We start from the raw sequence: 72,089 nt of genomic DNA, 5'->3' as shown, positions 1-72,089 counted from the left end.
TCGGGGTCCCCCAAGGTTCTGTTCTCGGACCTCTCCTTTTCTCAATCTACACCACCTCCCTGGGTCAATTGATTGCCTCCCACGGCTTTAAATATCATCTCTACGCTGATGACACCCAAATCTATCTCTCCACCCCCCAGCTCTCTCCATCTGTCTCCTCACGCATTACCAACTTATTAGCAGACATATCAGCCTGGATGTCACATCACTTTCTCAAACTCAACCTATCCAAAACCGAGCTCATGATATTTCCTCCCTCAGGTGCCACTTCCCCTGATCTCCCTGTCAAGATCAACGGCTCAACTATCAACCCATCTCCCCACGCCAAGGTCCTAGGTGTAATCCTGGACTCTGAACTAACCTTTCGACCCCACATTCTATCACTATCCAAAGCTTGCCGCCTCTGTCTTCGCAACATCTCCAAGATACACCCCTTCCTAACCAATGACACCACAAAGCTTCTAATCCACTCCCTGGTCATCTCCCGCCTTGACTACTGCAACTCCCTCCTCATTGGTTTACCTCTAAATAGGCTATCCCCACTTCAGTCCATCATGAACGCTGCGGCCAGGCTCATCCACCACACAAACCGCTCAGCGTCTGCTACACCCCTCTGCCAATCCCTCCATTGGCTGCCACTCAGTCACCGAATTAAATTCAAGATACTAACTATAACTTACAAAGCCATCCACAACCTGGCCCCTAGCTACATCTCTAACCTAGTCACAAAATACCAACCTAATCGTTCTCTTCGCTCCTCCCAAGACCTCCTGCTCTCAAACTCCCTTGTCACCTCATCCCATGCTCGCCTTCAGGACTTCTCCAGAGCCTCCCCCATCCTCTGGAATGCTCTTCCCCAATCCGTCCGATTTTCTCCTACCTTATCCACTTTCAGACGATCCCTGAAAACTCATCTCTTCAGAGAAGCCTATCTGGCCCCCACCTAACAACTGTACATTTATCTTCTCAATCAGCACATCACCCACAGCTATTACCTCTTGTATCTCTTAACCTTCCCTCTTAGATTGTAAGCTCTAAGTGAGCAGGGCCCTCTGATTCCTACTGTATCAAATTGTATTGTATTTGTACTGTCTACCCTCAAGTTGTAAAGCGCTACGTAAACTGTTGGCGCTATATAAATATTGTATAATAATAATATAATAATAATCAGGGGTATCACACGGGGGGTACATTGGGGGCATTACATGGGGGGGTTAAATTGAGGGGATTACACTGGAGGGTATTTACACGGGGGGTTCACGGGGGGGGGGGATACACTGCGGGGGTTTTACACTGTGGGGTTTTACACCGGGGAATACAATAGTGTGGGGATTTATACCGGGGAGTACAATGGTGCGGGGATTTACACTGGGGGGAGGGATTTACACTGCGGGGGATTCCACTGGGCTGCTCAGTCTAAAATGCCTGGGTCTATTTTTTGTCCCAGTCCAGGCCTGGGTGACACTATTAAGAAGGAAGTGATATCCGACAGTGATGGTGTCACCCCCATCCGTGACAGTGCCTGGATTGGCGCACTGGCATAAACCACAACATTTACAGGGGCCGGTTTGAGGTGCGCATCATGATTGTGCGTTGCCATCCCAAAACTAGCCTGCTCAACGCCCTGCAGAGCAGTGTGGTGGCAGGCTAGACAGAAGAGAGTCCGATGCACTAGCCTGCCCAGTGTCTACTGCTCTGTTCTGTTCCTGCTATCACTCCGCAGTGGCAGGACAAAGCATTGCGGCAGGTTAGGGGGGAGAGCTATGCTAATGCGCTAGCCTGCTCAGTGCCCCGGATTGCTCAGTGACCGGGGGGGTGGGGGACACCATATTTTACCACACCAGGTAATACCAACCCTAGTGACGCCACTGCATTCAAATAAAGGAACCTCAAAAATGACAGTGTTGGCATTTAAAAAGGCTTTGTATCACAAAGAATTGGCTTCCACGGCCATCTGTGATATTAAAAAAAACACCATTCTCATTCTGATATCATGTAACTAAATTTTAAATGACTTTTTGTGTATTTAGAAAGTGCCTATTAAAGGAATGTCAGTGCCTCAATTTGTAATTAACAAGAACTACGGTAACTATGTTTCCTTATGGCTTCCAGATTCAGTTTTTTTCTTCCATCTGAAAGCTGGTATTGGAATGTTCAGTTCTAATTGGTTTCTGCAGGCAGCAAAGATTCACTTGCAGAAAATTGTCTAGTACAAGAACACTTGTTGTTCAACATCAATGAATTAAGATTTATCTTCATGTTAAGTACAATCTGACAGGTAATTATATGCAAAGGAAATGTTCTTTCCTCATACACTAATAACAATGGGCTGTTCTTTGCTGGTTCTTTCTGGTTTGTGTTTCGGGTTCCTAGTGGCCTGCTAGGACAATTTACCTTGGTTGCCGAGCAGATCTTCAGTCAGCTGACCGCTGGATTGGCGACAATCTGAAAACATCTGTGGGAAAACATCTGAACAATGAGCGTAACCTTTCACCTGTTACCTCAGGTGTGTGCTCTGGACTCACCCCTGGATGATAGTCCGCCTTTATTTTGGATCTTTTGGTCTGCTCCCTCCTCTTGCTCTATTTCCCCTCCGCCTTTATGGTATAAAGTCGCCCACTTTGTTGTTGGTAAATTCTAATTTGATTGGTGTAAGATATTTCTGCTTCGGGCTTGGTGACTAAGCTTATTGGTCCTTTAATAATTAGCAGTGATTCTGTTTAATAATAAAGGTTACATTTTATTTTGCGGTTAAATATTATTTAAACCCAATAAAGGGGGCTGCGACCTAAATTTTCCCACATCGTTTGTTGTGTATATACTTTATTATTAAGGTTATTCTTCTGTTATAATATCCATTATATCAATACAAGGAGAGTGGAACTCCTTTTTGTATTGGCTGTGGCAAATGTGCAGACCTGGAAACTTAAAGTGATATTAAAGGCTTTCTTTTTATTTTTTTAAATTTGACAAACATGTCATTAACCTGCTCTGAGCAGTGGTTCCACCTCTTCTCAGGTCCCTCACTGGCGCTCTTGGCCCCTCCCCCTGCCGAGTGCCCCCAGAGCAAGCAGCTTGCAATAGGGGTACCAAAGCAGGCTCGTTCCTACCCTCTCTCTCCTCATTGGTTCACTGGCTGTGATTGACAGCAGTGGGAGCCAGTGGCTCCCGCTGCTGTCTCAATCGATGAGGGGAAGATTCCCCAGAGAGCCGAGGCTCTTGCACACATTGCTGGATGGAGATGGAGCTCAGGTAAGTATTGGGGGGGGGGGGGCTAAGGGGACTGCTGTACACAGAAGGTTTTTTACCTTCATGCATAGAATGCATGAAGGTAAAAACCTTGAGCCTTTAAAACCATTTTAAAGTGGAAGCTTTCAATTAATTCCATGCAATCACTTACACCATACTAGTACAATGATATGAGTAAAATGTGTAAAAGATGTTTCTAGGGGTTTCAAGCATCTTTTCCTCCCTCCTTCAAGCCAAAGCAAAGTTAAGAGGATAAAAAGAGCTGAACTACATGTATAAATACACTTGTGCACCCTCATTCATGAGAAAAACATACAGCATCACATATGGCACTCGGTGGGGATGGGTGGGACCAGGGTGGAGCCAAGCAGAATGGGGGTAAGGCAGGATGGGGGTGAGGCTGGGGGATCTGTGCTGCAATGTCTACACATAGACACCAATATTGGTTCCAGGAAGTGCCTGTAAGCAGCCACATTCGGCTGCACAGGCACACCGTTGTCTGTAAAGCACAGGAGGATTGCTGATCGTCTAGAGTAGACTAATGTTTCTAATCACACAATTAGAAATTGCAATAATGCATAATATAGACATTTTAGTTCCTATATAGTAACCAAGGGAATTTGAACTGGAATCCAGTTTAAAATGTAAACCCTAATAAGATGATTCAGTTAAAATGGAACTAAACCTCCCTTTCCGTTACAGAAAAGGAAGCTGCCATCTTAACCTCTGCTGGATCTGCAGTTGCCATGGGGCTGCACAGGTGATCAGTCATGATATCAACCATTTGATGGTTTGACAGATTAATTGAGAGCTGACATAAGCACACCAGTAACTGGTATGCCCTGTACACACGATCGGATGTTGATCGGACATTTTGACAACAAAATCCATGGATTTTTTCAGACGGATGTTGGCTCAAACTTGTCTTGCATACACATGGTCAGAGAAGAAAAGGACGAAAGGCTAACCTATGTTAAGAAAAGTGCCACATCCAGTATTCAAGACAAAGATAAAGAGGGTTCCCCTAAGTGGACTTTTTAGGCACTTAATTTATATTATATGTGAAAAATGTAGCAAAGTATACAGAAAATTATAATAATAAACAGATTTTATTTATAGAAAAACAACATATTTTAAAAAATTGTAACGAAACATTGGTTCATCTAAACAGTGCGTTTAAACCACCATAAAAAATATACATAAAGAGACCTCCTCGCACCCAACGCGTTTCGGTATGTATGTCTAATCCTTCTTCAGGGTTGTAGAGAGTAAGAGGAGTTCATCTAAGATGCAATTAAAGATATATAGTCAATCAGAAAATCCACAACATGTAGGGATACAGAAGATTACATGTTTAAAATGTTGATAATATAGCACTTGCATAAGGTTAGATGGTGAAGTGGTTTGACAATGCTTCGTTAAATCGCATAAAAGGCTAGCAATTAAAGTGGCACCAAATACTTGAGCTGATGAGGTGGCTGTCTTAGGGCAAAAAATGGAGCATCAAAATGGTCTATACATGAAAGCTGAGCATATTATTCACATATAATATAAATTAAGTGCCTAAAAAGTCCACTTAGGGGAACCCTCTTTATCTTTGCATACACACAGTCGCACAAGTTGTCGGAAAGTCCGATCGTTCTGAACACGGTGACGTAAAACACGTACGTCGGGACTATAAACGGGGCAGTAGCCAATAGCTTTCGTCTCCTAATTTATTCTGAGCATGCGTGGCACTTTGTGCGTTGGATTTGTGTACACACGATCGGAATTTAACCGATCGGATTTTGTTGTTGGAAAATTTTATAGCCTGCTCTCAAACTTTGTGTGTCAGAAATTCCGATGTAAAAAGTCAGATGGAGCCCACACACGATCGGAATTTCCAACAACACAATCCGATCGCACTTTTTGCATCGGAAAATCCGACCGTGTGTACAGGCATAACAGTTATCATTTAAGGCATGCCCTGAATGCATTTGTTTTGGGAAATGGTTAAATCGGTGGGTTTAGTTCTATCTTGATTCTCCCTTTTAGTCTTTTAAATAAACCTTTGAAAGAGTTAACAGTTGCATCTGATCAATACAGTGCAAAATATACTTGTTGATCCTTACAGAATTTCGGAGAGCTAGTAAGTTCCTGTCCACTCAGGTTTTCACAAGCATTATCAACCCAGCCCAGTTTATTTCTCTAAATCACAGAACACCTCTCTCCTATGTTGTGGACTTGAGGAGATGAGGTGGTGTTGTGTAGTCCTAACGCACTCTTATGCCTTGTACACACAATAGGATTTTCAACAAAACCGTGGATTTTTTTCCGAATGATGTTGGCTCAAACTTGTCGTGCATACACAAATGTTGTCAGAAATTCCGAACGTCAAGAACCCGGTGACGTACAACACGTACGTCGAGCCGAGAAAAATGAAGTTCAATAGCCAGTGCGGCTCTTCTGCTTGATTTTGAGCATGCGTGGACTTTTTTGCGTCGGAATTGTGTACACACACTCGGAATTTCCGACAACAAGTGTTGTTGTCGGAAAATTTGAGAACCTGCTCTCAAACATGTGTTGGCAGAAATTCCGACAACAAATGTTCTAAGGAGCAAACACACGGTCAGACTTTCTGACAGCAAGCTCACATCCAACTTTTGTTGTGGGAAAATCCTATCGTGTGTACAGGGCATTAAGGTGACAATGTTATTCCTTCATAGATACACTACAGGGAATAAGCGTTATCACTCTGGGGCGGGGAGTGTGTTACTGTCAGGTGAATATAAAAGAGAAAAAAAGCCTGGAAAGCTGCAATATATTACTCCTTTGTTCTTGGGTTTAGATGGATTTTAAGATCAGAGATCTCAGCAATTAAGTCCTCAAAAGATATAAAAATTTGGGAGGTGGTTTCTCTCCAACATTTACCAACAGAAGAAATTTAAGTTTTGGATGACCTATCTCTTTACTTCTTTATGTACTCTCATTCCTGTTCTTAATGTGTGCTGCAAAGATGTGTGTGGACTGGTTTGCTGGGATCCTTTGCCTAACTGATGATAATCTTAATAATATCTAATCATAATATCTATAAAAAGGAGAAAGCCTACAACGTTAGAGTGTTTGAGTAGGTGTCTATGGGTTCTGTTCCATGCTAGTCCTAATGGTTTTACATAAATTCATAAGGTGGTTTTGTTGCCATATCAGTCATCCAGATTGGTCTTGCACCTTTCCTCAATTATGTATGAGATGCTGAAAAGAGGAATCTAATTGGATGCTCTAAGCAATAAAAATAGTTCTTCCTTAAAACCCCTTCATCCATGCTGAACAATGTCATAAACTTTGCAATATTTAACAATTACCAAATCTCTCCAATCTCCTGAGACTAGCAACCAGAAGCAACAGTGCCTTATGATCTCACACTACAGAGTGTGTACACAAACTCAGCTATGAAGCTGTAGGCACAGTAGTGCCTAGATACCCTCATGTATTTTTCAAGAAGAATACAAGATTAAAGGTAAACTTTTTGTTCAGGATACTGCTTAGGTACAATTAAAGTGGAACTTGCATTTTTTTTTAAATGGTGAACAGGTAGGTTAATGCAGAGGAAACTATATTTCTTCTGCATTAAAGTTTCTTACCTTTAAGAACAAATGTATAAAGTCCACCAGCACACAAGTGCTTCCCAAAATCTCCCAAGCAGCTGAACCGACCACCAATGCCCCTGGCATCTAGAGAGGAGGGAGTATTGGCAAGGGGGGTGGGACTTTAAATGAAGCACCAGGCAGCAAAAGAGTACTTGGATGAATAAAAAGGAATTTTATTAAAAAGCTAGGTTGAAAGCATACATATTCTTGTTGACAATGGTACAAGGTAATGAACATATACTGATTAGATCATTTGACACAGTTCATGTAAACATGCAATGATAACAATGGTAATACAAGTAGCAAAGGTAATGTAAGTGGCAAATTGATGGTAATATCACATAATATGAACACATTTATTCCTTCATTCATCTCAGATCACAAGGGTAAATTTGATAATTAAAATGGTATGACTTGCAGGACCTATGGCCTCATTGAGCCTGAAGGGGTAAATATATGTAATAAATTGAAGGATCTTGGTAGAATTGGTAAGGACAAGGCAACCGGTAGCTCTACGCATTTTGTGGCACGTGTGATATCTAGAAAAATTGATATAGAGATAAGAGAGGGAATGACAAATATAAAGAAAGACCAGGTGGGGGTGGAGTATCAACTCCCATGACCAGGACTTACTTACTAAGGTTTGATGTATTGCCAGTGTGGTGGTAGGGCCACACAAGCCATCTGGATGTAGCTCCCAACCTTCCCTCCCCTTTCTCCCTCTCCTCCCTTCCTCCCCCATCCCCTCCCCTCCCTCTCCCCCCCTTCCCCCCTTCCTTGCTTCCCCTTGCTACTCCCTTCCTTTTCCCCCCCTTTTTCCGGTCCCCTTCTTCCTCCTTTTTCCCTCCCCTCCTCCTTCCCCCTCCCCCTTTCCCCCCTCCTCTCCCAACCCCCTTCCCCCCTCCCCATTTCCCTCACTTACACATCATTTTTTCCCCCCATAGAATGTCCTCAATTGCTGTACCTGCCCTGGGTGTCAACCCTTCCCAGCCCGCGGGACCTTCCACCTCAGCTCCCGGTTGGGAGCTACATCCGGATGGCTTGTGTGGCCCTACCACCACACTGGCAATACATCAAACCTTAGTAAGTAAGCCCTGGTCATGGGGGTTGATACTCCACCCCCCACCCTGTCTTTCTTTATATTTGTCATTCCCTCATTTATCTCTATATTAATTTTTCTAGATATCACACGTGCTTGCTCCTGACGAGTGGCTTAAGCCACGAAATGCGTAGCGCTACCAGTTGCTTACCAATTCTACCAAGAGCCTTCAATTTATTACATATATTTACCCCTTCAGGCTCAGTGAGGTCATAGGTCCTGCAGGTCATACCATTTTAATTATTGAATTTACCCTTGTGATCTGAGATGAATGAAGGAATAAATGTGTTCATATTATGTGATGCTGCCATCAATTTGCCACTTGCATTACCTTTGCTACTTGTATTACCATTGTTATCACTGCATGTTTACATGAACTGTGTCAAATGATCTAATCAGTATATGTTCATTACCTTGTACCATTATCAACAAGAATATGTATGCTTTCAACCTAGCTTTTTATTAAAATTCCTTTTTATTCATCCAAGTACTCATTTGCTGCCCGGTGCTTCATTTAAAGTCCCACCCCCCTTGCCAATACTCCCTCCTCTCTAGATGCATATGGATGGATATTGACCTTACCAGATCATGATATCATTTAAAGTCCCTAGGGATGGAAACACATGACCTTACCAGGCCATGGATTCCTGAAAGTCCCTATCCCCTCAAACTTTTTACTTTATTGAATGCCCCTGGCATCAGTTGAAAAATACAAGAAAAATGTTCAGCGCTTCAGGAACAATTATAAAAGGTATGTATTATTCTGCAGATGACTTTCCAAGTCTTTTACCAGATTTCCAATCCACTTATGTCAAATGGGTCCAATAAGTTTGTCCTGTCAATTTGCCAGCTTAATGTGTACTAACCCTTTACCAAAGGTAGGCCCTTTAGAGCACAAAATCTGGTAATCTTAGATCTCTCTTCCAATCTTCTCAGTGGTCAACATTAATACCCATCATAAAGTGCATAAAGATTTGAAGAGAAATCTAAGATTACCAGATTTTGTGCCTTAAAGGACCTACCTCTGGTAAGGGTTAGTACACATTAAGCTGCCATGTGGTGTGGGAATCACAGGTCTGCACTTTATTATTAATTAAATGTGAGCATGATTTATTTATCTGGTTTGCAGTGTTAGGCTTCATGTACACACAGACTAGGTTGACCGCCGGCTGCGGGAAAACCCCAAACGTGGCAAAATCGCACCACCGCCGCGTTTTGTGGCCGGTGGTCAAAATGTTCCTATTCTAGATACGATTCTTCCCCATTCAGGAGAGAAAGGTTGAGGGGGGTTAAACCTCCCCTAACCACAGCAGCTTCTAAACTTTTGTAAAAGCTAATGTGTACATGGACACATAGGCTTTTATTGAGTTGAGTTTAGGAGCTTTGGCAATAAAACGACAAAAGCTCCTAAACTCGAGTTTAGAAACTGTAGTGTACATGAGCCCTTAATCTTCACAGTATTACAGTGTTTTGAGTAATTTCATTTTCTTTTGAGTTATATCGAGAGGAGGGACATCAAGGGATGTAGTTCCATGGACCTACCTGGAAAGGAATGATGTGTGGTTTAATTTGATTATTTGGTAAGAGGCTGCACAAGTAGTGGGTGGAGCACTTTATCGCTAATGTCAGTATATTCACATGTGAGCACAATATACAGTAGATATACTTGTTTCCATTTCTTTTTTTATAAAATACTACACTATATGAGTTTCTTTTGGGATTCACATGTAATGAGTTAAAGATACTTGGGAAGCAAAGGTGAATAAAGGAGAAGACACACATTTGGTGATTTTGACAGTTTGTTGAACCCATTTGGCATAAGTGGATTGGAAATCTGAGAAGAGGCTTGGAAAGTCATCTGCAGGATAACACTCGCCTTTTAGAATTGTTCCGGAGGCACTAGACACTCTTGAATTGTTGAAAGTTTCTTACCTACCTATCTGTACTGTAAACGGAGCTGCAGACGTGCAGAGATGAATAATATCCTGCGCATGTGCAGGAATTACATAATTTCAGTCTGGCCAATAAAAATGGCAGAAGCTTGGGAACCCAGAAGAAGACCAGGTGTGGAGTGGAGGTGAGTATAATTTCACTTTAAAATCTCTAAATGTTCCCTATATACGTAACATCTCCACTTTTTGAGTTCAGGTCCAACTATAGTTCCCTGCAAGCCCTGTTATGACTGATCCATTTTAAATTAATTAATGAAACTTTCTGAATAATAATGTTTTTACACAGATACAGTAAAAAGTAACTCAGCAGTGATGACATTCACAGCTTTTTTAAAAAAACACATCACATTTTCTTCTCTATTATTTTAATAATAACATTTTATTTTACCCAGCTCTACCATATTGGCATATTTATGGTCTACCACTAATAAGCATTTTTTTCCCCAGAACTTTAACAATCCCACTTCAGTTCAGTCCCTCTGAAATACTAATTTACATTGCCAGTGCACTTTTTATTTCATAAATCTTTTAAATTAGGACTTCCATGATTGATTTCAATTAAAAATATTGCACTTTTTCTATAACAAGATCATTAATTGTTGAACAGAACATTCAGTTCTATTAACAAAAAGTATTGTACAGAGCTATTCCAATTATGATCAATCTGTTTAGGTCACATTATATAAAAATTACATACTTTAATTAATGTATGTTAAGACAAATACAAGATGCAGAGAACTGGTTTCCACCTTATAATTAACAATGATGTTTTGCAGATAATATTATGATTAGATACCTGTTGATTTGATTGAAGCAACTAATTAACTTCTGTTTTTAATGTGGCATATGTATTTCAGAACCTATGCCAGCCTTTTATCACAGTTCCTGTCCCTTTGGGGAGACAAGACCCTGGTTTGCAACCACAGTTATCAACTGTCAGTTTTGTTTTTAATGGACACAATGCCCAAAAATCCTGAAAACAACTTTTTTTCACAGGCGCTTTATCATTAATGATATAGCTTCATTTTGTATACAGTATTCGTGGTAATAACAACTTACTAATAATATATTTTAGTACTATACCTGTATGTATAGTTACTAAATATAACCTACTAATGATTCTAAGGCTTCCTACATACAGCAAGATTTAATCTTAGCATGCAAACATTACTCTAAAAAACATTGGATTTAGAGAGCATTTATAAAGCTTCAGAGTGATTTCTGGAAGCCCTTAAAGTGTCCATTAGCTATTTTGGTAAAACTGCTAAAAGCCAACTAAAGCTTGCTAATTAACTTTTCATTCAGTGCTTCCACACCTGGGCTGAAGGGTGCTTTAAAGTCCAATTAAACTTTCAGTTCAAATCATCTAAATCAGGGGTCTCCAAACTACGGCCCTCCAGTTGTTCAAGAACTACAATTCCCATCATGCCTACTTATGTCTGTGAATGTCAGAGTTTTACAATGCCTCATGGGGCGTGTAGTCCTGCAACATCTGGAGGGCCGTAGTTTGGAGATCCCTGATCTAAATGCATTGCAGGTGCATCAAATCAAAAGGTATTCAAAGTTTTAGGATCCTTTCACATGGGTGGTCTGCCCCGGCGGACTCTGTTTTGCCCAGCGGGAGATTGATCCGCTGATCCCGATTGAGCAGGCGGATGACAGGTCAGTCTTCGCTCACTGTGCAGAGACGGACCGGTCAGAGCCCGCTCTCCTCTATGGGGAGATCAGATGAAAAGGGACATCCTATCTGTTTTCATCAGATCCCATCCGATCTGATGAATGAAAAATAGGGTCACCATGCGTCTGGATTTTGCGGGCAGGATCAGATCACTCCTGTGGAGCTGACATACACCGTTCCACAGGAGTGAATGGAGGCTCCGTTCAGGTCCACCTGAAAAACTGACAGGCAGACCTGATCAGAAAGCCCGTGTGAAAGGGGCTTTACAGTTCATTCTCTTTGGAAAGCAGCCACGGCCTGAGTAAAAAAAAGCCTGTTCTCTGCCAGCATACTCCAGAGAAGAACCATTGCTCTCTGTTTGGAAGCAGTGGTGTAATTGCAGAGCTCCTTAATGCCTACTTTTAAAAATGAGAAAACTACCAACCCAAATTTTCACCTTTTATCTTCAGTAACACTAGTAAAACTAATCCTGACCAGAGTAGAAAAAAAAACCTTTTTTTTTTGTTTTGTTATATATTTTTGCCTGTAGATTATATAGAAAATAAAATAATTCTTGACAATACTGTCAAAAGAAAATCTTGTTTTCCCAAAAATGATAAATGTCTTACTATGGTATCATATGTAATAAAGCTATTGCTAGATCAATATACCCATAGTGGAATTGTAAAAATTGCTCTGATCCAGGTGGAAATAAATAAAACCTTAAGCTATTGACAAATTAATTTGATTTCTACATTAGAACTGTTTCTTTCTACATTATTTCTGCAATAAAAACATTTCTGTGTTTGATTTCTACATTAAAAACTTTGAAAACTGTTTACTTTTACAACATATTTCTTTTAAAAAAATATGAATTCATTAGGAATTAGTATCATGTACACATTAAAATCATATACAATCTATATAGTAAATTGTATGCAAAATAAATGACATACAAGAAAATAAAGGGAAAAAATGACATGACAATATGAACTAAGATAGTCCATTGACTAATCGAACTTGATACAGTGCCTTGCAAAAGTATTTACCCCCTTGGCATTTTTTGTGTTTTGTTGCCTCACAACCCGGATATAACATGGATTGTTTGGGGATTTGCATCATTTAATTTACAGAACATGCCCACAACTTTGAAGATTTTTTTTTTTTTATTGTGAAGCAAACAACAAATAGTACAAAATAACAGAAAAAGTCAATGTGCATAACTATTCACCCCCTAGAGTCAATACTTTGTAGAGCAACATTTTGTGGCTATCACAGCTCCAAGTCACTTTGGATAAGTCTCCATGAGCTTGCCACATCTTGCCACTGGGTTTTTTGCCTATTCCTCCTTGCAAAATTGCTCCAGCTCCTTCAAGTTGGATGGTTTGCGCTTGTGAACACCAGTCTTTAAGTCTGACCACAGATTTTCTATTGGATTGAGGTCTGGGCTTTGATAAAGCCATTCCAACACATTTAAATGTTTTTCCTTAAACCACTCAAGTGTTGCTTTAGCAGTGTGTTTGGGGTCATTGTCCTGCTGGAAGGTGAACCTCCATCCTAGCCTCAAATCACACACAGAGTGGTACAGGTTTTGCTGAAGAATATCCCTGTATTTAGCACCATCCATCTTTCCCCCAGTTTCCCCAGTCCCGACTGTGAAAAACATCCCCACGGCATGATGCTGCCACCACCATGTTTCACTGTGGGGATGGCGTTCTTTGGGTGATGTGATGTGTTGAGTTTGCGCCAGACATAGCGTTTTCTTTGATGGCCAAAAAGTTCAATTTTAGTCTCATCAGACCAGAGCACCTTCCTCCATAAATTTTTGGAGTCTCCCACATGCCTTTTTCGCAAACTCAAAACATGCCATTTTGTTTTTTGCTGAAAGTAATGGCTTTCTTCTGGCCACTCTGCCATAAAGCCCAACTCTATGGAGCGTATTGTCGTCCTATGTACAGATACTCCAGTCTCTGCTGTGGAACTCTGCAGCTCCTCCAGGGTTACCTTAGGTCTCTGTGCTGCCTCTCTGATTAATGCCCTCCTTGCCTGGTCCGTGAGTTTTGGTGTGGTGTGGGGTTGCTGTTGTGCCATGTTCTTTCCATTTGGTTATGATAGATGTGATGGTGCTCCTAGAGATCATCAAAGATTTGGATATTTTTTTATAACCTAACCCTGACTTGTACTTTTCAACAACATTGTCCCTTACTTGTTTGGAGAGTTCCTTGGTCTTCATGGCAGTGTTTGGTTAGTGGTGCCTCTTGCTTAGGTGTTGCAGCCTCTGGGGCCTTTCAAAAAGGTGTGTATATGTAATGACAGATCATGTGACACTTATATTTCACACAGGTGGACATCATTTCACTAATTATGTGACTTCTGAAGGTAATTGGTTGCACCAGAGCTTTTTATGGGCTTCATAACAAAGGGGCGCATACATACGCACAAGTCAATTATCAGTTCTTTATTTTTGAAAAATAGTTTTATGTATATATTTTTCTAATTTTACTTCACCAACTTAGACTATTGTGTTCTGATCCATCACATATAATTCAGATTAAAAAAACATTGAACTAAAGGCTGTAATGTAACAAAATAGGTAAAAAGCCAAGGGGGTGAATACTTTTGCAAGGCACTGTACTGTAAATGAGGAAGAGGCTTTATATGTTTGTAAGTTAAAGGTGATTAGATACATATTTCCAGGGATTAATGTACAGGTATTTATTACATTTAGATAAAAAGATAAAAGATCATTTCCAAGGACAGATTAGGGATTTGCTTTGGGTCAAACATGAGCTCAACTCAAACCCATACTGTCTGCAGTTCACTGAACCACTGAACAAATGTGGCAGCCTGGCTGCTGCAATGACTGTATTTGGTTAATGACATCGCAGGATCCTCTTTGCCTCGTTCACATTACCATAGCTCTGAGCAGTTTGTCATTTGTGGAAGTGTGGCATGGAAGCATTGTTGTGCAACCAAGGTCTTGTGTTTTTTTCTTGCCCAATTTTTTGAGAATGTGTAATAATGGGTACTGATATACCTCATACTAATTTTCCTGGAAAGGGGGTGGATATCTGGGGCCCCCTTATTATTAGGCAGGCTTTCATATTCCTATATGTGCTCCCCACAAACCCCCTACATCCACCATGGGGCAGCTGATGTTGGGAAGAAGCCCTTGTTCCTCAACAAAAGGACAAGGTACCTTGCAAGATGGGGGTGGGCTTTACTACTCAATGTTTAAAGACAAGTGGCCTGGTCTGGTACAGGAAGGGGGGCAAGTGTTTGCTGGCCTTGTTTCCTGGCCACCTAGGCTGCATGCCTGGATAGGGCTTTGGTAGAAATTATAAGGGGAACCTTTAAAGGGGAAAAACTGTTTGAGGCTCCCCTTACAATTCCTACCAAACCCTTATCAAGACTTGTAACCTCATGACTATGCATGTTCAATGTCACCCAGGATCCCCAAGGCACATTGCAATTGAATTAAAAAAAATCTTTTTTTTGAAAGGTTTAAGCAATGAAAAATATTAGAAAATGAAAATAAAAGTTGAGGTGATTAAGCTGGTAAGGAGTGCATTTGTAATCCCTATTTTTTTTTATACATTTGTTTATTTAAACATTTTTAACTATTACAATGCAAGGAAAACATATATAAGCACGTTCAACAAGAGCAGTAATTATCACTAATTATAATCATATTCACAACAGAGTGGAAATATTGGTCATTTGTAATAATTAATGTCATTAATTATTAACATTTTTCTTTCACTCTGTCTGAAAAAGTAAATTTATTATTTATCAGCTTCTGAAAAAAGATAGATCTGCCACATAACCCATGCTGGGTCCAGATAAATACTGTATTTACTAAAATGTGCAAAACAAAAAGGGAGAAACCAATATTTTCCCCCCAGCATTCATCAGGACTATGTATAGTAGCATAATGTGAAAATTAAATTTCAGACAAGTGAGCTATTTTACAAAGCTTGATTAGGCATAATTTACACTTGTAGTTGGGAGGGGGGGGGGGTGTTAAAAATAGGCGATTGAGACATATTTTTACCGGCCCCAAATTCCCCCCCTTAAGGTGCAAAGGCACACAGGGGGTATACACATGCATCAGCTGTGATGCTTGCATGAAGGTAAACATTAGCCTGCATTATTGTGTATTGTGTTAGAGCAGTCCTTTAATTTGAAATAAAAATGTCTGCGTATACTGACCCTTATGCGTGATCCAATTAAACTTATAGGAGACTCCTGAACTGAAAACAGCCCAGGGTCCATAGTACAATAAGTCCTGCTCTCAAGGCCTGATATCAATTGGATATCCTCACAGCCATTTTACAAGTGCAGTAAACTTTAAATATTCATACATGTGGTCCCCGGAATTCTTCACTGCAACTAGCACTGGGCTGTGGCCCCTGGGATTGCACCACCAGGAGGTAGCGGGTACAGGTGAGCTACTGTGGGAAGATGGTAAGATCTGGGTTAGCAACAGTTAGGCAGTAAACTAGGCTGGAGAAGAGAATAGTCAAGTTCAGGCAGGGGTCTTGGCAGCAGCAAGCAAAGGGTAGTCAGACAGTCCCGGTTGACAAAGGAGAAGGAAGAAAACAAGAGAATAGTTAGGCAAACTGGGTCAGCAACAACAGGCTACTGGCTTCAATATCATAGCTCTTGATCATGGGTGGCTGGTTTGAAGACACAGCACTAGCCATTTTAAAGGCTGTAGCTTAAATACCCTTTGGGTCAGAGAACACGCCTAGCGTCATTTCAGGGAACGTTAGAAGTCTTGGCAAGGAATTTTTGGGAGTACCATTGCAAGTATGCAGCAGGGATTTGGGGAGTACCATTAAAAGTACTGGCAGGGATTTTGGAAGTTCTGGCAAGGAATCTACAGTTAGTAAGGCAGCAATTTTGGGAGTACCATTGGAGGTACTGTGAGAGATTCTGGAAGTATTTTTGGAAGTACGGGCAGGGATTCTGAGAGTAAAAAACAAGTGTCCCTTGTGCTACTATGAATAACTGAAGAAGGTGCCTGAGTGCAATACTGAATAGTGATAATGATCTAAATGATTGCTGCAAAACATGATGGTGTTCACAATAACACGCAGCAATTAATGAAGAAATAAAGTGATCTCGCGCAAAATTAGAAAATTTGTGTACACACGATCGGAATTTCCGACAACGGATTTTGTTGTCGGAAAATTTTATAGCAAGCTCTCAAACTTTGTGTGTTGGAAATTCCGATGGAAAATGTGTGATGGAGCCCACACACGGTCGGAATTTCCGACAACAAGGTCCTATCACACATTTTCTGTCGGAAAATCCGACCGTGTGTACAGGGCATAAGAGTCCACCTTTATGGCATTAAATAAATTTACCAAAGCCTTTTAACCACTTGACAACCTGGCATTTAAACCCCCCTCCTGCCCAGACCAATTTTCAGCTTTCAGCGCTCTCACACTTTGAATGACAATTACTCAGTCATGTAATACTGTACCCAAATGAATTTTTTGTCCTTTTTTCATACAAATAGAGCTTCCTTTTGGTGGTATTTAATCACCTCTGGGTTTTTTTTTTTTGCGCTACAAATGAAAAAAGACCAAAAATTTTGAAAAAAAAACACATTTTTCTTAGTTTCTGTGATAAAATTTAGCAAATTATTAATTTTTCTTCATAAATTTTGGCCACAATTTATACTGCTACATATCTTTGGTAAAAAATAACCCAAATTAGTGGATATTATTTAGTCTTTGTGAAAGTTATGCCCCGTACACACCTTCGGATTTTCCGACGGAAAATGTCTGATAGGACCTTGTTGTCAGAAATTCCGACCGTGTGTAGGCTCCATGACACATTTTCCATCGGATTTTCCGACACACAAAGTTTGAGAACAGGCTATAAAATTTTCCGACAACAAAATCCGTTGTCGGAATTTCCGATCGTGTGTACACAAATCCGATGCAAAAAGTGCCACGCATGCTCAGAATAAATAAAGAGATGAAAGCTATTGGCTACTGCCCCATTTATAGTCCCGACGTACGTGTTTTACGTCACCGCGTAACCAGAACAATCGGAATTTCCGACAACTTTGTGTGACCGTGTGTATGCAAGACAAGTTTGAGCCAACATCCGTCGGAAAAAAATCCTAGGATTTTGTTGTCGGAATGTCCGATCAATGTCCGACCGTGTGTACAGGGCATTAGAGTCTACAAACTATGGTGCAAATCATAAAAAATCTACTGGTGGCCTATCTCATTTCTTGCGACCCGAACAAGCCAGGAAAGTACAAATGCCCCCCAAATGACCTCTTTTTTGAAAGTAGACATTCCAAGGTATTTAGTAAGATGCATGGTGAGCTTTTTGATGTTGTCATTTTTTCCCACAATTCTTTGCAAAATGAAGATTTTTTTTTCCCCCCACAAAATTGTCATTGTAATAGATTATTCTCTCACATGGCATGTGTATACCACAAATAACACCCCAAAATACATTCTGCTACTCCTCCTGAGTATTACGATACCACATGTGTGGGACTTTTTCACAGCCTGGCCACATAGAGAGGCCCAACATGCAGGGAGCGCCATCAGGTGTTCTAGGAGCATAAATTACACATCTAACTTGTTGACTACCTATTACACTTTTGAAGGCCCTAGAGCACCAGGACAATGACATGTGACAACGACGTGGCACTGATGACAGATGGCACTGATACGTGGCACTGATGACACTGATGTGGCAAGGATGACAGATGGCACTGATACGTGGAACTGATGACACTGATGTGGCACTGATGACAGATGGCACTAATACGTGGCACTGATGACAGATGGCAATAATACGTGGCACTGACAGATGGCACTAATACGTGGCACTGACAGATGGCACTAATACGTGGCACTGATGACACGTGACACTGATGACAGATGGCACTGATGACAGATGGCACTAATACGTGGCACTGATGACACGTGGCACTGATGACAGATGGCACTAATACGTGGCACTGATGACAGATAGCACTAATACGTGGCACTGATTACAGATGGCACTAATACGTGGAACTGATGACAGATGGCACTAATACGTGGCACTGATGACACATGACACTGATGACAGATGGCACTGATACGTGGCACTGATGACACGTGACACTGATGACAGATGGCACATGACACTGACAGGTGGCACTGATGACAGATGGCACTAATATGTGGCACTGATGACAGATGGCACTATGTGGCACTGATGACAGATGGCACTGATGACAGATGGCACTTATATGTGGCACTGGGGACAGATGGCAGTGGGGACAGATGGCAGGGACATGACAGTGGGGACAGATGGCAGGGACATGACAGTGGGGACAGATGGCAGGGACAGATGGCAGTGGGGACACTTTTTTTTTTCATTTTTTTTTACACTTACCGCTGCAGCGGTTCTCTCTCCCTCCTCACACGCTGTCTCTGTGTGAGGAGGGAGAGCCGGCGATGAGAGATGAGGTCATATGTTTACATATGAGATCAACTCTCATTGGCACCGCTGATCGCGCTGAAAACGGCCGCTATGATTGGCCGTTTTCAGCGATCTGTGACTGGCTGTGTCCATGGGACACGGCCAGCACAGAACCATCGGGGCACACTACCCCTGTGAGAGTATATCTACCTTTTTCACCCTGTATACACTTTGTGATCTGATTCTGTATTTATTGAGTATGGAATGACTTTTTATCTTGTATGTTATAGACGCTTCTACGTCTTTTTTAAGTATTTCAATAAAATTCATTTTTTATTCTAAGAGGTGGTGGCCTGTTAAAGTCTCATTAAAGGGGGATCTCTTTTTCTATGGTTCTTTTAACAATTGGCAACATAATGGCAGAAACCAAAGAGACAACAGAGAACCCCCTTATCATCAGGAATACTATGGAGCACATGACTGAACACCTATACCTATCTACAATAGGTTTGACCCAATTAGAAATTACCATGACCAGCAATATAATAACCAGCGATACTATCAAAATCAATATGACCACAATGCACAACGCCTTTTTTTTAGACAGAGAGAGGAGAGATTACTCTTCTCGGAGACCACCACAAGATACAAACCACTCACCCAGGAGACAACCTCAAGAAGAAAGGATAAGAAACAGTCCAGAACAAAGAGAGGACGCAGAGCAGTGAAGAGACTCCAAGCTAAAAAGAGAGTAGTTGGAGAGAACGTGGTCAATCTGAGCAGCATATCCATTACGACAGAAGAATTGGCCGTACTAGACAAAGGATTACAACATGCACCTGCAAAAAATCTCAATAAATTCAATACATACATAGGGATACAAAAATACATAAGAAAGCTCAATATCAAAAAATGCATTATGAACAACCCCAGGAAGCCAAATGATGTAGTAAGAAACACATCCCCGACACCAATACATAGTATGTTACGCAACAATTCTATATTCAATCTGCAAGTTACAAATAGCCAACACATAGATGTGTTTAAGAATTTGGTTTTACAAGATTTGGAATCTCTAAAACCTAAGAAGACTTCAGATCCCATCCACATAAAAAAGGGTATCAAACTACTTAACAGAGAGGAATGACTTAGTTATCCGGATAAAGGGGGAGCAGTGGTACTACAATCTAAAGAGCAGTACCAAAGTGAAATAAATAGACAACTACATGATGGAGAAACATATATCAAATTATTGGGTAATCCGACTACTAAATACAAGAAAGAGTTAGAACTTTTAGTAGATTTGGGAACCAAGAAGGGTATACTAAATCCAAAAGAATCTAAATACCTCATACCAGAAGCATGTAGAATCCCGATTATATATACAGTTCCGAAAATTCATAAATGCAAAGAAAACCCACCAGGAAGACCAATCGTCAATGGGATAGACTCCCTGACATCAGGAATGGGACAGTACATTGACTATTACATACAACCAGCTGTTCAACAAACCCAAGCCTACCTCAAAGATACCAAGCATATATTACAACTGTTGGAAGCATTACCAGCATTGGAAGGCAGAACCTTACTCGCCACAGCTGATGTTACATCGTTATATATGATAGTCCAACATCATGATGCCTGCTCAGCCATCAAATGGCTTCTTAGAAAGCATAGTACTTTAGTATGTAAACAAAGGAAATATCTGATTAAATGCTTGGATTTCTGTTTGAAGCATAACTATTTTTAGCATAATCAAACCTACTACAAACAAGCAATAGGGATTGCAATGGGCGCTAAATTTGCACCTGGTGTGGCAAACACCTTTATGGCCCAATGGGAGGATATAACAGTTCACACGGATACCCCTACCGAACTAGCCTTATATAAAAGGTACATTGATGATTTAATCATAGTTTGGAATGGAGATAGAAATACTCTTGAACAATTCCTAAATAAATTAAATACAAATGACAAAAATATATCCTTGGTATAGAAAATTGATGAAAAGGCGATTGACTTTCTAGATTTGAACATCTGCCTAGAAGGGAATAAAGTAGTGATGAAAACCTTCTTTAAAAATGTCAACACCAACAGCTACTTGTCAATGGACAGTTGTCACTACAAACCCTGACTATATAACATCCCTAAGGGACAATTAATAAGAATAAAAAGGAACTGTACGAAAGAAGAAGATTATAGGATCCAAGCTGAACTAATTGGAGAAAAATTCAAAAACAAAGGATATGATCATTCATGGATACAAAATCAGATACAACATGTAAATGGATTGGATAGGACAACGATGTTACAAAGCCACCCTAAAAAACCATTCCAACGTGAAGCACCTTGTCTTTTATTGGATTATAATATCCAACATAGAGATATAGCCAAATTAATCAAGCGACACTGGCACGTTTTAAAAAATGATAGCAATCTTAAGAAGATTTTACTAGACAAACCCAATATTGTTTACAAAAGGGCCCCTACCATCAGAGACCTAATTGTTAAATCGGTAGTTGAACCGCCCCCCATACCTACATATACTTTTTTTTCTGGAAGGGGGTTTTATCCCTGTCGAAACTGCTATGCCTGCCAACTTTCACAAAAAATCCCTAAAAAGAGAACAGAATTTACAGCCACCAACACGGGACAATCATTTACCATTAACCACTTCAGCCCCGGAAGGATTTACCCCCTTCCTGACCAGAGCACTTTTTACAATTTGGCACTGCGTCGCTTTAACTGCTAATTGCGTGGTCAAGCAATGCTGTACCCAAACGAAATTTGCGTCCTTTTCTTCCCACAAATAGAGCTTTCTTTTGATGGTATTTGATCCCCTCTGCCGTTTTTATTTTTTGCGCTATAAAGGGAAAAAGACCAAAAAAATTTTGAAAAAAAATGATATTTTCTACTTTTTGATATAAAAAAAAATCAGATAAACTCAATTTTAGTAATACATTTAGGCCAAAATGTATTCGGCCACATGTCTTTGGTAAAAAAAATGTCAATAAGCGTATATTTATTGGTTTGCACAAAAGTTATAGCGTCTACAAACTAGGGTACATTTTCTGGAATTTACACAACTTTTAGTTTATGACTGCCTCATTTCTTGAGGTGCTAAAATGGCAGGGCAATACAACCACCCCCCCCCCCCCCAAATGACCACATTTTGGAAAGTAGACACTCCAAGGAAATTGCTGAGATGCATGTTGAGCCCATCGAAAATTCATTTTTTTTGTCCCAAGTGATTGAATAATGACAAAAAAATAAATACAAAATTACAAAAAGTTGTCACTAAATGATATATTGCTCACACAGGCCATGGGCATATGTGGAATTGCACCCCAAAATACATTTAGCTGCTTCTCCTGAGTATGGGAATACCACATGTGTGGGACTTTTTGGGAGCCTAGCCGCGTACGGGGCCCCGAAAACCAAGCACCGCCTTCAGGATTCCTAAGGGCGTACATTTTTGATTTCACTCCTCACTACCTATCACAGTTTTGAAGGCCATAAAATGCCAAGATGACACCCCCCCCCCCCCAAATGACCCAATTTTGGAAAGTAGACACCCCAAGCTATTTGCTGAGAGGCATGTTGAGTCCATGGAATATTTTATATTTTGACACAAGTTGCGGGAAAATTACAAACTTTTTTTTTTCTTTTTTGCACAAAGTTGTCACTAAATGATATATTGCTCAAACATGCCATGGGCATATGTGGAATTACACCCCAAAATACATTCTGCTGCTTCTCCTGAGTACAGGAATACCACATGTGTGGGACTTTTTGGGAGCCTAGCCATGTACGGGTGCCCCAAAACCAAGCACCGCCCTCAGGATTTCTAAGGGCGTAAATTTTTTATTTCACTCCTCACTACCTATTACAGTTTTGAAGGCCATAAAATGCCAAGATGGCACAAACCCCCCCCAAATGACCCCATTTTGGAAAATAGATGCCCCAAGCTATTTGCTGAGAGGCATGTTGAGTCCATGGAATATTTTATATTTTGCCACAAGTTGCAGGAAAATGACAAACTTTTTTTTTTTTTTGCACAAAGTTGTCACTAAATGATATATTGCTCACACAGGCCATGGGCATATGTGGAATTGCACCCCAAAATACATTCTGTTGATTTTCCTGAGTACGGGGATACCACATGTGTGGGACTTTTTGGGAGCCTAGCCGTGTACGGGGCCCCGAAAACCAAGCAACGCCTTCAGGATTTCAAAGGGCATAAAGGTTTGATTTCACTCCTCACTACCTATCACAGTTTTGAAGGCCATAAAATGCCCAGATGGCAAACCCCCCCCCCCCAAATGACCCCATTTTGGAAAGTAGACACCCCAAGCTATTTGCTGAGAGGCATGTTGAGTCCATGGAATATTTTATATTTTGACACAAGTTGCGGGAAAGTGACCAATTTTTTTTTTTTTTTTGCACAAAGTTGTCACTAAATGATATATTGCTCAAACATGCCATGGGCATATGTGGGATTACACCCCAAAATACATTCTGCTGCTTCTCCTGAGTACAGGGATACCACATGTGTGGGACTTTTTGGGAGCTTAGCTTCATACGGGACCCCGAAAACCAATCACCGCCTTCAGCATTTCTAAGGGCGTAAATTTTTGATTCACTCCTCACTACCTATCACAGTTTCGAAGGCCATAAAATGCCAAGATAGCACAACCCCCCCCCCCCCCAAATGACCCCATTTTGGAAAGTGGACACAACAAGCTATTTGCTGAGAGGCATGGTGAGTATTATGCAGCTCTCATTTGTTTTTGAAAATGAAGAAAGACAAAAAAAAATTTTTTTTCTTTTTTCAATTTTCAAAACTTTGTGAAAAAAAGTGAGGTCTGCAAAATACTCACTATACCTCTCAGCAAATAGCTTGGGGTGTCTACTTTCCAAAATAGGGTCATTTGGGGGGGGGGGGTTTGTGCCACCTGGGCATTCCATGGCCTCCGAAACTGTGATAGGCAGTGAAGAGTGAAATCAAAAATTTACGCCCTTAGAAAGCCTGAAGGCGGTGCTTGGTTTTCCGGGTCCCGTACGCGGCTAGGCTCCCAAAAAGTATCACACATGTGGTATCCCCGTACTCAGGAGAAGCAACAGAATGTATTTTGGGGTGTAATTTCACATATTCCCATGGCATGTTTGAGCAATATATCATTTAGTGACAACTTTGTGCAAAAAAAAAAAAAAATTGTCTTTTTCCCGCAACTTGTGTCACTATATAAAATATACCATGGACTCGACATGCCTCTCAGCAAATAGCTTGGGGTGTCTACTTTCCAAAATGGGGTCATTTGGAGGGGTTTGAACTGTCCTAGCATTTTATGCACAACATTTAGAAGCTTATGTCACACATCACCCACTCTTCTAACCACTTCAAGACAAAACCCTTTCTCACACTTTTTGTTTACATGGAAAAATTATTTTTTTTTGCAAGAAAATTACTTTGAACCCCCAAACATTATATATTTTTTTAAAGCAAATGCCCCACAGATTAAAATGGTGGGTGTTTCATTTTTTTTTTCACACAGTATTTGCGCAGCAATTTTTCAAACGCATTTTTTTGGGAAAAAGCACACTTTTTTAAATTGTAATGCACTAAAACACACTATATTGCCCAAATTTTTGATGAAATAAAAAAGATGATCTTAGGCCGAGTACATGGATACCAAACATGACATGCTTTATAATTGCGCACAAACGTACAGTGGCGACAAACTAAATACATTTTTAAAAGCCTTTAAAAGCCTTTACAGGTTACCACTTTAGATTTACAGAGGAGGTCTACTGCTAAAATTACTGCCCTCAATCTGACCTTCGTGGTGATACCTCACATGCATGGTGCAATTGCTGTTTACATTTGACGCCAGACCAACGCTTGCGTTTGCCTTTGCATGAGAGCAGGGGGGGACAGGGGTGCTTTTTTTTTTTTTTTTTTTCTTTATTTTATTTATATTTATTATTTCTTTCCTTTTTTTCTTATTTTTAAACTGTTCCATTCATTTTTTTATTTTTTTAATGATTTTTATTGTTATCTCAGGGAATGTAAATATCCCCTATGACAGCAATAGGTAGTGACAGGTACTCTTTTTTGAAAAAATTGGGGTCTATTAGAACCTAGATCTTTCCTCTGCCCTCAAAGCATCTGACCACACCAAGATCAGTGTGATAAAATGCTTTCCCAATTTCCCAATGGCGCTGTTTACATCCGGCGAAATCTAAGTCATGAAATGCTCGTAGCTTCTGGTTTCTTAGGCCATAGAGATGATTGGAGCCATTCTGGTCTCTGATCAGCTCTATGGTCAGCTGGCCGAATCACCGGCTGCATTCTCAGGTTCCCTGTTGGGACAGGAGAGCCAGAGAAAAACATGGAAGACGGTGGGGGGTGGCATTCCCTCCCACTGCTTGTAAAAGAAGTCTAGAGGCTAATTAGCTGTTAGGATTGCTTTTACATGAAAGCCGACTGCTGGCTGAAAAGAATGATACCAAGATGATACCTAAACCTGCAGGCATCATTCTGGTATAACCACTCAAAGTCCAGCAACATACCAGTACGTTGCTGGTCCTTGTTGGGCATATATTGTAAACTTTTTTTTCATGCAGCCTGTGGACTGAACAAAAAAAAGATATTGATCGGTGGGTATGCCCACCATTAGAATACCTCCCTTCATCCACCCACTTCTAATGATGGGCATACATGCACCGTTTATATATGCCGACGCATGGGGGCATCCTCCCGCAAAAGGTAGGAGCAAATCGCTCCTCCACCAACTGCTGCCCCCACGCTTCGGCATATATGCTGAAGTATGTAACTGTGGTGGTGAAATCACGGCTTTATGTATCGTGGGAGCAAACGCTGTTGCTGTCAAGATAAATAAATCCACTCTGCAGCTGAATGGCGTACCTGAAAACAAAAAAATGGTTACCAAACATGATAAAAACATAACAACAGTAAAACATTGCAGAATAGAATACAGTAAAAAAAGAGCAGAACAATAGAGAGAGAATAGAGAGAGAGAACAATAAAATGACAACTATTTTTGGTTTTTATTATTTTATATTTTTTTGTGTTTTTTTTTTTTTTTTACTTTTTTTTGTAACTTTAACTTTTGTAACTGGTACCAGGTTTGGGTCTCTCAAAATGCGATGGCATCTTGGGAGACCCTGTGAAAGTGTGTCCTAGTCTGTGCAGTGCTGTACCCTACACTAATACTCAACTAGTGTATGGTAGCGTTCAAAACATTCACCAATGCAAAGACCAGGATTGTCAGGACAGAAGGGACAATAATACCGGGTGTCACGCCTAAATCCGCGCTTGCTGCAGACACATCTTTTTGGGGGGGCTCGTTGGGTAGGGGTACTCGGGAGGACATAAAGAAAATGCCTCTCATGCAGCCAGCTTACTGCATTTGGTTGGGAAAGGTGAGGTGGAGCACCGTCTGGAAACAGAAGGGCTCTGACGATCTCTTCCTGGAATTTAAGGAAGGATCCAGTCCGTCCTGAAGCTCTGTATAGCACATAAGCGTTCAGCAAAGCCAATTGAAATAAATAAACAGACACTTTTTTGTACCAGCATCTGGCCTTACGGGCAACTAGGTATGGCGCCAACAACTGGTCGTTGAGGTCCACCCCTCCCATATTTTGGTTATATTCATGGACACAGAGGGGTTTATCCACAACAGCAGTCGCCGTAGTAATTTGGACCGTCGTGTCTGCATGAAGGGAGGTAAGAACGAAAACATTCTTATTGTCCCTCCACTTCGTAGCAAGCAAATTATTACACTGCAAGCAGGCTCTCTCCCCCAGCCTAAGACAGGAATCTACAAGCCGCTGGAGAAAGACCCGGCGATTAGGTCGCACGGTGCCACATGCTCCAATCTGATGATCAAAAAGGTGACTAAAAAGTGGCACGCTCGTGTAATAATTGTCCACGTACAAGTGGTACCCCTTTCCGAATAAGGGTGACACCAAGTTCCACACTATCTTGCCAGCACTTCCTATGTAGTCAGGGCAGTTTATCGGCTCTACGTGACTATCTTTGCCCTCGTAAACCATAAAACTACATGTATAGCCTGTGGCCCTGTCACAGAGCTTATACATCTTGACCCCGTATCTGGCACGCCTGCTGGGAAGGTATTGTTTGAATGACAAGCGGCCAGAAAACTTAATCAGGGCCTCATCAACGCAGACAACTTGATGGGGAGTAAACAAGTCTGCAAAACGTTGGTTGAAGTGGTTTACGAGGGGCCGAATTTTGTAGAGCCGATAGTATCCAGGGTCTCCACGAGGACGACAGAGTTCATTGTTGTTGAAGTGCATGAACCGCAAAATCTGCTCGTATTGTGCCCTGGTCATGGAGGCAGAGAACAAGGGCATATGGTGAATTGGGTCAGTGGACCAATATGACCGCAACTCACTCTTTTTAGTTATGCCCATGTTGAGGGAAAGGCCCAGAAAGATCTTAAATTTGGAGACCGTAATTGGTCTCCAATCTCTCTCAAGCGAGGACTGGCGAATAGTGGCGATGTGTTGACCATTGCTTTGGTCCACAATAGATCTATAGAGATCTTCGGTGAAAAACAGCAAATAAAAATCCAGTGGCGTAAAATCAACTGTTTCCACCTGAATTCCGGGTTGGCCAGTGAATGGGGGAAGTACGGGTGCTGCAGAAGTGGTGGGTACCCAATTCGGATTGGCAAATGCAGCAGGAAGGGCACTATGGGCACAACGGGCCTGTGTTCGTCTTCTTGGTGGCAGCGGGACACTACTTGTGCTTGCCACCTCGCCAGCTTGAACTGCACTTATGGGACTCGCCATGTCACCACGTGATACTGCAGTGCTGGATGTACGACCAGGGTGTACTAGGCCGCTGGTGCTTGCCAGTTCACCAGAAGGAATAGCGGCGCTAGTACTGCTCTGCTCCATACAAGAGCCCTGCGGTTCTTGCACTTCAAGGACAGAAGAAGAAGATTGGGGTCTGGTATGCCTGACCTTGGCAGGGACCACAACTCCATCGTCAGAGCTATCTGTCATGGAGCCGATGTCGTCTACAGGATCGTATTCTGAGCCTGAATCTGACAGATGAGTGACTTCCTCTTCACTATCTGTCATGCTCAGAAACGTGTAGGCCTCTTCACTAGTGTACCTTCGATTTGCCATTTTGGGCTCTAAATTTAGGGGTACACTAGTGAGACTCACAGGCAAAAAAGCTCCTGACTGTTAGCGACTGATTCAAAACGCTACCAAAAACTGTTAGCGATCACAGGGATCAGGCCTGACTCTGCGAACGCTGCAGTTATCTGTGCTTAGTGTTTTGTAAGTGTCAGTGATCGATCGATACTGCACTTGGGTGGGCTGGGCAGGGCTGGGCTGAGGGGCAAAACGCAGGTGCTAGCAGGTATCTTGGCTGATCCCGCTAACACTGCGTTTTTTTGGGGACCCTAAACTGCTGGGGAGTATAGATCTGATCGGATCAGATATCGGTCCGTTCAGATACTATAGCACTAAGGGAGGTGTATGCTGCGTGCGTGGGTGTTAGCGGTACTGGCGCTAACCTGACACTGCCTGGGGCGACGCAAACCTTATCTGACCCTAAAAATGTAACTTATATCACTGCCGGGCAATTAGGGGGTTAAACCTTTATAAGGTAATAAACGGCGGGTGCCCTAAAACTATAATAAACTATAAAAAACAAACTAACTAACCAGCGTCACCCGTAACAATTATATGGTGATCACTGGTGAAAGGGTTAACTAGGGGGCAATCAGGGGGTTAAAACCTTTAGTAGGTAGTATATGGGGGTCCCTGTCGCTATAAAACGCTGACGGCCTCCCTAACTAGCGTCACCTGTGTCACTAATACAGCGATCAGAAAAACGATTGTTTAGTGACACTGGTGACTGGGGGTGATCAAGGGGTTAACCCTTATTAGGGGGGTACCCTAGACCTAAAGGGGGGTACCCCAGACCTAAAGGGGGCTAACCCTAACTGCCCTAACACTTATAACTGTCACAAACTGACACCAATGCAAAAAAAAAAACTGCTATTGGTGTCACTGTGACAGGGGGTACAGGGGGGTGATCGGGGGTGATCGGGGGGTGACTGGGGGGTGAAAAGTGTGCCTGCGTGTTCTACTGTACGTGTAGTGTTGTGCAAACTCACATTGATGTCTTCTCTCCTCTGTGCCGGAACGAAAAAGACCGGCTCGAGGAGAGATGACATCACTTCCTCTGCCTCTGTTTACATTACAGAGGCAGAGGAAGGATTTCATTCGCCGGGAGCGATCGCGAGGGGGTGGCCACGAATGGATGGCCTCCCCCTCATCTCTGATCACCCGGGAACAAATGCCGGCCACCTCTGGCACCGGGGGGGTCCGATCGGACCCCCCGCCTGCGGGAGGCAGATCACGTACCAGGTACGTGATTTTGCCTGCCCGTGCCATTCTGTCGCAGTATATCTGCGTGAGGCGGTCGGCAAGTGGTTAAAGATTTTATAGGCTGCCACACTGAGGGAGTAGTATATGTATTACAGTGTAGTTGCAACCTACAATATGTAGGCAGGGCGAAAAGGGCCCTTAAAGTGAGGATACAGGAACATGTCCAAAATATCAAAAATAGCTTCCCCAAACATAATGTATCAAGGCATTTCGCCCAGGTACATGATAACGACTCTTCACAACTTCAATTCTGGGGCATAGAAAAGTACAATAGGGCATGGAGGGGTAGCCACATGGTCAGAACCATCAGTCAAATGGAATCCAAATGGATCCATACCATGTGAACTCTCATACCTGGAGGTATGAATGTAGAGTTCGACCTTAACTGTTTCCTTAGCAACTTTTAGCTTTCTACATTTAGATACTGTCCATTATGTATATTATTTTTTAACATTTTTTAACTTATTTTCCTTTTTTTATCAATCATTATAATCTGGCGGTATGGTGTACCTTTTACGTATTTGTTGGATACATGTATACAATATTAATCTCAGATGTATTTTTAATTCATTTTTGTGGATAATTATCTTTGTGGATATTTATGATTACATTATAAGTGATTGCATTTTATAGATATTAACTCTCTAGGCACTCTTTCGACTCATCATTGATGTACGACAGACTTAGCCTTTACTTGAAATAACTGGAATATACCTGCTATTCCATCTTTTATGTTTTGTATTTTTATTACTCCGTTGTGGGACTAACACACATCTTAAGCTAATTAACATACATCTTAAGCTAATTAACTATCCTTTCGAATAATCTGCCTTATTTTATTTATTTATGCACTGATTACCTGTGCAATTTGTGAGCCACACACACCTAGTTTTATTTCCCAATATCGTAATACTTCTATATTTAAACTATAGAAAAATGTCCGCCATATACATCTACCTATGTCTGTCCCCATGTATTAAATAGACACTATGTTTTAACTACAAGAAAATGGTCGCGATGTAAACAAAGAACGGACCACCAAAAAGATGGCCGCACTCGTATTTCGGTTTCACGTCATATAAACTAGGCCCGTACAACCAATCTGGTTCCCCAGATGAAGACACGTGACGTGTCGTAATGCGTAGGGAGTGGCCGGAGTCAGACACACACTAGGAGGAGACGTGAGAGGGCGCTGAGAATGCCACAGATTTAGTCTTTTCTATTTTGCCTGTTTTTAACTTTTTAACTGTAAGAGTCCACCTTTATGGCATTAAATAAATTTACCAAAGCCTTTTAAACATACTACACTAGTGGAGGTTCCCTTTCTCTCTTCCTTACCCCATATATGCTGTGGTGACACCAGAGTGATCCAGGATATATCTGTGGAAGTTTTGAAGGGGAGAAACATCAAAGGCTCTACCTAAAGTGTATATGCACACAATAGGATCCAGATAGAAGAACGTGGATGATACTCATTATTTATCAATGCGATATACCATTCATCATTAAGGTGAGAATTCTGGGAGACCACAGACTGAGAGAGATTATATGGAACTTTATGTGGTTGATACCATTTACCTTATATAGCATTTATAGAAAGTCATTGATTTGGAAATTACTGCAAATCCATCACTCCCACTTGGAATATTTATATACACATCCTTCTATCTTTCATAGACTTTATATTATTTTTTTTTTTTATTTCAACGTTTGAACTGTATAGTGCACTTTCATCTTGTTCATTTTTAATCACTTTTTCATGGTACTCCACTTTGATGGAGACACGTTTAGGAATTTATTTAATATTTATGGTATATACTGTCACTTTATTCACTGGAATTTTTTATGTTTTACCATGTGCTCTTGCACTTTATTACTATTGCACTTATTTTTCTTATATCATTTATCCATCAGTGGATTTTATCCCATTGGTTTTTTGTGATTTTCTAATTTTGCGCAAGATCACTTTATTTCTTCAGGGATTCTGAGAGTACCATTGGAAGTACTGGCAGGGATTCTGGAAATGTGATTGGAAGTATTAGCAAGGGTTTCTGGCAGATATTAGGCAAGTTCCATTGCAAGTACTGGCAAGGACTGTTGTAACACCTAACTTAACAGAGGTCAGAGACTGTGCTCATTGGGCCATCAGAATGCATGCCCTCTGGTTCCGCCACTGGCCTTTATCATGAAGTGCACTTCGGTTACTCATACTTTTACTGATATGAAAAGCATTTTTTCACCATGTAGGTGTTATGCAACAATTCTACCAGAACTAATGATGTGTTGGATAACCATAATAAATATTTTTAAACCTTTACTTGTAGAAATAGCTGTTTACATAACCATCAGTGTTGACATTATTTTAGGGATGTGACCTATTTGCCGTAAAGGAGGAACGGGTAGATCAGCAAGTACTCTCCAGGGCAGCCTGTCATTTCTATGATTGCAGCTCAACCAACAATCCTTTCCCAAGAAAATAAGAACCTGTTGCTTATAAGTGTATGGCTGACCCAACCCTAATTATCATTTTGTTAGAGCTAAATATAGGCTGTACTTTGCCATCTGATGCCCAGCCCTTAGACTTTCCTCGCAGAATCATTTAAAATGTATTATTATTTTTTTATGTTCCTATTGTAGACCATATCCAATATTACAGTGTGTATGGAGGAATTGTTTTCTTGATTTAAGGACTGCGCTACCAAAAACATTTAGATTTTTAAATGAAGAATGGCTTCTTTTAAAGCCTCTACTTTTGCAAAGTATCATTTATCAAGAGGGAAAGAGAAAGTCTTAGGGCACCTGATTGTAGGCCAATGGTTGACATCACTTGTAATGCCTAATTAATATATCAGCATGTTTGTATGTGAAAACAATCACTTTTAACCACTTGTCTACAGGGCACTTTCACCCCCTTCCTACCCAGACAAATTTTCAGCTTTCAGTGCTCTCACAATTTGAATAAAAATTAGTCATCCAACACTGTACCCAAATGAAATGTGCGTCCTTTTTTTCACACAAATAGAGCTTTCTTTTGGTGGTATTTAATCACTTGTGTTTTTTTTTTATTTTTTGTGCTATAAATAAAAAATTACTGAAAATGTTGTGAAAAATTGGCTTTTTCTTTGTTTCTGTCAAAAAAATTTGCAAATTAGTAATTTTTCTTCATAAATTTTGGCCAAAATTTATACGGCTAAATATCTTTGGTAAAAATAACTTTAATTAGTGTATATTATTTGGTCTTTGTGAAAGTTATAGAGTCTACAAGCTATGGTGCCAATCATTGAAAATTGATCACACCTGATATATTGAAGGCCTATCTCATTTCTTGTGACACTAACAAGCCAGGAAAGTACAAATCCCCCCCCCCCCCATAACCCCTTTTTGGAAAGTAGACATCCCAAGGTATTAAGTAAGTCACATGGTGAGTTATTTGAAGTTGTCATTTTTTCCCATAATTCTTTGCACTTTTTTTTTTTACAAAATTGTCATATTAACAGTTTATTTCTCTCACACAGCATATGCATGCTTGCAACTACACCCCAAATACTGAAATTCTGATACTCCTCTTGAGTATGGTGATACCACATGTGTGAGACTTTTTAACAGCCTGGCCACATACAGAGGCCCAACATGTATGGAGCACTGTCAGGTGTTGTAGGGACATAAATTACACATATAATTTCATGATGACCTATCAAACTTTTGAAGGCCCTGGAGCACCAGGACAATGGAAACGCCCACAAAATGACCCCATTTTAGAGAGTAAGCACCCCACCGTATAATCTATGAGGCATAATGAGTCTTTTGAATTGTTTATTTTTTCCAGAAGTTTTTGGAAAATGTGGAAAAAAATGAAAATGCATTTTTTTACACAAAGTTGTCCGTTTATAAGATATTTCTAACACATAGCATGTACAAAGCAAAAATGACACCCCAAAATACATTCTGCTACTCCTCCTGAGTATGGCGCTGCCACAAGTGTGAGACTTTTACACAGCCTGGCCACATAGCGAGGCCCAACATTAAAGTAGCACCTTCATATTTCTAACACATAACACATAGCATGTACACAACAAGAATTACACTCTAAAATAAATTCTATTGAGGTAAGGGTAAAAAAAAAAAGTATTACCTGTGGTTTTAGTAGTGTCCACAGAGGAGAGAATTGGTCCAGGCAGCAGGCAGGGTTGTGCTTAGTGACAACAATATTATTTATAAAGACAACAGGCAGGAATATTGTCTATAGTCAGCACAAAGATATTGTCAGCACAGCCAAAGCATTTGTCCATATAAATTGTCCAGGCAGAGACAGCTAGCACAGCCATAATATTGGTCTTGGTCAGTGCTGTGCCTTGGCCTAGGCCGACAAGGCCCAGGCCTAGGACGGCACTTTGCAGGAGGTGGCAAAAAAGCCACCCCCCCACATGCAAAAAAGCCCCCTGTCCCGTTTTCTCAAGTCCCGGTTCCCGCGGCCGCCTCCCGCACAAATATAGCCCCGGCAGCTGGCTTGCTGTAGCGTGGCACTTGTAAATATTGTGGGCAGTATATGGAGTGTGCTTGGCCGGCGGGGAGGGGGTGGGGCGGCAGCGACGACGACTGGTACCCCCATAAGCAGCTGGTGATTGACCAGGCCGGCTGAACGTAATCTGACTGGCGGAGGCGGAGCTCAATGCTCTGCCCACTCTCCTCCGCACAGCTTTCTTCTTCATTGAATCTTCCCCCCGGCCCGGAGCGATAGGAGGAGAAAAGGGAGAGAGAGGAGCACGAGGGGAATCCCCAGCCAGCGGCCAGGACGGAAGGTTATATGACTATTACTAATGTGCGTGTGTCAAGTGCTCATTATGGAAGTTATTATACTGATGGCCACTGATGAGCTGCACTGATATGGGCACAGATAGGCTGCACTTTCATGGGTACTGATGAGCTGCACTGATATGGCCACTGATGAGTTTCACTGATATGGGCACTGATAGGCTGCACTGATATGGGCACTGATGAGTTGCATTGATATGGGCACTGATGAGCTGCACTGATATGGGCAATGATGAGCTGCACTCATATGGGCACTGATGAGCTGCACTGATATGGGCACTGATAGGCTGCACTGATATGGGCACTGATAGGCTGCACTGATATGGGCACTGATAGGCTGCACTGATATGGGCACTGATGAGCTGCACTGATATGGGCACTGATGAGCTGCACTGATATGGGCACTGATAGGCTGCACTGATATGGGCACTGATAGGCTGCACTGATATGGGCACTAATGAGCTGCAGTGATATTGGCACAGATGAGCTGCACTGATATGGGCACTGATAGGCTGCACTGATATGGGCACTGATGAGCTGCACTGATATGGGCACTGATGATCTGCACTGATATGGGCACTGATAGGCTGCACTGATATGGGCACTGATAGGCTGCACTGATATGGGCACTGATGAGCTGCACTGATATGGGCGCTGATAGGCTGCACTGATATGAGCACTGATGAGCTGCACTGATATGGGCACTGATAGGCTGCACTGATGAGCTGCACTGATATGTGCACTGTTAGGCTGCACTGATGGGCACTATTAGGCTGCACTTGTTGCCCCTGATGAGGCTACGCTGATGGGCACTGATGAGGATGCTCTGATGGGCACTGATAAGACTGTACTGATGGGCACTGATGGGCACTAATAGGCTGAATTGATTGCCCCTGATAAGGCCACACTGATGGCCACTGATGGCCACTGATGAGCTGCACTGTTGGGCACTGAGGTGGCTGCACTGATGAGCACTGATAGGCGGCACTAATGGGCACTATTAGGCTGCACTGGTTTCCCCTGATGAGGCTGCACTCATGGCCACTGATGAGCTGCACTGATGAGGCTGCGCTGTACTGATAAAACAGCACAGATATGGGCACTGATGGGACTGTACTGATAAGCACTGATAGGCTGCACTGATGGGCACTGATAAGGCTGCACTATTGGGCACTAATAAGGCGGAACTCTTAAGCTGCACTGATAGGGCTGCACTGATTAAGCAGCACTGATGAGCACTGACTGATGAGGCCGCTTGGTACCCACTTTTAATGTACAGAGCAGAAGAGGTGGAGCTCTAAAAGAAAAAGGTGGAGCCTAAATAGGAAGGGGTGTGGTTTACAGATAGGGCAGATCTTAAACAGGAAGGGGTGCCCCATATTTTAATTAGGGGGTGCATGAGTTTAGTTAGGCCTAGGGCAGCACAAAACCTAAATACACCACTGGTCCTGGTATACTGTTACCTGCAGACACTCATTATTGTACCGCTCTCCAGCCCTTCATAAACATACTGCCTCTTGCTACAGCGAATTATTTCCATAGTCCAGATAGCAAGCAGAGGTGTGGACAGTTCGTGGGGCAAGCAGAGGCATAATGGCAGTAAGTCAACAGCAGGCTGAGGGCCGCAATCAGGTAAGACCTGTGCACAGGGGCACAGGGGTAGAGACTTCACCCACCCAAATCTCAAATGAAGCCTTCAGACTCCAGACCATAATCCGGAAATTACGAAACCCGGAGAAAACAAAAAAATTAGTTTTCTCCATCTGGAAAAACATTTCTGGAGCTCCTAAAATGTGAAACCCCTGTGTACTACAATAGCAGGGCAACAGATCAGTCCAAGCGGTAGGCAAAAGCACAGTTCATAAAACAGGCCAGGGTCAGTTCACGTGCAAGCAGTCCAAGCAGTGGGCTGAAGCTTAATTGATAAAACAGGCTAGGGTCAGTTCACGTGGAAGGCAGTGGCATGGTTATTTGAGGAAGCATGGGAAATGGTCAGCACAGATGATAAAAATAGGGAAAATATGGGTTAATATTTTAGGGATGTGTGATACACTCGGAAGCATTTACCAATGCACAGGGTTAGAGGCTTCACCCACCCAAATCTCAATGAAGCCTTCAAACTCCAGACCATAATCTGGAAATTACGAAACCCGGAGAAAACAAAAAAAATTGTTTTCTCCATCCGGAAAAACATTTCTGGAGCTCCTAACATGTGAGACCCCTCTGTACTACAATAGCAAGGCAACAGATCGGTCCAAGCAGTAGGCAGAAGCATAATTGATAAAACAGGCCAGGGTCAGTTCACGTGGAAGCAGTCCAAACGGTAGGCAGCGGCATAGTCATAAAACAGGCCAGGGTCAGTTCACGTGGAAGGCAGTGGCATGGTTATTTGAGGAAGCATGGGAAATGGTCAGCACAGATGATAAAAATGGGGAGAATATGGGTTCATATTTTAGGGATGTGTGATACAGTCGGAAGCATTCACCAATGCAAAGGCCGGGTTCGGAGGGACACTGGGGACAATGGTAGCTGGTATCTCTTCGAAAATCCTCTTTTGCTGCATACTCAACATCTTTTTTGGCGTCTTCGGCCTTCTTCAGATGGTGGAATGTTGTCCGGGAAGTGGCGCTCATGAAGTCGGCTAACAGCATCAGAGCGCAGGTTTTCTGGGGGCGGTCTTTGTTGGTAGATGAGGGACGTGACAACTTCTTCGAGGAATTTTAGGAAGTGGACAGGGCTTTCCGTGGATTTGGTGTAAATTATTTTGGCATTATAAATGGCCAAATTAATTAAATAGATTGCTACTTTCTTGTACCAGAAACGGGACCTCCTTATTGACAAATAGGGCTGAAGCATTTGGTCACTGAAATCCACCCCCCCACCCCCATGTAGAGATTGTAATCTTGGACACATGTTGGCTTTTCAATGGGACCTCGTCTTCTTTGAACTACAGCTTTAGTGTCCTGTTATCCTTTCCCCTTAAGGCCAGCACTTCGTTGAGTCTCAAAGTTGCTCTTTCCCTCCTTCGCAGTTTTTTATTCACTATGGATTTCGGGAAGCCCTTCCTATTCTTTCTGGAGGTTCCGCAGGCCAGGGTTTCTGCGAGGTATAGGTGTTTGAAAAGGGGCAGGCTGGTGTAGAAGTTATCCAGGTATATGTGGTAACCTTTGTTCAGTAGTAGGCAGGGCTGGACTGGGAAAAAAATGTGGCCCTGGACTTCACCCAGACCAGCCCAGGGCACAACACATCAGGGTACGGAACATAAGGGCACAGCACATCAGGGTACAGAGCCCAGCACATCAGGGCACAAGGCACATCAGGGTACAACACATCAGGGTACAACACACCAGGCCACATCAGGGTACAGGGCACAGCAGGGTACAGAGCCCAGCACATCAGCGTACAGGGCACATCAGGGCACAACACATCAGGGTACAGGACATCAGGGCATAGGTCACAGTACATCAGGGCACAACACATCAGGGTACACGGCGCAACACATCAGGGCACATCAGGGTACAGGACATCATGGCACAGGACATCGGGACACATGAGGGCATGGAGCACATCAGGGCACAAGACACATCAGGTGAGCGGGCACATCAGGGCATAGGACATTGGGGCACAGCACATCAGGGCACGGGGCACATCAGGTAACGGGGCACATCACGGCATAGGACATCAGGGCACATCAGGGCACGGGGCACATCAGGGCATTGGGCACATAGCAAATCAGGGCACATGGCACATCAGGGCATGGGGCACATCGGGGCACATGGCACATAGCACATCAGGGCACGGGGCACATGGCACATCGGGGCACATCAGGGCACATTATGGCACATCAGGGCACATGGCACATTATGGGGCACATTGGGACACATAGCACACCAGGGCACATAGCAAATCAGGGCACATAGCACATCAGGGCACAAGGCACATCAGGGCATGGGGCACATCAGGCCACATGGCACGTCAGGGCACAGGGAACATAGCACATCAGGGCACATGACACATCAGGGCACGGGGCACAGGACACATCAGAGCACATTATGGCACATGGCACATTATGGGGCACATCAGAGTACATTATGGGGCACATTTGGACAAAAAGCACATCAGGGCACATAGCACATCAGGGCACATAGCACATCAGGGTACATTATGGGGCACACCAGGGCACGGGGCACATCAGGGCACGGGGCAAATGAGGGCACAGGGCATTGGGCACATAGCACATCATGGCACGGGGCACATGATGGGGCACATCAGGGGGCACATGATGGGGCACATGATGGGGCACATCAAGGCACATGATGGGGCACATTATAGGGCACATCTGGGGGCACATCAAGGCACATGATGGGGCACATTATAGGGCACATCTGGGGGCACATGATGGGGCACATCAAGGCACATGATGGGGCACATTATAGGGCACATTAGGAGGCACATGATGGGGCACATTATAGGGCACATCAGGGGCACATGATGGGGCACATGAAGGCACATGATGGGGCACATCATCAGGGCACATCAGGGGGCACATCATGGAATCTTACTAGCCAGTATGCCGAGTAGCGCAGGAAGCTTTTCTCTGTAGTAAATTTTCTCTCATGTCACGCAGCGCTGCTCGCTCCCCGGAGGCCCCTCCTCTCTTCTCGTGTATCCCCACTGGCTTGTGACATCATCTGGGATACAGGAGAAGAGAGGAGGGGCGGCAGCGCCGCGTGACATGAGAGAGAACTTACTACAGACAAATGCTTCCTGCGCTACTCTGCATACTGGCTAAATCTTGATCTACCCGTCAGGCGCCAGCTGTCGGCGGTTGACGGGTAGATGCAGCTGAAACTGGCCCACACTGAGCCATCGGCCCACCAGGAACCTCCTGGTAGTCCCGATGGCCAGTCCATCCCTGGTAGTGGGTATGCCAGGTCCCATAGCATTTTTTACCAGTTGTGTCCATGTAGGCCAGGCACTCAGGGGGCTGAAGCTGGGAATCTCTTCCTTCGTATATGCGAAACACATACATATATCCCGTGACTCTCTCAAAAAAGCTTGTAAAATTTGATTCTGTATCTGGCCATTTTGCTAGGCATGTATTGTTTTATTCCTAGCCGGACTGAAAAGGATACCAGGGACTCATCTATACATATATGCTGATCAGGGACATAGAGTTCTGCAAATTGTTGGGAAAAGAAATTTATGATTGGGCGAATATAACTTATCGTAATTTGGATGATTGCAGGGAGGGCACTGGGTGTTGTCACTTAAATGAAGGAAGTGCATAATCATCTCGCATCGGGACCTGGACATTACGGAAGAATAGATGGGCATGTGGTGGATGGGGTTGGTGGACCAATAGACATGTTCTTTATTTTTTTTTGCAAGCCCCATGTTTATTGTGAGGCCCATAAACAATTTGAACTCCTCCAGAGACAAATCTGTCCACTCACGGTCGTCCCCATCTATGCGATACCTAGGCGTTCAGCTTACAGACCGACTCAACTCCCTATACACTCACAACTACGCCCCTTTACTCAAGAAGATCTGTCAAGATCTGCAGTCCTGGGACAAAGCGTCCTTCACATGGGTTGGCCGGACAAACATCCTTAAAATGACGATACTACCCCGCATCCTCTTTCTCCTGCAGATGGTACCTGTGCATTTACCTAAGCGCTTCTTCATGGAGCTCCACAGGGTCTTCATTAAGTTTGTGTAGGGTGGCAAGAGACCACGCCTTGCCATGGCAATGCTACAAAGATCTAAGCAAAAGGGGGTCTGGGAATACCTAATGTATTTCAATACTACCAGGCGATCACACTGCAGCGTGTCCTAAATTGGAGATTACACACAATCCTTAAGCTATGGGTTCCCCTGGAAAAGACCATGGCAGGCCGAGATTTGTCTTATGCGCCCTGGGTCCCTGCATTCCCTGAGGATATGGGATAGAGTGAATGTCCGGTTGACATTGTCACCGCTGGCTCCTGTAGGCGGGTATCCGTGGTTCCCCCCCCCCTCCCAGGGAGCGGGTGTCCTTCCTTGGAACATGGGCAAGCGACGGGGTTGTTAGCCTGGCACAATTTGTAGAATTGGGACTGCAACATTATGGCAGACACATCGGACACTTTTGACACTATTTTGGGACCATTGTCATTTATACAGCGATCAGTGCTATAAAAATGCACTAATTACTGTGTAAATTACACTGGCGGGGAAGGGGTTAACCACTAAGGGGTGATGAAGGGGTTAAGTGTGTCCTAGGTTGTGATTCTAACTGTGGGGGGGATGGGCTTCAACTCACATGACAGCGATCACTGCTCCCGATGACAGGTAGCAGTGATCTCTGTCATGTCACAAGGCAGAACAGGGAAATGCCTTGTTTACATAGACACTTCCCCGTTCTGCGGCTCTGTGACACGATTGCCGGGAGACCGGTGGACATCGAGTCCGCCGGTCCTGTGGGCACGGTCATGCTGTATGCGGCGGGCGGTGCACGCGCGCCCATTAGCCCCACCATTTAAAGGAGCCGCACAGGTACGCCCATTTGCCCACCGTTGCCATTGTGCCGACGTATATCAGCATGCAACGGTCGGCAAGTGGTTAAAGAAATAAATACAGTCCCTACAGTCACACATGGTTGAGGTTCACTAATGTCTTGGGGGTGCTTTGCTGCTTCAGGCACTGGATGTCTTGACCGTGTGCATGGCATTATGGAATCTGAAGACTACCAAAGAATTCTAGGGTGCAATATAGGGCCCAATGTCAGAAAGTTGGGACTCCGTTAGAGGTCATCAGGCCCCGACTGCCCATAGAGCATACTGGGCCGCCTGGCCGCCAGGCTGCATGTTCTACATTTGATCCAATGTTGAAATGATGCCTCCACTCCTTTCCCTTCTGTCATCTTCTTTCAACTCCTGGGGGGGCGAGGCAATGCCAAGCGAGCGCCATTCAGCGCCGGCTGTGGTTGATCAGTGACAGCTGCTAGGCCCACTCCCAGGAAGGGACTGACCATTCAGGCTCTCTGGCTGAGTACCCCAGGGCCGGGGCCAGTAGGGGGACCACAGGGGATGGATGGTGTCAACGGGCTCCTGGTCCTGAGAGGAGAGAGAGGAACAGACCCTGGGAAGGAGGAGGACACTTCCTGGACTGGGTAAGTGTTACTGGCTGTGATGGTGGGAGGACGGGAGGGAGAGGGACCAGCGAGCAGCTGAGAACCGGAGTGTGACAGTCTGCCTTCTACACCGACAGGGGAGAGACCACTCTGAGAGGAGACCTGTGTATGTGGGTGGGAGATGTATTGTACTTCATACAGTATAAAGATGGGACATAGCAGACATATTTATCAACTCACCCTCTTTCTCTCAATCCCCCCTCTCCCTACCTCCCCTCTCTTCCTACTCCCCTCTCCTTTTTTTTTCAAAATTGTCGGTCTGTTTATTTATATCCCCAAAAAATAAAGTACGCAGAGATGATCAAATACCACCAAAAGAAAGCTCTATTTGTGGAAAAAAAAGAACATACATTTTATTTGGGTACAGCGTTGCACTACCGGGCAATTATCAGTTAAAATAACGCAGTGCCATATTGCAAAAAATGGCCTGGTCATGAATGCGGGTAAGTCTTCCGGAGGTCAAGTGGTTAAACCTGGAAGTGCCCAACAGCTTCTTTGGAAAAATGCCAGGAACTTCCAGCAGGCTATGCTGCAGTTAATATTTAAATTTCGCTCTATGCAGCTTAGCTGCAATATGTAGGAGGGGTATGTGTAGCTGTGGCTTGAGAGTGGGCGGGGACACAGGGGGCCCCATGATTTCCTATTGCCCCGGGGGCCCCATGAGTTGTCAGTCCGTGCCTGGTATGGGCTGCTCAGTCTAAAATGCCCGGGCCTATTATATTTTCCAGTCCAGGCCTGGAGGTCATGCATTAGGACAATGACCCAAAGCACTCATCAAAAAGCACCCAGAAAAGTTTTAAGACAAAGCGCTGAAGAATACTGAACTGGCCAGCAATAAGTCCAGATCTAAATCCCATAGAGCACCTGTGGAGAGATCTCAAAACAGCAGTTGAGAAAAGGAAACCTTCCAATCCGAGAGACCTGGAGCAGTTGGCGAAAGAATAGTAGAGAGGTGTAAGAAACTCATTGATGGTTACAGGACGCAATTGATTTCAGTTATTTTTTTCCAAGAGGTACGCTACTAAATATTAAATTGAGGGTACCAATAATCTTGTCCAATCATTTTTGGAGTTTTGTGTGGAATGTATCAGATTTGGCTTTTTTGTTTCTCCACTTTTTTGTGTCATACTAATACAAACAAAAGTAATACACATGAGAATGCCTAAACATTTGTGACTGCAACAATTTTCTGGGCGAAGTGGTGCATTATCTGACAGAAATGCAGGGTTGCCAGCATTTTTGGCCATATGTGATTCATGTGTCTATTTATGCATTTACTCACTTGCATTTTTTTTATGCTAGTGTGGTATGCTATTTTTTTGAGTTTATGTGCTTTATAATCTATAAAATCACTTATTTACATCTAATTTTTTTAGTGCGGCATCCTACAGAGAGAGTTATTGTATCGTTTAGATCCAATTGCACATGAATCGGTTAACAAAACTGAAGTGTGTGTAGCCACCATAAGAGAACACACTACTTGGGACACAAGGAGAGCAGTTTATATCCCATCTCCCGTTGTCCATCGGCCTTCTGCTTCTGTATTTTGAAAGGAGTTCTTTGATCAAGGTTATATATGTTTTATATGCTTATTTAGTATTGATTCCACCCCCCCCCCCCCCCCCCCCGTGCTGTGCTCCCAAAAAGCAAATCCATGCACGCCATACCTTTCTGGTCACATCTACTTACTGCTCCGCTGAGAACTTACAGTATAGCAGAGATGTGCTGGATCCTTGCTGTAGAACTATGAGGACACAGGGTAGGAGAAAAGCGCAGTGATGCTTCTTTCCGTCTCTCAATCAAGCACAGTGGGTGCATGGGGAAGCATCCCTGGTCAGAAAATTAGCTGCTTGTGACCTGTATATCATTGCACTCTTTCAATGTATAAAAGAGAAAATTGATGGGTAGCAGCAAAATAATAAATATACACAGAGACAAAATAAGCAGAGCTGCACACACTGCTCCCAGATAATATCACTTAAAGTGGAGGGCCATCCTGAAAAAAAAATTGCACCAAAAAGCCTAAAAAAATTAAAAAAAAAACATTTGAAAAAAAAATTTTTAAACTTACCTGAACCCTTGTTGCTAGGCAGTCTTCCTAATCTGCCTCTTCCTATTCTGCAGCGTGTTCTGCTCCTCGGTGAGTGGCCCCGTTGCCTTCTGGGAACTGTGTGTGTTCCCAGAAAACCATGGGGCCATTCACAGAGCGCCGCGCCGCTCGCGCGTGCGCAGTAGGAAACTGGCAGTGAAGCCGCAAGGCTCCACTGCCTGTTACCCTTAGTTAGGATGGCGGTGCCGGGACCCGAGAGCCGAGGGACGGGTCGGCCTCTGGTGGCCGACATCGCGGGCACACAGGATAGGTAAGTGTACTTAAAGTCAGCAGCTACAGTGTTTGTAGCTGCTGACTTTAAAAAAAAAATTTTCGCTGGCCGGAATCCCGCTTTGAGGTATGTTTAGACCAGCCACTGCATTACAACACAGCAACTGGTGTGTGGTGCCGTCCAGTCGGATCAGCACAGTGCTGATGTGCCAATCTGGACACAGAGCAATGTACACTTTCTTGTTAAAACAAACTCTATTGAAATGTCACAGAGAAATCTCATAAAGTTGAATTGGCCACAACGCAGTGCAAAGCAGTGGATTGCCTTGCACTGAGCTGCGGTAAATAAAAGTACTGCATGCAGTATTATTTTCCACAGCATACTGCCCCTTTATCACAGCAGCACAGCGGTTTGAACTAAACACATTAGGAGACAAGGCATTTAGCCTCATCATTTGATGGGACCGTGCTGGAACATCCACCCAATGCAGTGCCACCGCATCTGGTGTAAATGGGCCCTTGGTGTGGTCTTCACACAATTAAAATTGTAGAAATCTAACAGATTCCTCCATCCACATAAACAGCACGGATAGAAGATGTTTGTATACAGAATAAAACAAAATAAAGGTGTGTTGCACTACAGTGATTGATATTAAAAATAATAAACAAATTCTAAATAAATAAACTCAGTCTCTCAAATGGACCATAATGGTCAAATGACAAACTCCATGATTAAACTGTCGATAAGGTGGGGGGGCGTGGCCAGCACCTGGGATGTGAGGACGTGCACAGCCTGAGCTCCGTCCACACCGCACATATCCTGCTCAAATCCTGAGATAGAGGCCGACATCCGAGGGTCCTATATACCCCCACAGCACCCGGAGAGCACTGAGACCATCCGGGGATGGTCAAATACGGCCCACCGATGGAGGAGGCCCCAGGAACCGGGCCGTCGGTACCGCCATGCAGGCCGCAGCAAAATGGCGCCGCTCAGCATGAGGGAGACAAACAGCGGCAGGCAGCCTTAACATCCACACCCTGGAAGCAGCTCATGGGGAAGGGTGAGTCACAAAGATCCCCCCCTACCTTAAGCCCAGAAGACCCCCTCCTATTCTCCCCTGCGGAGGGACATGATCCTCAATCCCCCAGAACAGACAGAGGGGATGCAGGCCCTGCAGAGCCATCACTGTCCCAGATTATGGCAGCCATCCAGCACAGCCATGCATCCCTCACCACACAAATGGACACCATCAAAACAGAACTATCCTTTTTGAAACAAGATGTCCACAATATTCGCCATAGAGTGACTAATGCTGAACAACGCATTAGTGATATGGAAGATGAGACACGTCCCTTACAGGGCTCTGTGAGGGAATTGCGGCAGGCCCATGAATACACTACAGATAAGCTCACTGATATGGAAGACCGCCTCAGAAGGAACAATTTGCGCTTTCTGGGGTTCCCAGAGGGTGCTGAGGGCAAAACACCAGAAACATTCATGGAAAGATGGCTGCTGAATGAGTTTGGGGCAAACACCTTTTCACCGATGTTCGCCATAGAAAGGGCACACAGAATCCCCATGCGCCCTCTGCCACCTGGGTCCCCACCACGTGCCATGATTATAAAGCTGCTGCACTTCCGTGACAGAGAGGCTATTCTCAGAGTAGCTAGAGAGAGGGGCAAAGTATCCTTCAATGGCAATAACATCACCATTTTCCCAGATTTTTCTGTAGCCACGCAGAAGCAGAGAGCCACTTTTCTGGCAATTAAACGCAGGCTACGTGAGCTTCATCTTCCATATGGCATGTTATATCCTGCACGTTTGCGCATCATCTACCAGGGCAAGGCCTATTTCTTTACGGATCCCAGAGAGGCATCACAATGGATGGACACCTTAGCACATCCGAATCGCAGGAACCAGGATAGGGGATCTCCCCCCCGGTAGTGTCTCACTATACATGAAACCCACCTGGAGGCCTTCACTACACCCCATTGCAGCTGTTATGGGACTTCCTCTCCTGCATCCTAAGAAGTAGAAAATACATCTACATCTACAAGCAGTCGAGACGGGACTATAAATCCTGCATATCTCTGAAGAAGAAGACATCTCCCATGCTACCCTCGGATGCCACTCAGCAACCTACCATCCTCCCTGACTGTTATTTTTCCTTTTTCTATTATTCTTAGTATTATTATTAATTTTTTTTTACCACCATGATTTTTCAGGCCAAGAGACACCACACATTCTTTGCTTTGTGCGGACAAACACGGATGGAGACCCAGAGCTGTGGACCTTTCCACGTCTCCTGAGAATAGTCGGCTAGGGGTCTGAGCCATGGCCCTCTTGCCAAATAGGTTTGGTTATGGGTATAAAGCTCTCATATGTTGGGGGATGAGAGCCGGGAGGGCTAGGGAGGGGGGAAAACTTGTTGGGGAATACTTTGAGGGGTTTTGCTACAACGTTATGGTTATCTACAAACAAAGCTGGTGTTCAGTGGTATATGCATACTTTAAAAGTGATTCTTTGGCTCTACAGGCTCTGCAGACTGGGACTGAGATCCATAAATCGTTGAGTAACATATTAGAGATAGTTGTGTTCTGGTCTATTTCTCAGGGCTCGCTGGACCTCACCCAGGGCGGGGTTCTGGCGGACAATGAGAAATGGACTCGAATAGGTATGACTTGTTTATACACATGTCTAAGCTCCGTATAGTTTCATGGAATGTTAGGGGGCTTAACTCCAAGGTCAAAAGGTCACTGATGTTTGATTATTTGGCAAGACACAATCCACACGTGATCCTCCTCCAGGAAACCCACCTTCAGGGATCAAGAGTAATGGCTCTAAAGAGAGCTAAAATTGCCTATGCAATACATTCTACTTATTCTACGTATGCCAGAGGCACATCTATCCTTATAGCAAAATCTGCCCCTATCACCATAAAGCATGTTAAAACTGACCCTAACGGATGTTTTGTTATTGTGGTACTTGAATTATGGGGTAAGCCTTATACGGTCACAAGCCTATATGTCCCACCACCCTTCACTAAACTATTCTTTGAACGGGTGATGAGTTCCCTCTTGGCGATAGCAGAAGGCCCTCTGTTGATAGCAGGGGACTTCAACACAGTACTCGACAATTCCATAGACAGGTTCAAGTGCTCTACATCGCCCCCCACACCACTGTGCTCTTTTCTGACCCAATTTGATCTGGTGGAGACCTGGAGGTGGAAGCACGCAGACGGGAGGGAGTACTCATGTCAGTCCGAAACGCATGGTACTCTGTCCCGAATAGACCTATGTTTGGTTTCATCTGAGCTATTGAATAGGGTGACTGAAGTCAGATATCTCCCAAGGGCGGTGTCTGATCACTCCCCTTTAATGATGGACCTTGCCTTGGGCCCTCCCACCTCATACCGCTTGTGGCGACTGAGCCCTCTTTGGCTAGCGGATCAGGTGGTGGTGGATCAGGGCACGGTGGAAATGAAAGCATATTGGTTACGCAACCGTCAAAGTGTCTCTGTCCCGTTGACCTGGGATGCCTTTAAGGCCACCACACGAGGCATTTTTGCGGCGGCAATCGGGCAGGCCCGTAAGGCATCCCAGTCCAAATTAAGGGACGCAGAGAGGGATCTTAGGGCAGCCGAGGCTGCTTACTCTACCACCCCTTCCCCAGCAACACATAATACTTGGAAACATAGATCCAGAGACCTGGACCTAGTCCTTCTAGAGCGTACTCAGAAGAAACTACTGTATCAAAATCAGCGAATCTTTGAGTTTGGAGACAAAAATAGTCGATTATTAGCGTATTTATCTAGGCCTGATTATCAACCATGCAGTATTCCAAGAATTAAGAATGCAATAGGTACAGTGGTGGAACAGAGTGGGGAAATAGTCGATGCTTTTGTGAAATTTTACTCTTCATTATATGCTACCAAAGCTCATTATACTATTGTAGAACTAGACGATTACTTGGCTGACATCTCGTTACCAAGGCTCCAAGAAAAACAGGCCTCACTCCTTGATGATCCTTTGACAGAGGAGGAGATTGGAGAAGCCATACAGTCCTTTGCCAGAAACAAAACGCCGGGACTGGATGGCTTCCCCATAGAATGGTATATGCAATTTAAGGAACTTTTGATACCCCATTTACTGAGAGTTTATAATTCTGCTATAAAAACAGGACAGTTACCGCCCTCAATGTCAGAGGCGTTGATTGTCCTCATCCCCAAGCCTCATAAAGACCACCTATTGTGTGAGTCATATAGGCCAATATCATTAATTAACTCAGACGTCAAGATTTTAGCCAAAGTGCTCGCCCGGAGACTGAACTCAGTTATCACCACCATTATTGGGGCAGATCAGACTGGATTCATCCCAGGACGATCAACATCCATAAATTTACGGAGACTGTTCACAAACCTGCAGGCCACCCATGATGTTGTAGGGACTAGAGCGGTGCTGGCCTTAGATGCACACAAGGCATTTGACTCGGTCGAATGGCCTTATTTAATGGAAGTCCTGGCGAAATTTGGGTTTGGAAATACCTTTATCAAGTGGGTTCAATTATTATATTCACAGCCTACTGCTAGGCTGCGGATAAATGCATCAGTAACCGACCCATTTCTGATTAAAAGGGGTACTAGGCAGGGTTGCCCCCTGTCACCGTTGCTATTTGCAATTGCGATAGAACCTCTGGCAGCACTGATAAGATCCAGTAGGGAAATAAAGGGACTGACGATTGGGGGCCTAGAAGAGAAAGTATCTTTATACGCTGACGACATGTTAATATACCTGGCGGACCCTCAGTCGTCACTCCCAACCCTGCTGGAAATTATTCGACAGTTCGGCCTTTTCTCAGGGTTTCAAGTTAATTGGGACAAATCCCTTATGTTTAAAATAGATCCGGATGCGGTGTTTACACCCCCTTCCTCTTGCCCGCTACAAATAGTCGACTCTTTCAGATACCTGGGGGTCATGATTCAACATCCTCTATCCTCTTATAGTAAATATAATCTAGACCCACTTATTAGCAGAATGAAGACCACACTGAAGACATGGACCAATCTTCCCCTAACGATATTAGGTAGGATAAATATCTTTAAAATGATATTCCTTCCACGTTTCCTATACATCCTATGCAATTCACCAGTATATATCACCAAAACTAAATTTAAAGAGATTGATTCTATTCTTATCACCTTCATATGGAAGGGGGGAATGGTGAGAATTGCAAAAAATACTCTTCAACTACCGGTGTCGGAGGGAGGTTTGGCACTACCATGTCTTCAGACATACTACATAGCCGCACAACTGGTTCATGCCCATTGGTGGTTCTTCCCTGAAGCCAACAATGCGGCTACGTCCCTAGAAGCAGCCATACTCACCTCTTACGAATCCCTACAGTATCTGGTCCACCGTCTATCTCTCAGAGGGAGGGAAAGCACTAAAATCCTTGAAATGACTTTACGAATTCTTAAACTAACTAAAATGCTGCCAGACACTGAACATCGTATCTACTCCCCAAACACTCCATTATGGGGGAACCCAAATCTACAGGAATTCGCCCGTAGGACAGATGGAGAATACTGGTCGAAAAAAGGGGTAAAAACCATAATGCATTTATTCTCAAACAATACGTTTCGGTCATTTGAGGAATTTCGCCAGGACTACCAACTGCCACGCACAGCCTATTTTCTTTATTTGCAAATACGCCACACAGCAACCACCCAGTTTGGGTTGCGTAATATGACTGTTTGATTATCTCCGCTAGAGCAATTATTAATAGATCCCTCCCATGACAAATTAATCTCCACATATTATAAAACTCTACTCCACACTACAACGCGCAGACTTAGTAACACGCTCACTAAATGGAAAGCTGATATCCCTGAGCTGACGGAGGATATCTGGCAGGACATACTTCCCCTCCAGGTCCCCTCTGTCATCTCTTCCAGGGACAGGGTCATACAGACCAAACTATTATATAGAGCATACTTCACGCCATCCTTATTATTTAAACTTAAAAAACTACCATCGGCAATGTGCTCCAGATGCAGCATCATGGAGGCCACCTTTTTCCACTTGATGTGGGAGTGCACCGAGATCAGGCAGTTCTGGTCAGGGGTCACTGCTTTTGTCAGTTCCTTGACTCAATTGCCTAATATCTGCAATCCCCTGAGATGCCTACTAGGATATGTGGATGATGAGAGTATATCCAAAAACAAGCAAACTTTCTTGAGAATTGTGTTATTTTATGCCAAAAAATCTATTACCATTCACTGGAAATCACAATCCCCACCTACGATAGCATTCTGGCTGACCATGGTTAATCAAGCCATACCATTATACAAATTAACATACGAAGCCAGAGGATGCCCAAAAAAATTTCACAAAATATGGGGTCTGTGGACTAACTCTGAAAACACTATCACACCTGCCATATAAAGCTAACAAAGAAATTCCAGTCAATGATACCAAGTTTATTAATAAAATTAAATAGACATATACAGCTGAACAATATGAAAACATGTATGCCAAATGTATACCATTGTCTTACACTCTGTACTGCAATGAGCAATGTTTGCTCGAAATATGTGTATTTATGTTCGTATGTTTGTCTTGTACCACAAAACCAAATAAAATTTACCTTTAAAAAAAAAAACTGTCGATAAGGTTATCCAATCTCTTCACCAAATGAACACACCACCACCACAGTAGGTTGGACTCTTACCAGAGAGCCTGGACCCTTTATTATGAAGGGTTAAACAGGCTTGATGAATATGTCCCGGTAGGGGTCATCAGCAGGGGATGTACAAAGGAAACACGTCAGGAACAGCTCCAGAGCATCCAGGGGACTCCACCCAAACGACGATCGTGTTGTCAGATCCAAATAAAACATAAAATACTGGATAGTGTAAAACCTCTTAAGGGTTGCATTTAACATAAAGTATTGCATTTACACGTAGCCATAGTAAAAACAGCATTGCATGGTAAAAAAGGAAGGAGGCCGCTACAGAACATCCAAACATGTAAAATGCGTGATAGCAGGAACATACAGCTCAGCCCGACCGGTTTAGTCGACAAAGGACTTATTCCGGGGTGCAATACTTTACATTAAATGCAACCCTTAAGAGGGTCTAAGCCAGGGGTCTCAAACTGGTGGCCCTCCAGCTGTTGCTAAACTATAAGTCCCATGAGGCATTGCAAGGCTGACAGTTACAAGCATGACTCCCACAGGCAGAGGCATGATGGGACTTGTAGTTTTGCAACAGCTGGAGGGCCGCCAGTTTGAGACCCCTGGTCTAGGCTTTCTGGTAAGAGTCTAACCTATTGTGGTGGTGGCGTGTTCACTTGGTGAAGAGATTGGATAACCTTATTTATAGTTGAATCATGGAGTTTGCAATTTGACCATTATGGTCCATTTGAGAGATTGATTTTTCTGGACTGTTTATTTATTTATTTCTTTTTAGTATTTTTAATATCAATCACTGTAGCGCAACACACATTTATTTTGTTTCTTGTTTTTTGTGGTAATATCTCACATTTGTGGTGCTGCTTTTTTTTCACACTGAATAATCTTTTCACATGCGCAGTATTATTTTTGTATTTATTTTTTGTACACAGAATACCCCATCAGTGCCTGCAGTTGATTGGTTGCAGTAACTATTCAAACAATTCTCGGCTCCTTCAATTTTCAGATTGTTAACCTGTGTGATGCCAGCAGGGCCACCCACAGGTTGGAATGAGAAGAATTTGATTCATATTTGGACAGTTTTAGAAGAACCGCACATAGCAGCAACTGGTATATATATATATATATATATATACAGGGGCGGATTAATGCACAGGCTGGTCTAGGCTGCAGCCTAGGGCCCCACGTGTGCAAGAGCCCCCGATTGGCCATGATATTTTTATTAATTTATATATATTTATGTAGAATAAAAACCATGCCTGCGTGTTATACGAATACGCCAATAAATGATTTTTACCAACAGGGGCGAGGATCAGGCGGTCCGCCCCGGGTGCCACCCATGGGGGGGGGGTGTCAGGCCAGCTGTACCGCCTCTCCTGGCCCTGGGACAGCGCTGCGAGCATACTTTAAAGTTGAGAAAACATTACTGCCAGCCCTTTCTCATGCACAGCTCCTCATGTGTCACTCTCAATGTAAATCTTAATACCTCAATTAAAGCCGCTCTGTCTGGCCGTTCTCCTCCTCCCACTCCACCTCCTTCCCGAGTGTAGCCTTTGATTGCAGGAGGAGAGCGGTCATGTGACCATCAATGAAACAGCAGAGGAGAGCAGTCACATGACCAGGTCACGAAGAACGGCGTTAATTGAGGTATTTAGAAGCTTTGATTTACAATGAGTGACACAGGAGGAGCGCTGTATGAAAAAGGGCTAGCAGTGATGTTTTCTCAACTTTAGAGTGTCTCCTGGGAGTACAGGGGGGCTTTATAATGAAAGAGGCCTGTGTGATATGCAGGCAAAGGGGTCTGTGTACTATGCAGATGTCTGTGTACTGTGTAGGGAAAGGGGTCTGTGTACTGTGCAGGGAAAGGGGGCTGTGTTATGTGCAGGGGGTCTGTGTACTGTGCAGAGGGTTGTGTACTGTGCAGGGAAAGGGGTCTGTGTACTGTGCAGGGGGGGCTGTTTACTGTGCAGGGGGGGCTGTTTACTGTGCAGGGGGTCTGTGTACTGTGCAGGGGGGGCTGTGTACTGTGCAGGGGGCTGTGGGAATTTTTTTTTCCTGAAACATCCCTTTTAATGTTAGGGTGCGTGTTATATGCACTCTGAAAATGAAACAAAGGGCCACTCTAAGTGCAGTAAAAAACATGGAGTTTAATAAAACTGTAAAAAAGGTACTCACAAAGGTACATAGTGAACAAGCATGTTGGCAAAAGCTGACGGATATCCTGGGAGTGAGTCTGGTCCGTTTCCTGGATTGCAGTGATGTCCGACGGACAGGCTGCGCCGATGGATGCTGGCACTTCCTGCCGTTGGAACGTATGATTGTTCTGCTGTTGATTATTGCTTGCTTTTATGTGCTGCTGCTGCTGTTTATGGTATTTGTATGGCTTTTATTTTATTTGAATATTACACAGCGTTTCGATTGGTCTCTGTCAGGATTTTGTGATTTTGCCTCAGTTAAACAGGAGCTGCTGCATACGTTTTTGGCCTAATTGTTGGTTTAGAAAGGTAAAATCTGGTACCAGCTTGCAGGTGTATTTTGAATGCTTTTTTTTCTGTGGCATTGCTGTTTATAGTAGGCTCATGTCTGAATGTGTTTGGGCTGCAGACCTGAGAGTTGCACATGGCACTAAATAATTTATTTTCTGGTAAAGCATGCTTAGGAGGGGGCCACACAAAAAGTAGCCTAGGGGCCCATGACCACCTTAATCCTCCACTGTATATATAGATAGATATATATCTATATATATATCTATCTATATATATATATCTATACATATATCTATCTATCTATCTATCTATCTATCTATCTATCTATCTATCTATCTATCTATCTATCTATCTATCTATCTATATATTGAGCTTGTTTATACAAATGCTTAATAAAGATAAATTTATAGCCATTTAATGATGAAATGACATAATGGCAAATTGCACAGGAAGGGAGAAAAGTGACAAGAAACAAACAATCTTTCTATTTGTATCAAATATATGTCAAAGAAAAATTTCTAAAACATTAGCAGCGCTAGTGCAAAAATAGCAAATATTTAAAAATATCAATGAAATTGCTTTAGAGTCCCCCTCTCACCGCTCCCGCGGGAACGGTGAGAGGTTAGAGGGGAATGCACGACTGACATAATATTGATGTTACATGTCCTTATATGATGCAAACATTGTGAGTGTTTTTTGTGAGATAATTTGAAATGAATAAATAATTGTTGTACTGGATTACGCTATGTGGAATTTTTTTATCTATTGCTTGCAATGAGCAAAATACAGATGAAAAGTGTCCAGTGAACAGCAATTATCCCTTTGATTGATAAGCGTGTTAACCAGCAGAGTCTGGTAAGTGGATTACCTACAGGGCTGTGGCATAAGTGGTGTGGTGATGGAGACTTGGGATCGCTGCTAATATTTTCTTCCACGAATGTCTAGTTTATATTCACCTGCCTTTTCTTAGTGGATCACCATTTGATACTTTGTTTAAGTGGACTCTTAAGCAATTCCATTGATATTTATAAATATTTGCTATTTTTGCACTAGCGCTGCTAATGTTTTAGAAATTTTTCTTTGACATATATTTGATGCATCTCATTTTAGTATAGCAGCTGTTGAATATTGTTTTATCAACATAGTTTTTTTTTAATTCTCATTCTTTGATAATCTTTCTATTTGCCTTTTTCTTCGGGGACTGCCTCTCTTCTTTAAGGAATTGTCATCATGGAAGGAACAGAAAAAAGAAAGAAGGTGCTCTCCTAGTGTGGTAGTGTCAGTTTGAGATGTGTGTAGTGCACGGGTGACAAGAACAGGCTCATCTGGATAGGTGGCAATGAAATAGAACACTGCTAAAGGCTTACAGGGATATTGTGAAGCTGTCCCCTTATCCGCTAAGGATCAAGGAAAATCCTGGATGTGGTCCTTTATGTTCTCATCCCTCTCCAGTACTGAAATAAATTTTCAGCAAGTCCTTTAGCAGGCTAAAAAGTCAATTCTTCCTATCACAGCCCTGTCCCCTTAGACATATATCACAAATTGTACTGTTTTTCTTATAATTATGTCTTTATGTAATGAAAAACTTTCCAATTTATGTTCCTGAATGGCTACTGACTATGTATTTTGATCTCTCTTCTGCATGTTTTGTTGCTGTATTGTGTAGAAAGGATCCTTGAAGGGTAAACCTTTGTGTTTGCTGGCTCATTACAAACAAACAAACAATATATATCTATATCTATCTATCTATCTATCTATCTATCTATCTATCTATCTATCTATCTATCTATCTATCTATCTATCTATCTATAGATATATATATAGATATATATATATATATATCTATATATATATATAATATTGTCAAAAGTATTGGGACACCTGCCTTTACACGCACATAAACTTTCGCGGCATCCCAGTCTTAGTCTTTCAATACTGAGTTGGCCCACCCTTTTCAGCTACAACAGCTTCAACCCTTTTGGGAAGGCTATCCACAAGGTTTAGGAGTGTGTCTATGGGATTATCTAATCATTCATTCAGAAGTGCATCCAAAAGTGCACAAAGCAAGGTCCATAAAGACATGGATGAGCAAGTTTGGGGTGGAGGAATTTGACTGGCCTGCACTGAGTCCTGACCTCAACCCAATAGAACACTTTTGGGATGAATTAAGGCGGAGACTGCGAGCCAAGCATTCTTGTCCACATCAGTGCCTAACCTCACAAATGCGCTTCTGGAAGAACGGTCAAACATACCCATAGACACACTCCTAAACCTTGTGAACAGCCTTACCAAAAGAGTTGAAGCTGTTACAGATGCAAAGGGTGGGCCAACTCAATATTTAACCCTACGGACTAATGCCCCGTACACACGGTCGGACTTTGTTCGGACATTCCGACAACAAAATCCTAGGATTTTTTCCTACGGATGTTGGCTCACACTTGTCTTGCATACACACGGTCACAAAAAGTTGTCGGAAAATCCGATCGTTCTAAACGCGGTGGCGTAAAACACGTATGTCGGGACTATAAATAAACGGGGCAGTGGCCAATAGCTTTCATCTCTTTATTTATTCTGAGCATGCGTGGCACTTTGTCCGTCGGATTTGTGTACACACGATCAGAATTTCCGACAACAGATTTTGTTGTCGGAAAATTTTATCTCCTGCTCTCCAACTTTGTGTGTCGGAAAATCCGATGGAAAATGTCCGATGGAGCCCACACATGGTCGGAATTTCCGACAACACGCTCCGATCGGACATTTTCCATCGGAAAATCCGACCGTGTGTACGTGGCATTAGACTGGGATGCCAATAAAGTTCATGTGCATGTAAAGGCAGACAGCCCAATACTTTTGGTAATATAGTGTAGGTTTTCATACAGAGCTGCATGGGATTATTTAAAGAAATTCGAAGAACATGTTGGATTTGCTCATTGCAGGAGAAGAGTGAACAAGTTTTCATGTTTTGAACCAGTAAAACTAGGTGTTATTAACAAACTTTCCCTATACATATACACACACAAACACAGACACATTGCTTATAAATGTGAATTATATCAATTAAAGTATATTTAAAGTGTTTCCACATAATGAGTATCTTGCATATAAATCTAAGGGAAGTTAGTGGGCAAGAGTATGTAGACTGCAAATAAACCACCAAATGTTACCAATTGTTGCCACCAGAAAGGGCAAATAAGTATTTTCAGTGGGATGGCTATCTGTTTTTTTTTTTGTAAGTGCTCGTTCACACTTGCTTTGGTCTCTGAAAAGCAATTCACCTTTGTTGTATTGCCTCCTCAATGCCTGCTGCGGGTGCAGCTGCTTCTGCATGTGAACATTTCGCCTGCTACCTCTGCAGCTAATGGGGTAGAGGTTGGCAGGGAGGAGGGTCCCCCCATCGAGGTCCCTTGCTGGCTCTGTTTCCGCCTGCAGGGACCGTTATTTCAGCTGCACACATTAACCCACTGCATTAATTTTGACGGCAAATTTCGGTCTAGTTTTAGTCTTATGCCGCGTACACACAATCGGACTCTCCGATGGGAAATGTTGGATGTAAGCTTGTTGTTGGAAAGTCCGACTGTGTGTATGCGCCATCGAACATTTGCTGTCGGAATTTCCACCCACAAATGTTTGAGAGCAGGTTCTCAAATTTTCAGCCAACTTAACTTTGTCTGCGGAAAGTCCGATCGTGTGTACACACGCATGCTCAGAATCAAGCAGATTCTGGCACTGGCTATTGATCTTCCTTTTTCTTGGTTTGTCATACGTCTTGTACATCACCGCGTTCTCACCTTCAGAATTTTGGGCCAACATTTGTGTGACCGTGTGTATGCAAGACAAGTTTGAGCCAACATCCCTCGAACAAAAATCCACGGTTTTGTTGGCGGAAAGTCTGATCGTGTGTACGCGGCATTAGTCTTTTTTTAGTCAACTATAATCTAATGGGATTAGTTAAATTGTAATGCATTATTTAAGCATTAGTCTAGAATTGCCAAACTCATTATATACTCCTGGAGTAAAAATCTAATAACATGTTATTATTTATAATATTAAGGTTTGAACATGCACTACAGATGCAGATTTAGCATTGTGAAATATAACCAGTGTTAATTTTTAGGTCAAATTTTGATTTAGTTTTAGCCATAGTCTTTTGAGTCGACTAAAATAGTATTAATTTCATAGACAATATTTTCGTTTACAAAATTAACACTGGTACAATGTCAGTCCTCTTGTGAATCCTGAGAGGACCCCTCCAATAGTGAGCCAGTGGGACTTGTCAGATTGACGTTAGCAGTGACCTGGACACCCAGAAGATGGACCAAAGCAGGATGTAAAAAGGTAGGTGAAGGGTTAGCCATTGGATGATCATGTGACCGCGACATGAGGTAAGTGAAAACAGGGAATTGAAAAAAGGAGGTTAAAGGGGTCAATTTTATTCTGGAGCTGAGATTCACTCACTCAACTTTCACTTTCTGTCCGGTAGACACAACAGAAAATGGGAGAAAAAAATGGAGGCAAATCCTGTCTCAAACAGTTGTCACTGGATCAATTGGATAATTTTCCATCTACCCCTGGTGACAACTCAAAATGTAGGATTTTTCTCTTACTTTCATAATCACTGGGACACATATAGAGAAAAACCAATGCAATACTCCCAACGCACATGTTCCTACACAAACGGCTGTATCTTAGATTAGGTGCTGAAATGACCAACGGCTGGAACCGACTGCAATCATGAGAAGGAAGTGTCACCAGCACACCTGGATCTCCAAAATCAGGTCCAAAACTTTAATCACATAGTATAAAAAAAATAAACAGAAGGGACGTTTCATGTGACATGTCTGATGAAGGGGTCCTGTGTGGCTCCGAAACGTTGCTTCTATTTATTTTTTTGATACTATGTGAGTAAAGTTTTGGACCCAATTTTGGAGATCCTGGTGTGCTGGTGACACTTCCTTCTCACATATAGAGAACAAATCTCCCCAGTTGGGACACAGAGAGCAATAAAAAAGAGTTCTAATTTTTCCTTACTATATTTCTAAACTGAAAAAACAACATTTCGGGTTTAGATTCACTTTGAATATAATTTTTGAATACAATTTTAATGACCGGATTAATAGTAATGTGTTTACGCAAAGCTCTGTTCAGATCTCTGTGATGCGGGATTGTGTGCCAAGTCAATTTGTATTGTGCGCTGAAATGCCATATTTCTTAATGACACTCCAATACACCTAATCATCGTATGTGTGTTGCATTGCACCACAACGAACAGTAACCTATTATCATGCATTGTGGTGAAGTGTGATTTAAAACAAAAGGGTTGTTTACTTCTTTGGCGTGATTTACATGTGGTAGGTAGGCTATTCGAATTAAAGTACTACCCTACCACAAAACACAATAATCTGAGAAAAGGCGCATCATTGCACATGTGCTGCCCCATCTCACACAAGTGAGTGCAGCCTTACAGGAAATGATCTTACAATTTTTACCCATGGTAGTATATTATAAAAATTTATTTTGCTTGCAGAAACCAAAAAGAATTGTCATCACTGTGATAGACAATACAATTCTCCACCGATACGATGAAATACCTGTTTGACAGTTCTGTGATCTGAAGATGTGAATGGCTGAATTAGCCCAACGCACAAAGATGTCACGTAGAGTCATTAAGTTTACGGCCTTGTGGCTGAGATATCCTCTGGTGCAGGATGAAACCAGAATTTTATCACTTAAATAACGTAGGAAGTGTAAAGGTGAACTAGCCAGTGATGTCAATCGAAAAGGATTGGCAACCAATAAGAAAACAACAATAAAAACCTGTTTCCAACTAAGCAAAGTAATGGTGGTGCGAACACTAAAACTGGGTCAGCAAAATGGGTTTTCCCCAAGGTCACAGAGGTAATTGTGTTTACTGTATATTAAAAGAGCATATGCTTATGTTGACCATGGGCCCCCCGCTTCATAATTTTCCTATGATTTTAGGCATTTTACATTTTTAGCAGCCATAACAAATTTGGTCAGGGTAAGTAAACCATTTGTCAACCAAGCAATTTGTCACAGGGGTTATTCATTAGATTGAAAGACCTCTAATGCCGCGTACACACGGTCGGAATTTCAGCCCGCAAAAGACCGATGAAAATTTTTCATTGGAAAATACAACCATGTGTATGCTCCATCGGACTTTTGCTGGGCGAGTTCCAGCCAGCAAAAGATTGAGAGCATGTTCTCAATTTTTCAGTGGGGAAAAGTTCCTATCCGAAAATGCGATCGTCTGTAGCAATTCCGAAGCACAAAATTCCTACGCATGCTCTGAAACAATTCGACTCATGCTCGGAAGCATTGAACTTCATTTTCTCGGCTTGTCGTAGTGTTGTACATCACCGCGTTCTTGACGGTCGTAAGTTCAGCGAACTTTTGCGTGACCGTGTGTATGCAAGGCAAACTTGAGTGGAATCCAGTCGGAAAAGCCATCATATCTTTTTCCGATGAGAAGTCCGATCGTGTGTACGTGTCATAAGGCTATATTCACACAGGCTTGTAAGAAACGCATAGTTTGAGCAGTGTAGCTAAACACTGCCTCTGGATGCAGCAACACTCAGTGCTATGGCCACATACAAACTGGTCGACTAGCTGCAATTCGTTTGCATGCATCCAAAAATCAGAAATGTCATCCCTGGATGCTCGCTGTGTCCATTGTTAGTCAAAGGCTGTATTTGCATGCAACTGCTCAGATGAGCAGGTACATGTGAACAGCAGAAGTGCCTGGCATTGTTTTGTATAGGGTACAAATCTGACAGCTGCTGTTGTTTGCACACAGTACACGCAGGCAGTGTTTAGAACCACCAGCAAGAATCTACTGATTCCCGCTGGCAGCTGTCTCTGTTGGCCATCAGCTGACATTGCTCACTATTGGTTTTTAAAGAGACCTGGTCTGTCACATCTTGAATCTCTTACCAGCCTATCTCCCTACTTATACTCACCTTTCCTACACTACCCACTACTCTATTCCTCGCCATTTCCTTTGTAAGCTCTGTCAGATGATCACAGTTAACAAAGAATTGAAGCTAAACTCCAGGAAAAAATATTTTTGGACATTTGCAATGTAAAAATTAGTTACCACTTATAGCACCCTCTAGTGTGTGCTAAAATTAGTGTTAGAGTTTAGAGTAGGTACATTTACTTTAGCTCAGGGCTAAGCCTGAGCTGTGGAATCTGGGTCAGGGTTCAGTGACCCAGGGCTGGATGACTCATCCTAACAGCTCCTCTGGTGCCTCCCCGTTTCTGGGACATTGGAGAATGTTCTAGAGTTGGTAGGTGGAGGTTAAAAGGAGCTGCCTGGAATATTTATGAGGCCTCTGCCAATCCCCAGTAGTGCGCTGGCAGGGGGCGGAGCTTACCTTATAAATAGGCATGAGCTATGCTGACAGGGGCAGTCAGGTGAAATATTGAGATACAGTGCTGAGGAGGCTGTCAGTGACCCTCAGGGGTGCCCCCTAGTCTGGGGGGGTGTCCTTCCTTGGGCCGGGGGTTGGGTGCTGCCACATGTAGCCAGTCTCCCTGAAGAAAACGGTGTGCTTGAGTCTTCATCCTTCCCCCAGAGATCTCCTGAGAGTCAGCCGGTTGGGCTGGTGAGAGTCAGCCGGGTGGGCTGGTGAAGAGTAAGTCTGGAGGACTGGTGTAGACAGTTAGTCTGGAGGGCTAGTGAAAAAGGCAGTTGCAGCCAGGTGGGTTGGCAGTGCCTGAAGAGGTGTGTGTGAAGGAGAAAAGTAAAGGAGACTGTATAATGGAAGATGTCCCTGAAGTTGTTGCTGAAATCAAGTGGGCATCCCATAATCTCCCATCCCTATCTAAGTTATTAACCCTCAATAAATAACAAAAACAAAGTCACGGACTATTCTCTGTCTATGAGTCTGAAGTGCTTGTGAAAATTTGGTGCGCCTGGCTGTGCAGAAGTGGGGGATCCAGTTCATCAGCAGTCCCTATGGGGGTGTTCTACACGCTAATGACGTGTGCCCTATTTGTGAAACTCACAGTTTCGACTGGAGTACTGTTCTCATAGGAGGTTTCTAACTCTCCACCTCCTCCTTTTAAAAAATATCTTGTATTCTTTTTACTAAATACATGGACGGCACAATCTCTCCTCCTCCAATCACAGAATACATTGTATTCATTGACATTGAATGGCTGAGTTGGAAGACAAGCAATCCACTATGAAAACTGTACTCCAGCCAGAACTGTATGTTTCAGCTGCAGATGTTTAGCACATACAGTAGTGAATGGGAGTAGTTATAGCTAATGTAGCAGCAGCCTCAGATGTGGAATTATTTTTACATTGCAAATGTCCAAAAATTGTTATTTTTTCTCAGAGATCAACTTTAATGATGCCACCTCCTCCCTCATGTAATAATATAAAGACCTGATGACTGGCCGCTCCAGAAGTCTTCATCTGCCATACTCAAGGTGAAATGTTAAAGCCACTGGAACAGTTTAGCAGCCAGACAAATAGCAATTTTAGAGGTAAGCAATGGCAGTTCATATTTTTTCTCAGCAGGTGACCTTGGAGGGCTTTTACAGATGGATGTGCTTCCCCATGGCTGTATAGGAGCCTGGGGAAGAATGTCCTCCTGCTACTGTGCAAGGTTTTATCACACGCAAGTTATTGGAGCCAGTGTGCGTGGACTAATGCTTGTGGGGATGGGCAGCCTCCGTACTAATTGGGAAGAACCAACTATTACTAGCAGCCCCTGCGGGGGTAGTGCTGCACTAGCTTTGTACGTTTTTAGTATGGCTGGAGTTTACTATCCTTTTAAGATTTCAGCTACAAAGAAGGTTTCATTTAATGTCTTTTAAATATGAGCCCTTTTGCCAAAGGTACACAAGGGACCACTTAGGAAAGATTTTCTTTAATAGCAAAGAAAGGAAGAAGGTCTAAACCATGCTGAAAAAACCGAGGCTGAAAACACAATCCATCACTAACAAATAAAACTGGCTTTTCTTGACCAACGTAACCACTTTTTTCAGCAATTTAGCACTTTCACGCTTTTGATGAATACTGTTCACAATATCAATTGACAGTGAAAAGTATCAGCCTTTACTGAGCTCATTACTCTAAAATCACCAAGGAATTGCTAGAGAGTTGGTGCTGAAGAATGTCTGGGGCTGCCTCTGTGCACTGGGAAATGAAACACTGAAGATGAAAATGGTGCCATCCACAGAACAGTTATTTTATTATTATTGGGGACATGGACTTGGATAATAAAGTCTGACATTATTTGATGTGTATATGTGGAAATAAGGCAAGGTGAAAACAATAAGTACAAAGGAATAAAGCAGACTGCAAATTAATTGACAGAATGTCTGCCTTAAAGTACACCTGTCAATCATTATGTTGTCTGCCATTGCTGACCTATCCTTTAGTAAATGTTACCTGTCTGGCTGTCATGGTAATGCTTTGGCTTTGATTTTTTTCTGAGTTTGCTGACCCGGAATAAGTATACAGATGGGGAATTCGAACACAGCCATTTACAGCATTTATGTACCAGGTGTGTGATAAAAGTAATAAATCCAGCCAGCAGACTAGCTTTTTCAGAAGGAAACTAGTAGCTCCTATACTTATACTCCTGACAGGTGTTCTTTAAAGGAAAATTCCAACTGAAATTTTTAAAACTGTTTTGGGTGGAGTCTTTTGAGTTGAATACAGACTCAAACAGTAGCTAAGGATTCATGATTTTTTTTAATACCAGGTTTTGAGTATAAACTACTGCTTACTCTCCTGTATTATATACTGCAGGGTCCCTTGGTCATTACTAAATTCTGCTTTTGTGTCATCTGTCGAAAAATTACTCTTGTAAAACATCCAACCAAAGAATAAAGTAGGACAGTCAACATTCTTTTTTTTAGATCTTGTAATTTGCTAATTCTAGGAGAGTCAACTTTGGTGGTGAGATTCTACTGGAAAGCCTACTTCAAGATAGCACTGAGAACCTTTAGAATTTCACTTTTCACAATAAATTAGAAGCTTTTTTAATGTTTTATTTTTGTGCCCAAGCCATCCAAATGTGCTTATCTCTCACTTACCTAGTTCATGGCAGCTTTGAATCTTCACCTCTCTGTTCAAATTTTTTTAGGAAGCTTGAGCCCTAAATTCCTGTAGCATCATGTCACCTTTCAGGAAACTTCATATCCCATCATGCACTGCCTTTACAGACTTTCAGGGACACACTTCCCCTGTTTTCAATACTACAGCTCTGCTCCACATAGACTGTAATGTGATTGCTCAGCTTCTGCACACTCTGACAAATGAACAATCTATGCAAGAAGAAGGTTCAGAACAATACGTCAGCAGAGGAAGACACTGGCTGTGTATTCAGGAAGAACAGTGCTCACTGACATTGAGTACATGTGAGTACAGATCTGAGTGGGAGCAGTCTCCTAGAGGGGTGTGTTTAAAAGGTCAGCTGCTAAACTACTTCCTTCTAATGGTTTTTCTGTCCCAAAATACCAGGACAGATACCAGGAAGCAATGAAGGAGTTTTCTATAGAAGACACTGGAGGCTGAGGTAAAACTTGCTCTAAAATATACTGTACATCAAAATTATATTTTCTGCAACACAGTTACATTAATGGTATATTGGTGCATAGGAAAGCTGGAATTTAGAAACAATCTGGGTGTAAAGAGAACTAGCTAGCCCCTTCATGATAGGGACAGATTTCTGTGTGTGACAATAAGACCCACTGAATCCCAAACTAGGTATGAACAACATGAGTCACACAGAACACAGTCCACCCTTTTTGTTCCAAAATTCACAACTCAGCATCAAAATCCTCACACTAGAACACACAGGGGACTTTATCAAAACTGGAGCAGTTTTGCATAGCAACCAAGCTTCTACAGTCAGGTCCATAAATATCGGGACATCAACACAATTCTAATCTTTTTGGCTCTATACACCACCACAATGAATTTGAAATGAAACAAACAAGATGTACTTTAACTGCAGACTTTCAGCTTTAATTTGAGAGTATTTACATCCAAATCATGTGAACGGTGTAGGAATTATAACAGTTTGTATATGTGCCTCCCACTTTTTAAGGGACCAAAAGTAATGGGACATTTGGCTGCTCAGCTGTTCCATGGCCAGGCTTGTGTTATTCCTCATTATCCCATTTACAAGGAGCAGATAAAAGGTCCAGAGTTCATTTCAAGTGTGCTATTTACATTTGGAATCTGTTGCTGTCAACTCTCAATATGAGATCCAAAGAGCTGTAACTATCAGTGAAGCAAGCCATCATTAGGCTGAAAAAACAAAACAAACCCATCAGAGAGATAGCAAAAACATTAGGTGTGGCCAAATCAACTGTTTGGAACATCCTTAAAAAGAAAGAACGCACGGTGAGCTCAGCAACACCAGAAGACCCAGAAGACCACAGAAAAAAACTGTGGTGGATGACCAAAGAATTCTTTCCCTGGTGAAGAAAACATCCTTCACAACAGTTGGTCAGATCAAGAACACTCTCCAGGAGGTAGGTGTACGTGTGTCAAAGTCAACAATAAAGAGAGGGCTTCACCAGAGTGAATACAGAGGGTTCACCACAAGATGTAAAGCATTGGTGAGCCTCAAAAACAGGAAGGCCAGATTACAGTTTGCCAAACAACATCTAAAAAAGCCTTCACAGTTCTGGAACAACATCCTATGGACAGATGAGACCAAGATCAACTTGTACCAGAGTGATGGGAAGAGAAGAGTATGGAGAAGGAAAGGAACTGCTCGTGATCCAAAGCATACCACCTTATCAGTGAAGCATGGTGGTGGTAGTGTCATGGCGTGGGCATGTATGGCTGCCAATGGAAGTGATTCTCTTGTATTTATTGATGATGAGACTGCTGACAAAAGCATGATGAATTCTGAAGTGTTTCGGGCAATATTATCTGCCCATATTCAGCAAAATGCTTCAGAACTCATTGGACGGTGCTTCATAGTGCAGATGGACAATGACCCGAAGCATACTGCAAAAGCAACCAAAGAGTTTTTTAAGGGAAAGCAGAGGAATGTTATGCAATGGCCAAGTCAATCACCTGACCTGAATCCGATTGAGCATGCATTTCACTTGCTGAAGACAAAACTGAAGGGAAAATGCCCCAAGAACAATCAGGAACTGAAGACAGTTGCAGTAGAGGCCTGGCAGAGCATCACCAGGGATGAAACCCAGCGTCTGGTGCTGTCTATGCGTTCCAGACTTCAGGCTATAATTGACTGCAAAGGATTTGCAACCAAGTATTAAAAAGTTAAAGTTTGATGGATGATTGTTAATCTGTCCCATTACTTTTGTTGTAATTCCTACACCGTTCACCTGATTTGGATGTAAATACCCTCAAATTAAAGCTGAAAGTCTGCAGTTAAAGCACATCTTGTTTATTTCAAATCCATTGTGGTGGTGTATTGAGCCAAAAAGAGTAGAATTATGTCGATGTCCCAATATTTATGGACCTGACTGTATCTTTCATTTGCAAAGCCTTATTAAACAAGCTGAAGATAGAAGCTGATTAATTGCTATGTACAGCTGCTCCAGTTTAGATAAATTGAAAAAACTTTTAGCAGGATCATAAATTATGCTTATCGTGTATAAAAGACAATTAGCGCCACCTACCTAAAGTGTTATGTGCTATAAATAAACTATAAAGTATACTAATTAGTACTCCAAAGCTGCTGTACACTTCCAGTGAATTCACCTTACCATACAACATATGAAATAAAATGAAAAATATAAGTGCAGCGCTATTAATCTATCATGTGAAATATACAGTGATATCAAATTATATTCAAATAAATAAATAAATAAATATAATAATGTGTTCAATTAAAGTTCATATGCTGAAACATTTCTGCGTTGAATTATTGTGACTTCTCAAATCATATATCATCTACCACTGTGCAAATCATGTCTTCAGCAGATAATGTGCACACCTTCACCAGCCATTATACCTGCTCACCTCTTACATGAGTCAGAAACAATTCCTTTCTTTCTTTCAGCTATAGTCTCATCTCTTCCACATCCGACCAGCTACTCTGTATCCACCTTCCAATCAGTAGCCTCCCAGGGGGATCGCAAGAAAGATCTCTCTTATATACTGCCCCACTGCTTTTCTCCTTCCTCCACACCAGTGTTATTACTCGGTATTCCTGATAGGATATGGCTCCACATTCATGCAACAATAAATAGAGGATACATAGTGCTCTCCGTTTGCAACATTTATTAAATCGCCCCAATTAAAAAACACCTACAAGATATTCAGTTAAAACTAGCTCTGTATTATGTAAAATACAGCAGGGACACTAGAGGCTGGGCAACCACATCAGGAGCCACACAAGCCACTCCAGTATCTCTATTCACGCTCGGTCACTGAAAGCACGATCTAAGGAAGCCCAGAGGACACGTAGCTGTTGTAGTCCCTGGAACACAGACATTTCTTAAGGTCAGACTCGTTACTGTAGATACTGTGAGTGTTTCAGGTAAAATATGTGGTAGCAGCTGTAGTTTGTACATATAATTAGTTCATTGTGGATTTTCTTAACCCCAGTGATGATCACGCTCAGCCTGCTGGCACTTAGATTGCTGTCATTTAAGCTGAAAAATCTCTGAGTAAGGTTAGGCTGAGAGTGACATTGTCACACTGTGGACTAAGTGAAGTATATACCATGAATCAAGTTTAAACGGTTACTGTAATGTGTCATAGGACTAAAGCTAACTATTTACAAAATATGAAATATGTCGGAAGTGCAGCTAGAATCTGGCAATGTATAACTGTACAACAGAAAGTTCCACCTTGTCAGTTTGACTACTAACCTGAGAACAAGCGAGCAGCAGACACGATGGTCACCAAATTCTTACCTTTCTTTATGTAGGGTCACTATGCATGCCGTGTGTGCACTCTCACCTATACCACAATCATAAGCAATCTCTGTAATTGTTTTTACCAGGTTCTGGTTATTTAAGTGTTACATACAATCAGGCATAAAGCTTTGCATTATGATAAGTTGTACACAAACAATAACATTCTCTAGGAAATACTTAGAGACCTTTGTTATTAATCACTGCTAATTTGTCATAACTCTCCATGGTGTATAACATGCCGCACACACACTATAAGAGATATGTTCAGCTGCCATGCGTGTCAAGCTTTTGATAACATCCGACCAACAGTTATTATAAGATTATCAATTTGAATAGTACAAACTTTTATTTTAAGCTACTGTATGTGCTGTTCTGAAACATTGTTACTTCACTTGTGTGCATTTAATTACTTGTATTTACATGCAAATTGCTGAATATTAGGTCATCTCCAAATTGCCGTGAGTACATAACTTAAATTCATTAACTCTGTAAGATTACATAAACTACATGAATACAATGCTAGAGATTATATTAATATATTGCATAGACTATAGGGCTTATATTATAAGTCAGGGATAATGTGCAAAGGGCAGTGACCATATCAAGTGACCAGGCATCACTTTGGGGCAGTAAGAATGCAGCAAGAGATGAAATCTGATTGGTTGCTATGGCTTAGGCTTGCCACTAGCATTAGATAAAAGTTCATGCTCGGGCAATGGAAAGAGATGGAGGTCCTAGGAGGAGGTGCCCCACAGACATTTGTTGTAACAGCCTACACAGGGAAAGCAACAGTGATTGAACAGAGATTTCTACCCTGTCCAACCAAAATTCCCTCAGATGAGCCCCAGACAACAGTGTCTGCAGAACCTGGTTGCCTGAGACATCTAATGTCCATTCACTTTTGTCGCTTTACTTTGCACAGTGATTTTTTTAGCTTTTATATACAAGGCTGTGTATGTTTCATTCATTACCAAATAAAAAAAACTATCATTCCTAAAAAAAAGAAATAAATAATATATATTTTAAAACATTAAAGGACAGCACACTTGCTTAGTGTTTAGCACTTCTGCCTTGCAGCACTAAGGTCCTTGGTTTGAATCCCAACCAGGACACTACCTGTTTGGAGTTGTCTGTCAAGTACTTCCTGTGCTTAAGTATCTTCCGGATACTTTCTTTCCTCCCACACTCCAAGGACATGTTGGTAGGTCAATTGACTCCTGTCTAAAAAAAAAATGGTCTTCCCAGATAGCAAGGACAACTTGCCACAGATTTGTGGCAGTGTTGAATTGTAAGTCTTGTTGACTTGCTGCACATTTTTACTGGCAAGTTGTAGAGCACTTAAAGCACAATTTCTAGTCGACACTTTTCCAATATATAGAAAATTTTCCTGGCTCTAGCAAAAGTTGCAGTGGTGAGTGTAAAGCAAGAGCTCTGCAAGTCTACAGCAGGAAAATTTAGCCACAGTGACCCCTGTGGTGGGATGACTATTTCACAACATAACTGAACCAGAACTTGCAGAATGTTTGCAAAGAAAGTTGATCTGGAGTCATGCAATGCCGACTTGCTGCAATTGTGCAACGAACTCATGAAGCCTGGCAAGTTTAGCAATAGCTTAGCAAGTCATTTTCAAACTAGCAGAACAATTGCTTACTATCTGGGTTAGTATATACATGTATGCATGTGAAGTAGGGACCTAAAGCTAGCCATAGATGGATCCAAATTTGGCCAGTTCAGGGGGGGGGGGAAATGGGGGCTGTAGAATTTTGATCCATCTAGAGAAAAGTTTATCTAATGCTTGGCTTCTCTTGAATGGGAATGTTGGAAATTTTTCATTCGATCAGCACTACAGCCGATAAATCAGTGTATTCTGACAGTGGAGGAGTCCTACTGTCAGCATACACTAAAGTAGTGCAGAGGATTCCTTCACCCCTCTTAAATGTGTGGATGGAGAAATCCATTTGTTTCCATCTATGGCCAGCCTTAGACTATATGCAGGGCAGGGATTCATGTGAATGTGCAATATTTAAAGCACTGTGTAAATTGCTGATGCTTTATAAATACCTGTAATAAATAAATAATAAGTGGAACTAAAGTCTGCTGGGTGGGTTCTTTGACAGCACACTTGCATATTATGGCACACTTGCCTTGTTTTGCACCTTCCTCCAACAATAACAGGTCCAGGCTATTGTTTCCCCACCATCTCTCATCATCTTCCCACCACTGCTTCCATTTCCTGCATCACACCCCTTTGGTCACTGGGTGACCACTGATGATGCAACTCAAATGCGCATGGGAGTTCCTGCATCCAGCTCCATACTCTGCATCTTATAGGGCGTACACATGGTCGGACTTTGTTCGGACATTCCGACAACAAAATCCTAGGATTTTTTCCGACGGATGTTGGCTCAAACTTGTTTTGTCTACACACGGTCACACAAAGTTGTCGGAAAATCCGATCGTTCTAAACACGGTGACGTAAAACATGTATGTCGGGACTATAAACGGGGCAGTAGCCAGTAGCTTTCATCTCTTTATTTATTCTGAGCATGCGTGGCACTTTGTCCGTCGGATTTGTGTACACACGATCGGAATTTCCGACAACGGATTTTGTTGTCGGAAAATTTTATCTCCTGCTCTCCAACTTTGTGTGTCGGAAAATCCGATGGAAAATGTCCGATGGAGCCCACACACAGTCGGAATTTCTGACAACACGCTCCGATCGGACATTTTCCATCGGAAAATCCGACCGTGTGTACGGGGCAATACAGAGCAGGGACTGTACAACTGTACCAAGAAAATAAGGAGACTTTGGACTGCTCTTCTGCCAAAAAAAAACTATTTTTCCTAGCACTTTTTATTGCATTACCTCAGTTGTGCTTTGATACAACATTTATTCCCATTTCATATTTCTACTAAGCAAATATCATTTGCAGGAAGTGGGCACTTCTTGGGAGATGACAACATACAAAGCCATCCACAATTTAGTCCCCAGCTACATCACTAGCCTAGTCTCTAAATACCAACCTACTCATTCTCTTCGTTCCTCTCAAGACCTTCTGCTCTCTAGCTCCCTCTTCACCTCCTCCCATGCTCACCTCCAGGACTTTTCCAAAGCCTCTCCAATCCTATGGAATGCCTTACCCCAATCTGTCCGCTTATCTCCTACTCTATTAGCTTTTAGACGATCCCTGAAAACCCTTCTCTTCAGAGAAGCCTACCCTACCCATACCTAACAACTGTATTTTCATTTTCTCCATCAGCTCACCCCCCACAGTTATTACCTTTTATTTCCACTTGACCCTCGCATCTAGATTGTAAGCTCTAACAAGCAGGGCCCTCTGATCCCTCCTGTATTGATTTGTATTGTGTGTACTGTCTGCCCTCATCTTGTATAGCGCTGCGTAAACTGTTGGTGCTATATAAATCCTGTATAATAATAATAATAATATAATAGGCATTTAGTATTAGTAATGGTTTGAATAGTTGATTTGCGAAAACATATTAACCTCAGAAACTGGAATGAGCCAGATATTTTGCACCCTCAGCGTTTACTTCAGATATAGGTTTGTGAGTCATATTATGAGGAAACCACTTTAATATCTAAAGAGTCTTTATTCAATCAGTATTGCCTTAACTATTACAGCCATACAAATCATTAACCTGCCACTAGGTAATCCACTTAAGGAATTACTCATATTCGGAAATCATATCACATCAAATACGGAAATCACTCAAATCTCGTCTGCAACAAACTATACAAAGAATAAAAACACACAATAAACTATTGTGGGATTTCGTGTTGGGAATGAGAGGCAGATAATAAATAAAATAGTTACTTTTCCCCTAAGGAGAAAATACAGGTTTCATTTAAATGTAAACATAAAAGCACTTTGGTATAAAAAGCAAAGCTTTTCAACTCCAGCACACAGAAGGTCTCATCTATCTTAGTCTTGTTGGGACAGTCATTATTAAAGGCTGCTAAAACCAGAGGTAGAGCATGGGGATGACCTCTTCACATGGTGATGCTTCTTCATTGTCCAATCAGCAGGCTGGAAGCAGAGAGGTGACCAGGTGATAATATGTATCTGAGAAGAAACAGAGAAGAGTGACCCCAAGGATTACGCTATCTGGCAGGGATTATGGATCAGAATCACAAATATTTTGGCAGGCAAAACAGTTTGCATATAAGTATTTAGTTATTTGGCTGAAATCAATTGCTCATATTATACACTGTGCAGAATCTCATGGCTTTGATTTTATATTAGAGAAAGTAAAACCAAACAGGTTATGGTGAGGAGGGCTAAAAGAAACCTATAATAAACCATTATGACGCACATTACAAATTTAAAATATAAGGTAGCTACATATCTCATTTTAATCACAAATCGCAATTTATTTTTCTTTTATTCCTGTGTACATTGTACATCCAGATCCATAGGTTTACAGCAAGAAAAAGCTAAATCTTATGAGTAATTTATTACAAACTGCACAGAACTGTTTCAGCCTCATCAGTGCAATGCGTAGAAACAATTGCTTTTATTGAGCAGCGTTTGGGGAGCAACGAGAAAGGGTGGGCTAAGGGAAACCAAAAAAAAAACCCTCCGCTAAGCCAATGTGAAGAACGGCAGAGTCCAAGAATGAAAGTATCTACACCTTCGGTCATATCGAGCTGATCAGGGATAACTGAACTGCATAATTCTACTAAGACCCAAAAGATAGAAACATTTAGAAAGGATATTTTCAGGAAAAATAAAAAAGTGAATCTGTGACTCCTCAGATTGGACCATCTCTAGTAGAAGATCAACAAACTGGTTCAAGAGTGGATTCAGCATTTCCACTGTGCTTTGCTGGAGCCATACATGTGCTATTTATAAAATGCATGACAATCTAGAACAGCAATTCTAAACCAGGGTTTTGTGGAACCCTAGGTTTCCTCTAGAGTTTGCTAAGGGCTCCTTGAGCTGTGGCTAATTGGCCTCCTATATGTTGGCGCTTGCATTGTTCTGGGGCAAACACCATTTGGCAGAGCCAGCGGCATGACACCACTGATCTTTTTGGTTTAATATATTTTTATTGAGAAGAAAAATGACATTGTACAAAGAAAGAAAAGGGAATAAAGATATCTATTAACCGTGACCTGAATACACTTAGGCCAACCAAATTCTATGTTACCACATTCCCTCTTATGCTTTGACATATTGAGAAAAAAAAGATTGCATAGGTAAAACA

The sequence above is a fragment of the Aquarana catesbeiana genome, linkage group LG10 (assembly GCF_042186555.1).
Source record: "Aquarana catesbeiana isolate 2022-GZ linkage group LG10, ASM4218655v1, whole genome shotgun sequence".
Lineage (NCBI taxonomy): Eukaryota > Metazoa > Chordata > Amphibia > Anura > Ranidae > Aquarana > Aquarana catesbeiana.
The sequence above is the reverse complement of the archived record's forward strand: the minus strand, read 5'-3'. Positions refer to the sequence as shown.